The following is a 70,154-nucleotide window of genomic DNA, read 5'->3' on the forward strand; positions in this document are numbered from 1 at the left end:
CCTCCCTTCCCCCTGCTGCCCTCCAGGCATTTGACTCCAGTAATAACAGGGGCTTCCTTTATGCCAAGCACTGTGCTAAGCATTAGGGCAGATACCAGACAATCAGATCGGACACAGTTCCTGCCCCACACGGGGCCCCCGGTCTAAAGGGGAGGGACGACTTGTCCCCATTTTGCAGATGAGGAAGCCGAGGCTCGGTGAGTCAAGTGACTTGCCCAAGGTCACTCAACGGGCAAGTGGGGGAGCCCAGACCAACGAGCTCTTTCCCCTGGGCCCCGTGGCTTTTCCCGCTGCTTCGGGGTCCCGGCCTCCACGGTGCCTCGCTCATCCCGGGTGTTGAGGAGGGTCCTTGCCCCCCACATTGAGGCTGGGGGGGGTACACATTTCCCCACATCAGCTTGGAATAAGGGCCCCCCCCACTTCCTCTAATAATGGCAGGTACCGAGCACCCCTGGGGTGCAGGGCACTATAATGCACACGTGAGAAGGGCAAAATAAACCCACAGGGAGCTTCCACTCTAATGGGGAAAGACTTCCAGAGAAATATGGAGCATCCATTTCTCAGGTTGGCGAGGTTGGCACCAGCTGGGCAGATGTGGACAGTGAGCGATCGGAGACCTCATTTCTGGGCCAGACCCTCCCTCGGCGGATTGAGTGGGGAGGATGGAGAGATTCCTAAGCCATGTGGGCTCTTGCCACTGGGAACTGGAGTCTGGATAGGCAGGGTACCCCGATATCTCCCCCCCCTTCAGGGCCAAGGATTAGAACAGGGATTTTCTGACACTGGCCAGGCCTCTCTTCTTTTGGAAAAAAGAGGTCAGACCCAACCCTCCCCTGGTCTTGGCTCCCTCCCTGGTTCTCCTGGGCCAGGAGTCCCTCCTCCATGCTCCTCCCCGAGCCAATCGGAGAGGACTGAGGAGGAAGTAAAGCGGCAGGATGGGAAAAAGGGGGAGGAGGAAAAAGGGGGAAAAGGGAACTTGGCCATCTTGAGCCAAGGGGGTGTGAGCTGCTCCTGGGGGAGCGGGACCCGGGGAGGGCTCGGGCCGTGGACCTCCTGGGGGGCCACAGGGCAAGGGATCCCTGGAGGTTTGGACTCTAGCGACCAGGATTCTGGAGGAGAGAGGATCCCACCCCTGACTGGGAAGAAAAATGTCATCCCAGGGGTGCCAAAGGGAAAGACAGAGGTGGGAACAGTCTCCAACCCAGGGAAGGGCAGTTGAACCTGCATCTGCTTAGGCTGTTAGCTCAGCAAGAATACATCGAATACTGTGAAGACCCCAGATCATAATAATAATACTGTTGGTATCTGTTAAGCGCTTACTATGCGCAGAGCACTGTTCAGAGCGGCGGGGGAGATACGGGGTCATCAGGTGGTCCCACGTGAGGCTCACAGTCTTCACCCCCATTTTACAGATGAGGTCACTGAGGCCCAGGGAAGTCAAGTGACTTGCCCACAGTCAGCTGCCAAGTGGCAGAGGCGGGATTCGAACCCATGACCTCTGACTCGTGCTCTTTCCACTGCGCTACGTTGCTTCTCTTCTTGGCGTCTGCTTATGAAAGGGGCTGGGGGAGACCGGGGGAGGCCCCAGGTTTTGCCCCTGGGCTTTTTGCAGACAGTCCCGGGGAGGGGTGGGGGGCTAGTTCCCCAGGAGGGGCAGAGGGACAGTAATAATAACGTTGGCATTTGTTAAGCGCTTACTATGTGCCGAGCACTGTTCTAAGCGCTGGGGTGGATACAGGGTCATCAGGTCGTCCCACGTGAGGCTCACAGTTAATCCCCATTTTCCAGATGAGGTAACTGAGGCACAGAGAAGTGAAGTGACTTGCCCAAAGTCACACAGCTGACAAGTGGCAGAGCTGGGATTCGAACCCATGACCTCTGACTCCCAAGCCCGGGCTCTTTCCACTGAGCCACGCAGTGAGCAGGATGGCCCACAGCTGCGTTAGGACGAGAAGCACCAAGGACTTTTGGACCCAGCTGGGCGCTCCTACGATGATTTCCTGCCAGGATTTAAGCCTGAAAATGCCAGGTATGTGACTGAATCGTAATCATGTCTGTCATTGTGATTATAATTATTATTGTGGTAGCTGTCAAGCGCTTGCTCTCCGCCGTGCTCTGGACTGGATCCGCTATCATCAGCTCAAACGTGGTCCCTGGCTTCCAAGCCTAAGGGGGAGGGAGAACAGGTGTTTCACCCCCATTTTAGAGAGGAGGAAACCGAGGTGGCCCAGAGAAGCCATCTGTCACACGGCGGGCGAGGGGCAGAGCCAGCATGAGAACGGGGGCTTCTGTGCTGGAGCCTCTTAGGCCGCGCTGTCTTTTAGGGTGTCCTTCTCTTCATCCTCCTCCCTCTCCCCAGGCCTTGCTCAGCTGAGAGCGGGGGGTCCCCCGGCAAGCGAAGGGGGGCTCCCTTCGTGACCCCACTGGGGTGTGGGGGGCCGGGGCTGGGTCGGAGAAGAGCGCCTTGGCCGGGGAAGCCGAGGCCGGGACCCATCTCGGGGTCACGCTGCAGGCCGCGGTCACCTGGAGGACCGCGGCCGTGGCTAGCCGTCCTGAGGAGAGACCTCTTCCTTCGCCTCTCCTCCTCCGCCCCGTCTTTTCCCCCTCCTCCTCTTCCACACGGAAGAGCGCCGGGAATTCCTCACATCCGTCGGGACGGCTGCTCCCGGTTCGACGGTCCCCGTCTGAACCAGCAGCCGTCCTCGTGGGCCGGGATTCGGAGGTGCTTCCGCTGGCGTGTGCTCCAACACGTGCCCTCACCGAACGTGTTCCCGCGTCCGCTGCGCGCGCTCCCGACCGAGCGCCCTCGCCGCGCGTGTTCCCCCCCGGCCAGACGACGGTGTCTCCCGCCCTCCCTCTGTCCCCGCCGCACGGCTAAGGGGTTCCCAGCCTCGGCGGCAGCTGTCCGGGCCCGCCAGCACCTTCTAAATCTTTCCCGTTTTCTCCCTCTCCCCCGCTCCCTCAGGAAGCGAGGCCGAGACAGCTGTAGCCGGTCACGTGAGGGAGTCCCGGCTGGGGCATGGGAGAGGTCAAAGCCACGTGGACGAGGGAGCCCGGGAGGGAGGGGGCTCGTCCCCGCCTGCGGGTCAGCCTTCGGGTCCCTCCGTTCCCGAACGGGCCCCCGCAGCGCCCGTGTTCCCCCGAGGGCCGCGGGTCCAGGGCAGAAGGCGTCTCGTCGAAGCCCGCGGCCGGGGGAAGGCTTCCCGGCGGAGGGGCTGGAGGCGACGTGGCTTTAGTCCAAGCACATCGGAGCCCCCCCCAGGTCCCTTCACAGGCAGCGTGGGCTCCCCCAGCTCCTTCGGCACCTCTGAGCTCCCCCACGCCCCTCCGCGTTCATCTGGGCTTCCCCGAGGAGGGCCGGGTCGGTGCCAAGTTCCCAATCCGTCCGGGTCCGCCTCCGCGGGGGCCCGGCCGGTCTCCCGGGGCCGGGGGCGCTCGGAGAGGTGGGGGACCGGGCGGACCACCGAAGCCCGGCCCTGGGGGTCTCCCCTCAGTCCGTCCCGGGGGCCGAGAGCCCGCCGGTCCTCACAGAAACCACGTCACCCTTCTGCAGGCTCGCGGGACGGCTGCTGGGGCCGGGGGAAGGAGGGAGGGAGGGAGGACTGGGAGGTCTTGGGGGGGGGGTCCCGGGCCCCGGCCGTCGCCGCCACATCCCACAGTCGGCAGGGGTCCCGGGGAGCGGGTGGGCCGGGAGGCCCTTCGGGAAGCAGGAAGGAAGCTCCTGGGCCAGCCAGGATCCGGGGGTCACGCCTGCAGGGGGAGAACAGCCCACCGTCATATTTAAATAAATAGATGTTGGTATTTGTTAAGCGCTTACTATGTGCCGAGCATCATCACCAAGGGTATTTATTGGGCGCTTACTTGGTGCAGAGCCACTGTACTAAGTCAGGAGGACCTGGATTCTAATCCCAGCTCTACCATTTGACTGCTGGGTGACCTTGGGCAAGTCACTTCTCTGGGTCACAGTTCCCTCACCTGTAAAATGGGGATGGAGACTGGGACCCCTGTGTGGGACAGAGACTAGCACTTAGTACAGTGTCCAGCACAGAGTAAGCACTTAACAAATACCACCATTATTATTATTAGTATTAACATTTCCTCCAAGAGGCCTTCCCCAGCTAAGCCCTCATTTCCTCTTCTCCCTCTCCCTTCTGCGTCGTCCTTGCCCTTAGATTTTCGCCCTTTATTCACCCCACGCTCAGCCCCACGGCACCTTTGCAAGTAGCCATAATTCATATATTCCTATGCACGTCTGTCTTCCCCTCTAGACTGGAAGCTCATAATGGGCTGGGAAAATGTCTACCAATTTTATTGCTCTCCCAAGCGCTTAATACAGTACCCTGCACACTTCAAGTGCTCAGTAAATACCACTGATTGATTAATCCTTCGTGTGGAATTGGGGGGGGGGGTGTCTCACAGCCTGGACCCTCGGGCCGGAGGAGGGCAGCTCTCTGGCTCAGGGGGAGGAACGCATACCTCTCGTCTCAACTCTCGTCTCCGGGAAGTCTGCCTAGGGCGGACGAGGGGCTGCCGGGGGAGAGAAAAACCCATGAGGGGTCCGGGGGTCTCAAAGCGGGAGGAGGGGGTACCGGAAAGCCCCCCCACCCAACGGGAACAGGCCCAGAAAAGCAGGGCGCCCCGGCCACAGACGCCTCTTACCTCCCGGGCTTCCGTGACGCTGTCTCGAAGAACTTGGTCCTGGAGGCCACGCTGAAATAATAATAATAATAATATGGTATTTGTAAAGCTCTTACTATGTGCCAGGCACTGTACTAAGCGCTGGGTTGGATTTAAGCAAATAGAGTTGGACACAGTCTCTGTCCCACATAGGGCTCAGTCTTACTCCCCATTTTCCAGGTGAGGGAACTGAGGCACATAGAAGTAAAGTGACTTGCCCAAGGACGCAGAGCAGACAAGTGGCGGAGCCGGGATTAGAACCCACGACCTTTTGACTCCCAAGCCCGTACGCTATCCACTAGGCCGTGCTGCTTCTCTGGAAGAGGTGCAAGCCAGACGGTGACGAGCCGAGGGGCTGTGGCACGGGGCCGTTGGGAGAGCCAGGGGGATTCATTCATTCAGTCATTTATTGAGCGCCTACTGCGCGCAGAGCACTGTAGTAAGCGCTTGGGAGAGGACGACACGACAAGAAACAGACACCCCAGACCGTTAAGATGGCCCGGGATTTCAGGGTCCGTTGAGCACAGGAGCGGCAGCTGAGAATCTGTGGGCCCCGGGGTGCACCGGCGAGGACCGTGGCCCGCCGTGACCGGTGCCCGAGTCCCCGTCCACCCACAGCCCGTGAGAGCCGGGGCAGAGGCTGGCTGTGACCAGCGTCCACGTACAGCTTCCGCCTGCAGCCCCCGCCGCCCCCGTGGGACCCAGGAGGACGGCCGACGGCCGGCCGGGGCCGGTACCCGCGTCCGGCCCTCTGTCCGGCCCACAGCGGCCGGCTGGAAACGCGCGGGGCGGGGACCCGGGGAAGATCCCCCTACTCACACGGACGGCGGGATGCCCTCGGCGGCCGGCGGCTCCGGCCTCGGCTCCGGCCTCTGGGGGACGAGGGTCCGGGCAGGAGGGTCAGGGGGCCTCATGGGTGGGCGGGTGAGGGCCGGTCTGTCCCCCGGGGAGCGCAGTCGACCGGCAGCGTCAGCGTCGCCTGCAAGCGGGAGACCCCAGGGCCCTGGCGGTGACCGGGTGGACACGACGGTGGCCACCCGCCCCGATCCAGCAGAAGGCCGGGGTGGGGACGGGGGGGAAGGCGATCACACCGAGGGCTTTATGGATTTATTGCTAACCATCCTCGCTGCTTGTGCAAGCACGTCCTCGTCCCCTTCTCCGTTTCTGCCTGCCCCCGTCATCTGGGGGTCCGCCTCCTCCGCTGGACGGCTAGACAGCGCGCCTCACGCGGGACCCTTTCAGCTCCTTGAGGGACGTGGATCCCGTCTAACTCTACTGTCTCCCAAATTCTCAGTCCAGCGCTCCGCTTACAGTAGCGTACGCTCCCTGAGGACAAGGATCATCTCCGTTAACTCCATCGTCCTCTCCCAGGCGGTCGGTACAGTTCCCTGCCCACGGTAGACTGTAGGCTTCTGGAGGATCGTGTCTGCTAACTCTGTTGTCCCATCCCACGTGCTCAGCACAGTGCTCTGCACACAGTAGACTGTCAGGGTCTCGAGGCCAGCGATCGCATTTTCCAATTTTGTCCTCTCCCAAGCGTTCGGTCCAGTGCTCTGCACACGGGAGACTGTTAGCTCCTTGAGGGCGGGGCCGTGTCTACTGACTCAGTTGTGCTCGGTCCAGTGCTCTGCCAGGAGACAATAAATACTATCGATAGATCGTCTGTTCCCTCCATTGAGAGTGGGGACCGTGTTAGAGAAGCAACGTGGACCTGATCTCGGACCCGGGTTCTAATCCCAGCTCTGCCATTTCCCCGCTGTGTGACCTGGGACCGGTCACTTCACTTCTCTGTGCCTCGGTGACCCCTTCCGTAAAATAGGGATGAAGACTGTGAGCCCCACGTGGGACAGGAACTGTGTCCAACCTGATTACTTTGTATCTACTCCAGCGCTTAGAACAGTGCTTGGCACATAGTAAGCGCTTAACAAATACCACACTTATCATTTTTTTATATATAATGTGATTCCCACTGGCTCCCGACAGCACTGGTTGTGTCTACCGCAATTCTGCCCCACTGCCGACCTGAGGGTGGGGGTCGATCTCGGACACAAGACGGTTGAGTCCCGTCTTACGGGGGCGTCTCCTGCCCTGGTCTACTTCTCAGTCATTCAATCGTATTTATTAAGCGCTTACAGTGTGCAGAGCCCCGTACTAAGCGCTCCTCCCCAGCGTGGGACGGCCCCGGGCGGGAGTGACCGGCGAGGCCGGGTCGGGGGGCCGTACTCACCCTCTTTGCCGTGGGCCAGGGGCCTGGGGGCGGGCCTCTTTACGTGGAGGGAGGGGACCCTGGGGGGCTCCGTCCCCAGGCCGTTTGGCGCTCTGGTGGGGGGCGGCCTGGTCGCTCCTTCGGGCAACCTCGACCCCGGGCTCTGCTCCGGGTGGGCTTCGTAGGCGGGTCGGCTCGGGGAGCGTCCCCTCGGGTCACCCTCCCGGGGCCTCGGGCCGGGGGGCCGCTGCAGGGGCCTGGGGGGCTCCAGGCTGCCGGAGAGGCTGCCGTTGACCGTCCGATGATGGTGGTCTCCTGGGGGAGAGGCGGGGGGGAGGGTCACCCACCGGATGGCCAGCTCCTCCAGGGCAGGGATCGTGGCTGACGCCACTGACCTCTCTCCAGGGCTCACTCCAGTGCTCTGAACATAGTAGACCGTCAGCTCTCTGAGGGCAGGGATCCTGTCTACTAACCCTCCCCCCACATGGCCCCGATTCGCTCCCTTTGCTCTACCCCCCTCCCCGCCCCACAGCACTTGTGTACCTATAATTCTATTTATTTATATTCTATTTATTTATAGTAATGCCTGCTTGTTTTGATGTGCATACACATCTATAAATCTTTTTTATTTATAGTGATGCCGTTGATGCCCGTTAACTCGTCTCCCCCCGTCTAGACTGTGAGCCCGCTGTGGGCGAGGATTGTCCCTCTCTGTTGCCGAACTGTACTTTCCGAGTGCTTAGTACAGTGCTCTGCACATAGTAAGCGCTCGATAAATACAACTGAATGAAGGAATGAATACTAACTCTGTCGTCCTCCCAGAAGCGTTCAGTCCAGTGCTCTGCACGCAGTAGACTGGGAGCTCCTCGAGGGCAGGGATCACGTCTACTGACTGTTGGACTCTCCCAAACGCTCAGTCCGGTGCTCTGCACACAGAAGACTATCAGCTCCTCGAGGGCAGGGGTCTCGTCCGTTAATGCTACTGTCCTCTCCCAAGTGGTCAGTACAGTCCTCGACGCACAACAGACTGTAAACTCTACTAACCCACCCCACTCTCAGCCCCTCAGCACTTGTGTCCCTATCCATAATTTATTTATGGATACTAATGTCTGTCTTCGCCTCTAGACCGTCGCCTCGAAGCTTGTGGAGAAGCAGCGTGGCTCACTGGAAAGAACCCGGGCCTGGGAGTCAGAGGTTGTTCTCATCCCGGCTCGGCCACTTGTCAGCTGGGTGACTTGGGGCGAGTCACTTCACTTCCCCGTGCCTCCCCCGGGGATCGCTGCCTGCGCCAGACGGGGACTTGGGCAGCGAGGAGGGTAGTTTTTGACCGGACGCGACTGCCCCCATCCTCCTTCGACACTGGACAAGGGGAGCAGGGCCAGAGTGGGGGCCGGAAGGAGGGCCGCTGCAGACCAGAAGCCTCATCCAGACCAGAGGAGAGGCTGGGAGCGGGAGGCCCAATCCGGCTCGGAGCAGAGGCCGGGGGCGGGAGGGAGGCCTGATCCAAACCGGATCAGAGGCGGGATCTGGCCGGGAGCGGAGGTCCTGGCACAGGGAGCATCCTTGGAGCGGGCCCTGGCAGCAGCTATCAGCCAGATGTTCCGGGGTCGGGACGGTGAGCCAGTGCTCATGAAATGCGAACTTGAACACAGCCGGCCCCCTGGGACCTCCCGCGGGCACTCCCCCTTCCTCCTCTTCACCCACTCTGCCATCCTCTTCCTCCTCTGTACTCCTCCATATTCTCCTCCTCCCCCTCCTCTTCCTTCCCCCTCTCCTCCTCTTCCTCCTCCTCCTCATTCTTCCCGGGCTCCTCCTCTCCCCTTCCTCCCCTTCATCCTCCTCCTCTCCATCGTCGTCCTCCTCTTCCTCCACCCCACTCCTCCTCTTCCTTCTCCTCTCTCTTCTTCCTTCCCTTCTTCCTCCTCCTCCACCTCCTCTCCCCATCTCTTTCTCTTCCTTCCCCCCACCCCCGCCCACTCTTCCTCCTCCTCCCGGTCCCTGTGGCCGCCTCAGTCTTGGCCAACGATCGGCTCTCGCCGCTCCTGGGGTTTTGCTCCCCTGGAGCCGGGGCCGGTCCTGAAGGAGAGCGGGGCAGGACGGGGCGGTTTCCACAGAGCCTGAGGCGACCGGTCTGGTCGCCACGCGGGTCGGGCTGTCCACGGCTGGGGAGGTCACGGTGACCCCCAGGGAGCCAGGCCCGGCCCTCCGAATCCCACTTTAATCCATCAGCGGGATTTAGTGAGCCCTTTCTGGGGCAGACCACTGTTCTGAGCGCTTGGGAGAGGACAGTATTATAGAGGTGGTAGACATGTACCCTGCCCTCGAGGAGCTGACAGTCTACTGGTATTTATTAAACGCTCACTATGTGCAGAGCGTTGGTAAGCTTGGGAGAATACAATATAACCGAACTAGCTGGTACGTTTCCTGCCCTTAATGAGCTCACAGTCTAGCCAGGGAGACAGACACTAATATAAATGAATCATGGACGCAGCGTTGTGGTGCTGAGCATGGAGGGAACCCCAAGCTTTCAAAGGGGAGAGATCCAAGTCATGCGGAAAGGAGGGAATAAAGGGAGTGGAAACGAGGGCTCAGTCAGGGGAGGCTTCCTGGAGGAGATGTGATTTTAGGATGGCTTTGAAGGTGGGGAGACGGGTGATCTGTCGGATACGAAGGGGGAGGGAGGGAGTTCCAGGTCAGAGGCAGGACGTGGGCGAGGGGTCGGCGACGAGGTAGACGAGCGGGTTGGAGTTAGAGGAGCGGAGTGTACAGGCTGAGCTGGAGTAGATCGGGGAGGTGAGGTAGGAGCGGGCAAGGTGATCGAGTGCTCTAAAGCGTTGGATAGGAGTTTCTGTTTGATAAAGAGGTGGATGGAAAACCACTGGAGAGGAGTGGGAAGAGGGGGACTGAACGGTTTTGTAGAAAAACCATCTGGGCAGCAGAGTGAAATAAGGGCTGGAGTGGGGAGAGGCTGGAGGCGAGGAGGTCAGCGAGGAGGATGTAAGAAGCGTTTGGACCAGTTTGGTATAGCAACCCCGCAAGTGGGAGGATGGGACAGACCCCTTGCCCACCCCCTCTCCCCACATCCCACCCCTCACCCATTCCCTCATCCACCCGCCCCATCCTCCCATAATTTACATTCACGCACTTCCCACCGCCCCCGTCTCCGTACCCCAACCTCTGCCTTCCTTGCCAGCACTCACCCCATCCCATCCCACCCACCTCCCGCCGACTCCCCCACTCCCATCTGCAGCCTAGCGGGGCCAGGGCGGACGGAGAGTTGGGGGTACGCGTGGGGCACCGACCGTGGTTCTGGGCAGCGGAGGCAGGGGGTGGGCAGTAGAATTCGGCCCTTTCCCGCAGGGGCCGCTTGGAGATGGTGATGGGCTTGTGCCTCCGGGCCGTGACCCGGGGGGGAGGAGCCGGCGGGGTCACGTTGTCCTCGGGGGGACCGGAGCAGATCTGAAGGGGGGGACACGGGAAACCGTTAACCCGGGAACCGTAACGGCGCTGGCTGGCAACCGCCTACTGCGTGTGGAGCGCTGCTCTAAGCGCGGCGGTAGACTCACGGCAGTCAGTCCCCGCGGGGCTCACGGTCCCTCCTGAAGGCCAACCCTCAGTTTCTTTCCCGGACTCCTCTTCTACCTCCCACCCCCTAACCGTGGGGGTCTCTCAAGGCACAGTTCTGGGACTCCTTCTCTTCTCCGTCTACACCCACTCCCTTGGATCATTCTTTCACTCCCATGGCTTCAACTCCCATCTTTAGGAGGATGATTCCCAAATCTCCATCTCCAGCTCTGATCTCTCTCCCTCTCCTCCTGCCTTCTGGACATGCCTACTTGGATGTCCCACCGACACCTCAAAATAAACATGTCCAAAACAGAACTCTTCATCTTCCCATCCAAACCCTGTTCTCACCATGTTTTCCCACCCCCAGCATCACTATCCTTCCTGTCTCCCACCCCTGTAAATCGGGCATTATCCTCAACTCACCTCTGTCTTTCAACCCGTATATTCACTCTGCCACCAAATCCTGTCAGTTCAACCTTAACGACATCCCTAAAATCCGCCTTTTCCTCTCACTCCACCTCGCCGATCCAAGCACTTATTCTATCCCACTTTGACTGCGGCATCCGCCTCCTCGCTGACCTCCCTGCCTCCTGACTATCCATACTTCACTCTGCTGCCCGGATCATTTCCCTACTCCTCAAGACCCTCCGGTGGTTGCCCATCCACCTCCACATCGGAGACTCCTCGGCTTTGTGTGGCTTTGGGCAAGTCACTTCACTTCCCTGTGCCCCAGTTTGCTCATCTGTAAAATGGGGATTCAAACTGTGAGCCCCACGTGGGACAACCTGATGACTTTACACATAGTTAAGCGCTTAACAAATGCCATCATTATTATTATTATTAAAGCCCCCCACCATCAATCCATCCCCTCCTACCTCACCTCACTGCTCTCCTACTCCAACCCAGCCCACACACTTCGCTCCTCTAATGCCAGCCTACTCATTCTGCCTCGATCTCGTCTCCCTCGCCACTCACACCTTGCCGACGACTTCCTTCTTGCCTGGAATTCCCTCTCCTTTCATATCTGACAGACCACCCCTTCCAAGACTTATTAAAAGCTCACCTCCTTCAGGAGGCCTTCCCTGACTAAGCCCTAATTTCCCATACTCCCTCTTCCCTCTGAGTTACTCTTGCACATGGATCTGTCCCCCTTAAGTACTTGATATTTAACCCCCTCTCAGCTCCCCAGCACTTCATTTTAATTTCCGTCTCCCTCGCTGTCTGTGGGTAGGGAATGTGCCTACCAACCCTGTTATAGTAATAATAATTAGCGTATTCGTTAAGCGCTTATATTTGTTAAGCGCTTACTATGTGCCAGGCGCTGTTCCGGGGTGGCTGCAAGATAATCAGGTTGTCCCACGTGGGGCTCAACAGTCTTAATCCCCATTTTACAGATGAGGCCACTGAGGCCAAGTGGCCCAGGGTCACAAAGCAGACAGGTGGCAGAACCGGGATTAGAACCCATGACCTTCTGGCTTCCAGGCCCGTGCTCTGTCCACTTGGCCATGCTGCTTCCCTGCTGTTGTACCGTACTCTCCCAAGTGCTTAGTAAAGTGCTCTGCACGCCGTAAATGCCCAATAAATACCAGCGATTGATTGATTGATTCAGTGCTCCGCACACAGTAAGTGCTCAATAAATACTAGTGATCGATTGACTGAATTCAGAGCTCCGCACAGAGTAAGGGCTCAATAAATAATCGCTGAAGCCACACCAGGGGACAGAGCTTACAATGTCAGCCCCCCTGGGGCAGGTGGGGGAATCTGGAAATGAACACGGAGTCTTTTTTGAAATCTGTAAAACGGGTCGACAGTCGTGTTCGCCCCTCCTCCTCCCGGCCGAGCGGGCCGAAGAGGGCAAGTCGGGGGGCTGAGGCTTCCGTCTACCTACCATCTTAATCATTCTCCGGTTCCCTCCTGCAGACTCATTTGAAATATTTGCTTAGCTCCCGGCTGAATACACAGGGAGCTCTGCAAAGGCTGTGCGTGCAGGCTAATAAACTGTTTCTTTTAATAACTTTGGGCTTAACCTTATCGCTGCAGAAGCGACAGCCAGGGAGGGCGAGGCCTGGCTTAATTAGAGCCCGGGCGGGCGGTCCGCTCCCCTCCCCATCCAAGAGAAACAACCCGTCCAAGGGGAAAAAGCCTGGGCCCGCCACTTGTCTGGTGTGTGACCTTGGACAAATAACTTAACCTCTCTGTTCCTCATCTGCAAAATAGCCATAAAATTCCTGTTCTCCCTCCCCAGTGGACGGTGAGTCCCGGGTGGGGCAGGGGCTGTGGCCGATCTGTCTCGTCTTATCCCAGCGCTGCACACGGGGCTTGGCACACAGTGAGCGGCACTGCACCAGAGGCAGTCCGGGGGCACAGGAGGTCTGCCCTACTGAGGGGGAGTGGGAGAAGGGCGGGATGTGGAGGGGAAAGAGGGGGCCGGGAGAGGGAAGGGGGAGGGAGGCAGCCGACCTTGCCAAAGTGCTCGATGAGGATTTCCACCACGATGTTTTGGAATTTGATGTTCATCATGGCGGCCACGGTGTCTTCCTGGGCCCGCATGAGCGTGGGCCCGAACACCACCGCCATGTTGGCCGGGGTCATGAGGTTCTCCCGGCTCAGCTCGCACACGCTGTGGAGAAGAGGGGGTCGGGGGGTGCAATAAGCCGGAATGGAGCCCTCCACCCTGAGACAAGGACGGCCGCGAGCGAGGGTGGAGAAGGCCGATGCGGGGGGGGGGGGGGGGGGACCCGGGGCAGGACGGCAAACCGGCCCCCAGGTTTTCCATCCTGCCCATTGGGGAATTAGGGTGTACGGGGTCCCGCTGACAATCGACACTCCAGGTTCTCATCCTGCTCACTGGGGGGTCCCGGGTGGACCGGGGACAGGCCGGTGATCCTCGCTTCGCGTTTTCCGTCCCACCCATAGGAGCCCCAGGGTGGACGGGGCAAATTGGTAATCGGCGCTCCACGTTTTGCAGGGCCACCAGAATGAACTGGGAATGAGCTGGAGAGTCATGCTCCCGGTTTTCTGTCCCATTAGGGCTCCGGGGTGGACCGGGGTGGACTGGTGGTAATCAGTCCAGCTTTTCTGGGCTGGGGTGGCTGCCCCAGTCGCACGGTAATTAGCAATCGAAGGCGCTGCGGCCAAGCCAGGCTCCAGTCCAGCTCCATGCTGGGACTCGAATCAGCTCCTGGGTGCTCCTTTGGTGGCCAGCTCTGGGGGCTGGAGGGTCACCCAACGGAGGGGTCTCCTGGCTGCAGTGGGCTCACTGAAGCTAAAGCTGGCTCAGTCAGGGCCAGCGGGCAGGGGCATCTCGCCCCGCTGGGGTCTACCTTCCAGCACTTAGTCCAATGCTTGGCACACAGAAGGTGCTTAGTAAGTATTACTGTTGTTCCTCCTGCCCCCCACCCCCCGCAGGGCGTGAGCTGAGCAAGGAGATGCTGGGTGCCCTGCACGGTCCCGGCAAGGTACCCTGACAGCGGACCCGGGGGCATCCAGTGCCATTCTCCCTGCGTGGCAGAGAGCGAGTCCCGATCAAGGGGGGCTGGACCGGGACCTGGGATGGGCCTCAACCCCGCTCCCCCCGCCCTGCCCGGGGACCTCTCGCCTGGGCCAAAGCGAGCCCACGGCCAGTGGACGGCTCCCGGGCCGCAGCCAGCGCTCTACCTGACCAGGTGGCGGATGAGAAGTTCCAGCATTTCACGGTTCTTGGAGGGGAGTTTGTAAACCAGGGAGTGGATGGCCCCCAGACGCTCATCCAGGTTTTCCGACTCTGGGGAGAGGAGCCCAGGCGCGTCGATCCAGCCGTTCACCCGTCAATCAGGACATCCATTCAACTTCCATCCGTCCACCTCTCCATCCATCCACCAATCCATTCACCCATCCATCCAACCACCTGGTCCATCCATCCATTCACCAGCCCATCACTCCATCCACATATCCCCCCACCCATCCATCCACCCACCCCCCACCCCATCTATCCATTCACCCACCACCCCATCTATCCATCCAGCCATCCACCCATCCATCCATCCATCCATCCATCCATCCGCCCACCATTCCACCCCCCATTGAGCCATGTGCTCTCAGACTGGCCGTGGGGAACCTGCTGAGGGATTGGGGACGTGGGGCAGTTGCCCAAGACCTAAAATGACCCTGCCCCTCCTCCTCGGGCCATAGGTAGGGTGCCGTAAGTCCCGGGCCGGGAAAGTATCTCCAAGGGGCAGATACTTACTGGCAGCAGAGACGAGTTCCTTGTGGAGCTTATAGGTCATGACGGGTTCTGAAAGGTTCCTGAAAGCCAAAGATCGAGGGAGAGCGAGGGAGAGAGACAGCCGGGGGAGGTGGAGAAAGAGAAAGAGAGAAAGGTGAGCTTCTGGGAGAGAGGAGGGTGGGGTGGGTGGGAGACCCTTGAAGAGTAGGTCTGGGCCACGTCTTGGACCGCGTCTATCCCAGACAGGCGCCATCCCCACCCCCCTGCCTCTGGGCCAAGGGTCTGCAGCGTAAAAAAACGCACGCAACAGCCCCCTCCCCAAGTCTGGGCTGTGAGAGGGGTGGGCTTACAGCATGGGTTAGGACCCCGGGGGAAAGGGTGAACCTGCCGAGGGGCGTGCTGCCCGCCTGAGCTCTGGGTGGGAGAAAATGAGGCTTGTTGGGGATTTGGGCAGCCTCCTCTGGGGATGAGGGGTCCCCAACCTCCCCCCATCCACCCGAGGCCCTCCGGCCCCCCCCCAGGGCACCTGAGGTAGAATTTCAGGGAGCTTGTGATTGTTTTGATGTCCCAGTCGCTGTCCTGGAGATCCACCTCTCCTGGGCAACGCGGGTCTGGGGGGAGAGGGCGGAGCAGGGGTCAGCCATGGACCCATGGCCAGCTTCCCTCCCCCCCCCGGAATTTGGAGGTCACCCCACGGCCTGGACCCCCCCCCCCCGATGCCCCCTCAGGGGTCTGGAGGTCACCGTGACCCCACGACCCCACCCCACCCCCCGACTTTGGGAGCAGCAGGAAGAGCCGCTGTGGGCGGGATGCCCAGTTCCACGAGACGCCAGTGGCTTTCTTAAAAAAAAAAGCTATTATTGTCGTTGTTATCGTGATTGGCATCGTTATCGTTATCGCAGTCATCATTCATTCAATCGTATTTATTGAACGCTCACTGTGCGCCGTGCACTGTATTAGGCGCTTGGAAAATACAGTTTGGCAACAGATAGCGACAATCCCTACCCAACAACGGGCTCGCTATTATTATTATTGAGCTGAAAGGATCAGAGGGAGGCAGCGTGGCCTGGGGGGCGGGCCTGGGGCCTGGGTTCCAATCCCGCTTCTGCCCGAGGTCTGCTGGGTGACCTTGGGCAAGTCACCTAAGAGCTTCGGGCCTCAGTATCCAAAAATGTAAAATGGGCATACAGCTCCTGTTGCCTCCTCGCTCACAGGGAGGTTGGGAGGCTGAGATCAGATCACTGGTTGTGGGTGTGTGTGTTTTATGATGGCCTATGTTAAGCACTTACTACGTGCAAGGCACTGTTCTAAGCGCTGGGGAGGATACTGGGTGATCAGGTTGTCCCACGTGGGGCTCGTAGTCTTCATCCCCCTTTTACAGATCGGGTAACTGAGGCCCGGAGGAGTGAAGTGACTTGCCCGAAGTCACACAGCCGACAAACGGCTGAGCCGGGATTTGAACCCACGACCCCTGACTCCCAAGCCCGGGCTCTTTCAGTTGAGCCCCGCTGTGTGTGTTGTGTGTGTGTGGGTTCATTCCAGCACTTCTATCCACACCTGTCATTTATTTCTTTATATTAATATCTGTCTCCCCCTTTAAACTATAAGCTCAGTGTGGGCAGGGAATGTGTCTCTTTTATTGTATTGTGGTATTGTCCTGTCCCAAGCGCTTAGTACAGTGCTCTGCACACAGTAAGCGCTCAATAAATGTGATTGACCGGTTGACTGACAGACTGTGTGTTCGCTCTGCGCGGGGCTGGCCCCGGGGACCCGCAGAGTTGACCTAGGTGCGGGTGAATGAACACCCCCCCCCACCCCCAGGCCTACACAAACCCAGGGCTACACACCCGCAAGGCCCACCATCCCCCTCAAGGGTTATACAATCCCAGGACCTGACCCCTCCCCACCCCCCAGGGCTACGCAACCCCGGGGACCCTCCCTAAGCCCCCGCACCGGACCCCCTCCCCATAATTATACACCCCCAGGACTACACCCGTCCTCCCGGGGCTACACACCCTCAGGACTATCCCCTCCACCCCCAGGACCACACAATCCCAGGATTACGTACCTCCAGACTACGCTGCCCTGACAACACCACCTCCCGCCGGCCCGCCCGCAACTACACAATCCTGGACTAAATCCCCACAGGATTTCCCCCCCCGACCCCCAGGACTGCACCCCTTTCTGAGGGCTACACAATCCCCGGACTACAGACCCCCAAGGGTAAACACACCCCAGGAATACCCCCCCCCCAGCTCCCCAACACCCACAGGCTACACAATCCCGAGGCTTCCCACCCCGAGAGTGTCTTAAAAAAAAAAATCCCAGGACTACACACTCCAGACCTGCACACTTTCTGGAGTTACACAATCCCAGGACTAACGCTAACCTTCTCACTTTACCTCGAGCTCGTCTATCTCGCCGCCGACCTCTCGCCCACATCCTGCCCTCTGGCCAGCAACGCCCTCCCTTCTCCTGTCAGGCAGATAACTGTTCTCCCTCGCTTCAAAACCTTTTTGAAGGCCCACCTCCTCCAAGAAGCCTTCCCTGACTAAGCCCTCCCCTCCTCTTCCCTCACTCCCTTCTGCGCCGTGCTGACTCGCTCCTTCATTCATCCTCCCTCCCGTCCCCACGGCACCTATGTGTATATCTTCAATTTATTTATTCATCTATTCATCTATTATTCGTCTATTTATCCATCGATTCATCGTCATATGAATGTCTGTCGTCTGCTCTAGACTGTGAGCTCGTTGGGGGCAGGAACGTAAGCCCATCAATGGGCAGGGACGGTCTCTATCTGTTGCCGATTTGTCCATTCCAAGCGCTTAGTGCGGTGCTCTGCACATAGTAAGCGCTCAATAAATACTATTGAATGAATGTGTTTGTTGTTCTACTGTACTCTCCCAAGCACTTAGTACAGTGCTTTGCACCCAGTACGAGTGAGGAGAAGCAGCATGGCCTAGTGACAAGAGCAAGGCTTGGGAGGCAGAGGTCGTGGGTTCTAATCCCGGCTTCGCCACTTGCCTGCTGTGTGACTTGGGGCGAGTCACTTCTCTGGGCCCCAGTGACCTCATCTGTAAAATGGGGATGAAGACTGTGAGCCCTACGTGGGACAACCCGATTACCTTGTGTCTACCCCAGCGCTGAGAACAGTGCTTGGCACCCCCTAAGCGCTTAACGAATACCATAATAATTATTATTAGTAGCGGTAGTAAGTGCTCAGTAAATTTGAATGAATGAATGACTACAGCCTCCCAGGATCGCACATCTCCCGGACCCTCGGGTCTGTGTCCGACCCCCTCACTTTCAGGTCAGTTACAGCCCATGCCCGGCTCCTGCCCCCCGACCCCTCGTCCGGCACCTGGCCACCGGTGCCCGGCTCCATGCCCGGCCCCTAACCCCGGCCCTCAGTGCCCGACCCCCTGCCCCTGGCTTCCAGCGCCAGCCCCCCGCCCCCAGAGCCCGACCCCCCCGCTCGGCCCGCACCCCGGGTGCTCACCGAAGAAAGCGTTGAGCAGCTTCTGCACCTGGAGGTTGCTTCCCACGGTCCTGTAAACGCCCTCCGTCCAGAGCCCTGCACACACACGGTGCACGCACGGTGCACACGCGACAGCAGGGTGAGGATGGTGTGGTCAGACAGCGGGGGTCAGACGGGCGACCTCACCTCGCTTCTCTCCTTCTCCAACCCGGCCCGCACACTCGGTTCTTCTAGTGTTAACCTGCTCTTTTTAATTAATCCCGGTACTTGGTAAGTGCTTGCTATGTGCCGAGCACCTTTCGAAGCGCTGGGGTAGATACGAGGTAATCGGGTTGGACCCAGTCCCCGTCCCCCATGCGACTCACACCGTTAATCCCCGTTTTATAGATGAGGTGGCTGACGCCCAGAGAAGTGACCGAGGTCACACGACGGAGGAGGAGGAGGGATTAGAACCCGGGTCCTTCAGACGCCAGGCCCGGGGTGGGACCGGGGCTGCGAGCGGGGCCGAGGTAGGGTGGCCTGGCGGGCGGGGGGGGACGGGAGGGGGCTAACCGAGTCCTACCTTTGGCTTCCACAGCGTTGATGCACTTGCGGACAAACTTGAAGCCCACGTCGTTCAGCTCCACTGTTGGCGGCAAAGGAGAGGGGGCTCAGTCCAGCCGCCTAGGGCTCACGCAAGCCCGGCCCCGACCCCGACCCCGACCCCGGCCCGGGCCCCTCCGGGGTCCACAGAGGGGCGGACGGTGGAGGCGGGGGCAGGAACGGCGGTAACTCACTCTCTTCCCTCTTCGTTATGGGGCTGTGGTAAATCTGCAACAGAAGAAGAGCAAACCATCAGTCGGGCCCGGCTCCGGCCGCGCCGGGGCGGGACTCGGGAGGAGGACGGCCGGGCGCGGCTCTCCAGACGCGGGCAGGAGTCAGGTGTCCCTGATCCCGGCCCCGGCTGGAGGAGGGGGAGCGGAGGGCTTCTCTCCTCCCTCAGGAAACCTTCCATCTGAGCCCGGAGGGGCCACTGGCCCGCTTTGGTCCTGACCAGTCCGCTTTCCCACTGCTCCTTGCCCAGGGTTTCTGCCGTTTCCGACTTCCACGGATAAAAGCACGTATTCCCGGGGAGAGAGGAGGGGACTCTGTGGCTTTGGGGTGAGGGGGTGATCGGGGCCCCTTCCCCCAACCCAGGGTGGGACGAACTTCCACGGGGGGTCCCCGCCAGCCGTGGCCCCCCAACCCCCGGAGCCGTCGGCGGTGGCTCGGTGTCTCCACCCGGAGCGCCCCGGGAGGCGGGATCGGAGCTGGCGGAAGGCTGAGGTCCAGAGAAAGTAATTATGGTATTTGCTACGCGCTTACTACGTGCCGGGCACTGTAGTGGATGGAGGAGAGGGGCTTCCGGGCCTCGGGGGTCCACGCCACGGGACCCGCGGCCCCCACATCCCAGCTGGCTGGACTCCTGGCCTCGCCCAGCCAGGCTCTGAGGCCCGAGGGTTTCCCGACAAGGCCGAAGAGACCCCAGATGGCATCCTTGGAAGCCTCTTTGTCCTCTCTCTAGCGCTCAGTACAGCGCTCTGCTCTTTCCCAGGTCTCGGGTGAGCGCTCCGTACGCAGGGAGCGCTCAACTGATACGACTGCTTGACAGTTGGCAGGTGGGGCCCGGGGCTGGGGTGTAATAATAATAATAATATTGGTATTTGTGAAGCGCTTACTGTGTGTCACTGTGCCGGAGATTAATGTTAGGAAGACTATGAGGAGGCTGGAAAAAGTCATGAAATGGGCAGGTGTCTCGAAAAAACAGATCGTCCACTCTTTGGTTATTTCCAGGACGGGGAAAAACCAGGATAGAGGGAACATCGATTCTTCGGAAATGCGGTGTCGGAGAAGGTTTTTGCAAATACGCGGACTGCCCGAAAGACAGACAGAGGGATTTTAGAGCTAAATTAAACCAGAGTGGTCTCTGGAAAGCCAAATGACTCGACTTGGATTAGAATATTTTGGACGCATAATGAGGAGGACTGATTCTCTGGAGAAGGCACTAATGCTAGGAAAAGTCCAGGGAAAAGGTGGAAGAGGCGGATAGATGGATAGAGACCGAAACGATAACGGAAGAGCCCTTAGGAAAGTTGTGGATTATGGCAGAGGACGGGACGTTCTGGAATAACTACATCCATGGAGTCGCTACAAGTCGGTAAATGGTGGTATTTGTTAGGCGCTTACTATGTGCAAAGCACTGTTCTAAGCGCTGGGGGGATACAAGGTGATCAGGTTGTCCCATGTGGGGCTCCCACTTTTAACCCCCATTTTCCGGATAAGGTCACTGAGGCCCAGAGAAGTTAAGTGACTGGCCCAAAGTCACACAGCTGGCAAGCGGCGGAGCCGGGATTCGAATCCATGACCCCTGACACCCAAGCCCGGGCTCTTTCCACCGAGCCGCGCTGCTTTATGAATCGGAGAGGACTCGACGGCACTGAATAGAGAAGCAGCGTGGCTCAGTGGAAAGAGCCCGGGCTTGGGAGTCAGAGGTCCTGGGTTCGACCTGTCAGCTGTGTGGCTGTGGGCAAGTCACTTCACTTCTCTGTGCCTCAGCTCCCTCATCTGTATAATGGGGATGAAGACTGTGAGCCTCATGTGGGACGACCTGATGGCCCCGTATCTACCCCAGTGCTTAGAAAGTGCTCTGCACGTAGTAAGCGCTTAACAAATACCAACATTATTATTACTTAATAACAATAACGTGCCAAGCACTGTTCCAAGTGCTGGGGTAGATACAAGGTGATCAGTTTGTCCCACATGGGGCTCACGGGCTTCGTCCCCATTTTACTGCCGGCCTCTGAAGCCGCGCCCGGGACAACCGGGCCGGGGGACGCGAGGGGAGGGAATTGGGGAGCAGGGAACGCGTCTACCGACTCTTTATCTGTATTTTTCCAAGCTCTCAGTACAGTGCTCTGCACCCAGTAAGCACGATTGAGTGAATAAATGAATAAAAATCCCCCCGAGCGCTCAGGACAGTGCTCCATAGGCGCTCAATAAATAGAGAAGCGGTGTGGCTCAGTGGAAAGAGCCCGGGCTCGGGAGTCGGAGATTGAGGGTTCTAATCCCGGCTCCGCCGCTTATCAGCCGGGTGACCTTGGGCAAGTCACTTCGCTTCTCTGTGCCTCGGTTCCCTCATCCGTAAAAATGGGGATTAAGTCTGCGAGCCTCACGTGGGACAACGGGATGACCCTGTATCCCCCCAGCGCTTAGAACGGTGCTTGGCACATAGAGAAGCAGCGCGGCTCAGTGGAAAGAGCCCGGGTTTGGGAACCAGAGGACGTGGGTTCTAATCCCGGCTCCGCCGCTTGCCTGCTGTGTGACTTTGGGCAAGTCATTTCACTTCTCTGTGCCTCAGTTACCTCATCTGTAAAATGGGGATTAAAAGTATGAGCCCCACGTGGGACAACCTGATGACCTCGTAATCAGCGCTCAGAACAGTGCTTGGCACATAGTAAGCGCTTAATAAATACCGTGATTATTATTATGACTATTAAAATGGGGGTTAAGTCTGCGAGCCCCACGTGGGACAACGGGATGACCCCGTGTCTCCCCCAGTGCTTAGAACAGTGCTTGGCACATAGAGAAGCAGAATGGCTTAGCGGAAAGAGCCCGGGCTTGGGAGTCCGAGGTCGTGGGTTCTAATCCCGGCCCCACCGCTTATCAGCCGTGTGACTTTGGGCCAGTCACTTCGCTTCTCTGTGCCTCGGTTCCCTCATCGGCAAAATGGGGATTAAGTCTGTGAGCCCCACGTGGGACAACGGGATGACCCTGTATCTCCCCGGCGCTTAGAACAGTGCCTGGCACATAGTGGGCACTTAACAAACACCATCATTAATGGGGAATAACCAGGACTGCCTGATTCCTTCTTTCATTCATTCATTCAATCGTATTTATTGAGCTCTGACTCTGTGCAGAGCACCGTGATAGAGAAGCAGCGTGGCTCAGTGGAAAGAGCGTGGGCTTTGGAGTCAGAGGTCATGAGTTCGAATCCCAGCTCTGCCACTTGTCAGCTGTGTGACTGTGGGCAAGTCACTTAACTTCTCGTGCCTCAGTTCCCTCATTGTAAAATGGGGATTAAGACTGTGAGCCCCACGGGGGGCAACCTGATTCCCCTGTGTCTACCCCAGCGCTTAGAACAGTGCTCGGCACATAGTAAGCGCTTAACAAATACCAACATTATTATTATTATTATTATTAAGCGCTTGGAATGGACAATTCGGCAACGGAGAGCGACGATCCCCGCCCAGTGACGGGCTCACGGTGTGGCTTAGTGGAAAGAGCCCGGGCTTGGGAGTCAGAGGTCATGGGTTCGAATTCCGACCCTGCCACTTGCCAACTGTGTGACTTTGGGTCAGTCACTTTTAACCTCTCTGGGCCTCAGTTCCCTCCTCTGTAAAACGGGGATTAAAACTGTGAGCCCCACGTGGGACAACCTGATCACCTTGTATCCCCCCCAGCGCTTAGAACAGTGCTTTGCACATAGTAAGCGCTTAACAAATACCACCGTTATTATTAAATGGGGGAGAACAGAATCAAGGGGATGTGCCCCTGTTCAGTACAGTCTCTTGCCCTGCTGTCCGCCTCCCCCCGCGAGCCCGTTGTTGGGCAGGGATTGCCTCTGTTGCCCAATTGGCCATTCCAAGTGCCCAGTGCTCAGCCCACAGGAAGCGCTCAATAAATATTACCCTATTACCCCATAATGGGGTGTACACAGGGAGGCACCGTGTCTCAGTTGAAAGAGCCCGGGCTTGGGAGTCAGAGGTCATGGGTTCGAATCCCAGCTCTGCCACTTGTCAGCTGTGCGACTGTGGGCGAATCACTTCACTTCTCTCTGCCTCAGTTACCTCATCTGTAAAATGGGGGATTAAGGCTGTGAGCCTCACGTGGGACAACCTGATTACCCTTTATCTCCCCCAGCACTTAGAACAGTGCTCTGCACATAGTAAGCGCTTAACAAACACCAACATTATTATTATTATTACATCCCCTTGATTCTATTTATGGTGATGGTGTTGTCTTGTTTTTGTCCGTCTGTCTACCCTGATTAGACTATGAGTACGTCAATGGGCAGGGATGAGCTCTGTTGCCAAACTGACTATTCCGAGCGCTGAGTCCAGTGCTCTGCACATAGTAAGCGCTCAGTAAATACTATTACATCCCCTTGATTCTATGTATGGTGATGATGATGTCTTGTTTTTGTCTGTCTCCCCCGATTAGACCGCGAGCCCATCATTGGGCAGGGATGGTCTCCATCTGTTGCCGAATTGTCCATTCCGAGCACTTAGTCCACTGTTCTGCACATAGGAAGCGCTCAATAAATATGATTGAGTGAATGAATGAGTGAATGAATGAATGAATGAGTGAGCAAATGAATGAATGAGTGAATGAATGACTGAGTGAATGAGTGAGTGAGTAGTGAATGACTGAGTGAATGACTGAGTGAATGAGTGAATGAGTGAGTGAGTAGTGAATGACTGAGTGAATGAATGAGTGAATGAATGAATGAGTGAATGAATGAATGAGTGAGTGAATGAAAGAATAAATGAGGAATGAGTGAGTGAATGAATGAATGAATGAGTGTATGAGTGAGTGAGTGAATGACTGAGGGAATGAGTGAGTGAATGAGTGAATAAATGAGTGAGGAATGAATGAGTGAATGAATGAGTGAGGAATGAATGAGTGAACTAATGACTGAGTGAATGAATGAATAAATGAGTGAATGAATGAATGAGTGAGTGAATCACTGAGTGAATAAATGAGTGAGGAATGAATGAGTGAATGAATGAATGAGTGAATGAAAGATAAATGAGTGAGGAATGAATGAGTGAATGAATGAATGAATGAGTGAGTGAGTGAGTGAATGAAGGAGCATCCGGTGGCTAGGGCCGTCAGTGGGGGCGCGGTCCGCCAGGGGGCGCGCTCGGCCAACCTACCGGCTCCTTGCCGTCCATGGCCTCCATCCACAGGCGCCGATTGGCCTCCGACAGCGCCTGCAGCGTCAGCGTGCCCGGCCTGCGCGTGCGCGGGGAGGGAGGGAAGGGCGTGATGACGTCACCGTCCCGCGCATGCGCCCCCGGGGACCAGTTGGCCAAACCCGACCTGGCCTGGGCCATGGCCCCCTCCCCCCCCCACTGGCCTCGCCCCAGTGCTTCTATCAGTGCTTCGCACCCCCCCCCCGCCTAAAATCCACCCTCTCCTCGTCAAACTGCCCCCACCTTAACAGTAATACTAGAGAAGCCGCATGGCTGGGTGGAAAGGGCATGGGCTTGGGAGTCAGAGGTCATGGGTTCGAATCCCTGCTCGGCCACCTGGCAGCTGGGGGACTGTGGGCGACTCACTTCGCTTCTCTGGGCCTCAGTGGCCTCATCTGGAAAATGGGGATTCCCTGGGAGCCTCCCGTGGGGCAACCCGATGACCCTGGATCTCCCCCAGCGCTTAGAGCGGTGCTCGGCCCATAGTGAGCGCCCCACAGATACCACCATCATTAATAATAATAATAATAATAATGTTGGTATCTGTTAAGCGCTTACTATGGGCCGAGCACCGCTCTAAGCGCTGGGGGTGGTAATAGTAATAATGGTGGTATCTGTTAAGCGCTTACTATGTGCAAAGCACTGCTCCGATCGCTGGGGGGATACAGGGTGATCAGATTGTCCCACATAATAATAATGATGGCATTTGTTAAGCGCTTACTAGGTACAAAGCACGGTTCTAAGCGCTGGGGAGGATACAGGGTGTTCAGGTTGTCCCATGTGGGGCTCACAGTCTTAATGCCCATTTTACAGATGAGGTAACTGAGGCCCAGAGAAGTGAAGCGACTTGCCCAAAGTCACACAGCTGACAAGCAGCTGAGCTGGGATTTGAACCCATGACCTCTGACTCCCCAGCCCGGGCTCTTCCCACTGAGCCACCCTGCTTCTCTATGGGGCTCGCGGTTTAAATCCCCATTTTCCAGATGAGGTAACTGAGTCCCAGTGAAGTGACTTGCCCACTGTCACCCAGCTGACAAGTGGCAGAGTGGGGATTCGAACCCCTGACCTCTGACTCCCAAGCCCGGGCTCTTTCCACTGAGCCACGCTGCTTCTCGAGATCCAAGGTCATCGGGTTGTCCCACGTGGGGCTCACAGTCTTCGGCCCCATTTTCCAGAGGCGGTCACTGGGGCCCAGAGAGGTGGAGCGACTGGCCCAAAGTCACCCAGCTGGTAAGTGGCGGAGCCGGGATTAGAACCCACGACCTTTTGACTCCCAACCCCGGGCGCTTTCCATTAAGTCACGCTGCTTCTCAATCCAATCAAATTAATCCCTCTGGACCTCAGCGGCCTCCTCTGTCACACGGGGGATAAGATTCATTCATTCAGTTGTATTTATGGAGCGCTTACTGTGTGCAGAGCACTGTACTAAGCGCTTGGAATGGACAAAAGATACCTACTCGCCCTCTTTCTTAGACCGGGAGCCCCCTGAGGGACAAGGGCTGTTTCTGATCTGATCCAACTGTAACTACCCCTTGGGAGTTACCATAGGACTTGGCTTGGGAGTCAGAGTTCATGGGTTCGAATCCCGACTCTGCCACTCGTCAGCTGTGTGACTGTGGGCAAGTCACTTCACTTCTCTGGGCCTCAGTTCCCTCATCTGTAAAATGGGGATTAACTGTGAGTCTCACGTGGGACAACCTGATTCCCCTGTGTCCACCCCGGCGCTTAGAACAGTGCTCGGCACATAGTGAGCGCTTAACAAATGCCAGCGTTATTATTACCCCAACACTGAGCGCAGTGCTCGGCACACAGTAAGGGCTTACGGCATGCCACAGGGCAGAATACCTGTGGGCACCTGTGGGCGTGCCAGGTCCTGGCGCTGGTCTCTGTGGGCACGGCGGGACCCTCCCCTTAATATTGACCAGGCCATAGTTCGAGAAGCAGCGTGGCTCAGTGGCAGGAGCCGGGCTTGGGGGTCAGAGGTCATGGGTTCGAATCCCGGCTCTGCCCCTTGGCAGCTGTGGGACTGTGGGCGAGTCACCTCACTTCTCTGGGCCTCAGTGATCTCATCTGTCAAACGGGGATGAAGACTGGGAGCCTCCCGTGGGACAACCGGATGACCCCGTATCTCCCCCAGCGCTTAGAACAGTGCTCTGCACGTAGTAAGCGCTTAGATACCAACATTAATTAATAGCTGGGAGCTGCGGGATCATGGTTGGGCCCAGGGGGCAGCTGGGGGCTGTAGCCCTGGCCCCAGGGAGCTGGGGGGGGGACCGTAGCCCAGGCCTGAAGGATTTGGGGGGCGGCTATAGGGTAGGCGATGGAGAAGGGGGAGCTTCAGGCCGGGCCCAGGGAGCCGGGGGCTGTGGGGCGAGCCTGGGGGAGCTGGGGGCCGAAGCCCAGGCCTGGGGCAGCTGGGGGGGGCTATAACCTGGGCCCGGGGCAGCGGGGGGGACGTAGCCCAGGGCCGGGGAGCCGGAGGGGGCCGTGAGCTGGGTCCAGGGGAACCGGAGGCCGGGGGCCGGGGGGCTACAGTCGGCCCCGGGGTCCTCCCGCCACCCACCTCTCGCTGGTCTCTATGTCGAAGCAGAAGCGCTTGTCGATGGACTCCGTCTTCCTCCTCACACAGTGGGTCAGCGTGAGGTCCGAGGAGCCCTGGGGGGGCGGCCGGAGGGGTGAGGGTGAAGGCGGGGCGCCCGGTCGCCCCAGCCGTGACTCCACAGGGTCCGGGGGCGGCGGGAGTGACCCCTCCTCCCCGCCACTGGGTCACCCTGTGGGATCTGGAACGCCCCGGCCGCCACCACCTCACGGGGGAGAGGGGCAGGGGAAAGTGGGGGGCGCTGGAGGGGGAAGGGTTGGGGGCGAGGGCGAGCTTGCCTGTTTCGCCCCAGGCTTCTGCTCCATGGGCGTCATGGTCAGCGTCCTGGTCTCCTTCTTGTATCGGCAGTAGTGCTTCACCCAAGAGATGCCCAGCGCCCCTGGGCAGGGGGAGAGGTGTGGGTCCGGCTGCCCGCTCCCAACACCTGGGCAGAAGCCCCCCGCCGGGGCAAGGGGAGCCTGGGGGGAGAGCCGGCAGGGCGGGGGGCGGGACCCTGGCCGGGGGGAGGGGTCCAAACCGACCCTTCCGTACCGCTCCTCTCCGACCCGCTAAGCGTTAGCCCCGAGGTTAGTTCGGGTCAGCCCCTGGGGCTGGCATCCGCCTCGGGACTAGTGTCAGCCACTGGGGCTAATGCCCCTGGGTCTGTCACCCCCCCCCCCGAGTGGCCGGGGAATTGCTCACATTTCTCCTGAGAGTACAGGTAGCCTTCGATGGTGGGCTGGCCGGGCAGCTTGCAGGTCTGAGGGGTTTCCTTCATCCTTTCCTTCAGGTCTTCCATCTCCTCGCGGGTGCTCAGGAAGTGATTTCTCGTCTGCCAACGGACCGCTGGACGTAAGGGCCCCCGGAGACCAGGTCCGCCCCCCGGGGCGGCAGAAGCGGGGACGGGATGAAGGAGGACGGAATCGGGGGCCCACGGACGCGGCCCGGGAGCTGCCGGAAGAGTGAGGAGCCGCCAACCCCCTTGTCGGCGGGCGCCGTACCTACGAACTCCACTGCCCGGTAAGTCAAGGAACGCGACCGAACGAATGAATTGGACCCTCCCGAGCGCTCAGCCCAGTGCTCTGCACGCAGTAGGAGTGTCAGCTCCTCGAGGCCGGGGGTCGGGCTCGCAGACCCCGGCGTTGTCTCGAAGCGTTCGGTCCAGTGCTCTGCACCGGGTAGACCGTCGGCTCCTCCAAGGCGGGGATCGTGTCTACTAGCTCTTGTGTCCTCTCCCAAGTGTTTAGCACGGCGCTCTGCCCTCATTACGTACTCAGTCCGTACTACGCTCAACTGCCTGGAAGGGCCGGGGAAATGCTTAGAGGCTGAAACGCTTAGGGCCTGTGCCCGGGCTATTAGTGTGTGGAGACGGGGTGACGCGGTGCCGTGGAGGGAAGCCCTGGTCCTCCCGCCCCGGCCGCTACCCCCCCGGGTCCCGGGGCGGCGGGGCCCGCTGACGCACGTTCTGCAGGCTGATCTGCAGCTGCTGCTTGTAGGGGAGGAAATCCTGAGTGAGCTCGACGGTCAGGTTGTTGGAGATGAAGAGGCTGTGCAGGAAGGCCAGGACCTGACGGCGGGCGCGGACGGACGGCGGGCACGGGGAGGGCCGAGGGCGTGGAGAGAAGGGCGGACGGAGGAGAGGCGTTTAGGCTGCGGCGGGGGGACGTTCGCCAGAGCCCCAACGGCTGCTCTGGAGCGGTCAGCAGCCGGACACCGGGTCCACAAGGCCGCCGGGGGGGGGGGGGGGGGCCCGCCGGGCGCACAGAGGGAGGGGAGGCTCGGACTCGCCCCCGTCCCCGGCTCAAGCCCCCAAGGAAAGAGGGAGTCGACTCCCTGTCATGAGGGGGTCCCGTCCTGGTTCCCCTCCTCCTCCTCCCCCCCTCGGGATTTGGGCCTCCTCCTCCGGTCGGCCGGAGACCACCCACCGGCTCCACCACGTTGAACTTCTTGGACTCCTGGACCTCCTGGATCTGGTGTACGTAGTCCAGGGAGGACTCGAAAAAGCTGCGCCTCTCCTTGTCCACTTGCAGGTCAGCCTGGGGGGCGCGGAACGGATCCCGGGGCCGCCGGCGGTCAGGGGCGGAGGATGGAGCCCGGCCTGAGGCCGGATGGACAAGATTCCCGCCCCCCGTCCCGCGGGAGAACCGTCCCGCCCCCCCCACCCAGAGGGTCCCGGGGGGCGGCCGTCAGACCTCTTGCAACTGGGATTCCTTCTTCTTGGACGAGAGGTGCAGGTGCCGGTCCAGCAGCGAGTAAAACCTCTCGCCGTCCTTCTCAAATTTCTTCTTGCGTTCCTAGCCGGCGGCGGAGAGGGGCCGGGAATCAGCCTCTGACCTCTAGGCCTCTGCTCTAACCACTGTCCATGCTGCTTCCCACCCTGTTCCTTCCAGAAGCTAAGCCGTGGGGTGACTGGCAACGCTTAAGGGGGACGGATTCAAGGACACAGGCGAAGTAGTTCGGCTTAGCGGACAGGCCGCAGGTCTGGGAGTCAGAAGGTCGCGGGTTCTAACCCCGGCTCCGCCAACCCGTCTGCTGTGCCACCTCGGGCCCGTCGCTTCTCTGTGCCTCATCTGTAACGTGGGGATAAGCGCTTACTATGTACCAGGTTTACTAAGTGCTGGGGTGGATCCAAGCAAATCAGGTTAGACCTGTCCCGCGTGGGGCTCACAGGCTCAGTCCCCATTTGACAGATGAGGGAACTGAGGCCCAAAGAATAATGATAATAATGTTGGTGTCTGTTAAGCGCTTACTACGTGCCGAGCGCCGTTCTAAGCGCCGGGGGAGATCCGGGGTCATCGGGTCGTCCCACGTGAGGCTCACGGTTCATCCCCATTTTCCAGATGAGGGAACCGAGGCCCAGAGAAGTGAAGCGACTGGCCCACGGTCACCCAGCTGACGAGTGGCAGAGCCGGGAGTCGAACCCATGACCTCTGACTCCGAAGCCCAGGCTCTTTCCACTGGGATTAAGAGCGTGAGCCCCGTGTCGGACGGCCACCGTATCTACTGACTCGTATCTACCCCGGTGCTTAGAACAGTGCTCGGCACAGAGTGAGAGCCTAAAAATACCACCGTCTTCAGCGTCATCATCAGGTCTCCCAGCGCCACTGGACTCTCCCAAGTGCTCCACACAGTGCTCTGCACACAAAAGGCCGACAGCTCCTTGAGGGCAGTATCTACGTGGCCTTGTGGAAAGTAGGTGAGTCAGGGGGCCTGGGTTCTAATCCCCCCTCCACCATGTACCTGCTGTGTGCTTTGGGCAAGGCACTTCACTCCTTTGTGCCTCAGTTTCCTCATCTGGAAAATGGGGATTCGATCCCTGTTCGCCCTCTCAGTCTGCGAGCCCCACGGGGGACCTGATTATCTCGTCTCGACCCCAGCGCTTAGTACAGTGCTTAGCATGTAATAATAATGACGGTACTTGTTAAGCCCTTATTATGTGCCAAGCCCTGTTCTAAACGTTGGGGTGGGTACAAGTGAATCAGGTTGGACTCAGTCCCTGTCCCTCATGGGGCTCACACTCTTCATCCCCATTTTACAGAGGAGGGAACTGAGGCCCTAAAATAATAATGATGATGATGATGATGGTATCTGTTAAGCTCTTACTATGTGCCAAACACTGTTCTAAGCGCTGGGAAGGATACAAGATAATCAGGTTGTCCCGCGTGGGGCTCACAGTCTTCATCCCCATTTTCCAGATGAGGGAACTGAGGCCCAGAGAGTAATAATAATGTTGGTACTTGTTAAGTGCTTACTGTGTGCCAAGTACTGTTCTAAGCGTTGGGGTGGATACAAATTAATTAGGTTGGACACAGTCCCTGTCCCACATGGGGCTCACACTCTTAATCCCCATCTTCCAGATGAGGAAACTGAGGGATAGAGAATAATAATAATAATAATGGTACTTGTTAAGCGCTTACTATGTGCCAAGCACCGTTCTAAGCGCCAGGATAGGTACAAGATAATCAGATTGTCCCACGTGGGGCTCACAGACTTCATCCCCATATGACAGAGGAGGTAACTGAGGCACCGAGAAGCGGCTCGCCCGAGGTCCCACGGCGGACAAGTGGCAGAGCCAGATTCGAACTCTGGTCCTTCTGACTCCCAGGCCCGGGCTCTACCCACTAGGCCACGCCGCTTCCCGTGATCCCTGGCTGCTGCAGCTGTTCAGGGATGGAGAAGCGGCAGCTGCTATAGCTAAAAATGAAGAGGAGGCCAAGGGGGAGCTGAGAGGGAAGGGAAGGGCTGGGGGGTCTCGGGGCGGGGGGCGTCACTCACATAGTTAGGCCATTTGTTAAGCGCTTACCAAAGGTCAAGCCCAGTACTAAGCGCCGAGGTAGATCCCAGATCATCAGGTTGGAATCGGTTGGGGCTCAGTCTAAACTGGGGGGGGGGGGGGGGAGGATGACCCCCATTTTACAGAGGAGGAAACTGAGGCGCAGAGAAGCACGGTAACTCGCCCAGGCTCACACAGCAGAGTCGTTCAATTCGGTCGTATTTCTTGAGGAGAAGTGACGGAGCCGGGATTAGAACCCAGGTCTTCTGACTCCCTGGCCCCGATTCGCTGACGACACTGAGGATTCTTTGCCCACTCTCCCCCACACCGTATCGATCTGGGAAATCTGCCATCTCCCTCACCTTGTAAGGGCCACTTGTCAGCTGTGTGACTTTGGGCAAGTCACTTAACTTCTCGGCGCCTCGGTTCCCTCATCTGTAAAATGGGGATTAAGACCGTGAGCCCCACCTGATTCCCCTGCGTCTACCCCAGCGCTTAGGACGGTGCTCGGCACATAGTAAGCGCTTAACAAATGCCAACATTATTATTATTATTTTAATGTCTCCCTACAAATCTAGACCGTGGGCTCCTTATTATTATTATTATAAGGGTGGGGTTCGTTAATCGATTATTCTGTGTCCCCCTCAGCCCTAACCTGGCCCCCAGAAGACTCTGGGAAGGTGGTTAGCGTGGCCCGGAGGTGAATTTTGCGGGGTGTCAGCTGCAGCCCACCCTCTCCCCCCCCCAAAAAGCTGCCAGTTGAGTGAGTTCTCCGTCACACAAAGGCTCGTTATGATGCAAATGGGCCTGGCACCGAGGAACAAAAGCAGAAGAAAAAGCAGCAGCTGGAAGGGAAAGCCGAATTTCCCCTGGAGAAAGCTCTCACTTGCTCCCCCCGGGCAGGCTGGAAGCCAGCCAGGCAGCGATGCCTCTTGTCAGGGAGGCGGGAGAAGAAGAATATCGGTATCTGTTAAGCGCTTACTATGTGCCGAGCACCGTCCTAAGCGCTGGGGGAGATCCAGGGTCGTCAGGTTGTCCCACGTGGGCTCCCAGTTAAGCCCCATTTGACAGATGAGGTCACTGAGGCGCGAAAAGTGAAGCGGCTGGTCCCCAGTCACCAGCTGACAGGGGGCGGAGCCGGCATTCGAACCCGTGACCTCGGAGTCCCAAGCCCGGGATCTTTCCACTGAGCCGCCTTCCCCTCTGCTTCACGCTGGGATGGTGGGCTGGGGCCTGAACCCCAGAATCAGGGCCCGGGGGCAGGACGGTGGGCTGCTGAGATCCGCTTTATTCATTCAGTAGTATTTATCGAGCGCTTACTACGTGCAGAGCACTGGACTAAGCGCTTGGACTGGACAAATCGGTAACAGATAGAGACGGTCCCTGCCCTTGGACGGGCTCACGGTCTTATCGGGGGAGACGGACAGACAGGCAGCGTGGCTTAGGGGCAAGAGCCCAGGCTGGGGAGTCAGAGGTCACGGGTTCTAATCCCGGCTCCACCGATCGTCCGCTGGGTGACTTTGGGCCTCAGTTCCCTCATCTGGAAAATGGGGATGAAGATTGGGAGCCCCACATGGGACAACCTGATTTCCTTGTATCTACCCCAGCGCTTAGAACAGGGCATGGCACATAGTACATAGTAAGTGTTTACCAAATACCATCATTATTATTATTACTGGTCATGGGCTCGAATCCCGGCTCTGCCACTCGGCAGCTGTGTGACTGTGGGCGAGTCGCTTCACTTCTCTGTGCCGCAGTTCCTTCATCTGGAAAATGGGGATGAAGACTGTGAGCCCCACGTGGGACGACCCGATGACCCTGTATCTCCCCCAGCGCTTAGAACGGCGCTCTGCACGTAGTAAGCGCTTAGCAAATACCAACGTTATTATTATTATTCTTTGGGCCTCAGTTCCCTCATCTGTCAAATGGGGACTGAGGCTGTGAGCCCACGTGGGACGGGTCTAACCCGATTTGCTTGGATCCACCCCAGCACTTAGTAAACCTGGCACATAGTAAGCGCTTAACGGATACCGTGATTATTACGATGTCCGTATTCGAATTTATTTTAATGCCTGTCTTCCCCCGTAGACGGTACGCTCTCCGCGGGCAGGGATCAGGTCTCCCAACTCTGTGGCACTGTAGATATCTGCCCACCGAAAGCGCTCAATAAATGCCACCGATTGATATAAAATAAAAATAAATGGTGGTATCTGTTAAGCGCTTACTCAGTGCAGAGCACCGTTCTAAGCTCTGGGGGAATACAAGGTGATCAGGTTGTCCCACGTGGGGCTCACAGTTTTAATCCCCATTTTCCAGATGAGGTAACTGAGGCCCACCAGAAGTGAAGTGACTTGCCCAAAGTCACCCGGCTGGCAAGCCACGGAGCCGGGATTCGAACCCATGACCTCTGACTCCCAAGCGCGGGCTCTTCCCACTGGGCCATGCTGATATCTGACAGTCCCCCACATTCTCCTCCTAAAAAGCGCACCTCCCCCAAGAGGCCTTCCCCGGTCAAACCCTGATTTTCCGAACCCCCCATCCCATCCGTGAGCCCCACGTGGGCCAACCTGATTCCCCCGTGTCTCCCCCAGCGCTTAGAACAGTGCTCGGCACATAGTAAGCGCTTAACAAATGCCAACATGATTATCTGCGTCACGTACGTATTTGGAGCTGTAATAATAATCCCCGTGGTGCGGGGGAAGGGGAGAAAGGGGGCACAGAGTGGGCTCTGTGCCAGGACTCCGCCTCCGAGAAGCCCTCGACGCCCGCCTCCTTCCACACCCCGGGGTCCGGCGGGCGGACGGGCAGACGCCCGGCCCCGGGGGTCGGCCGGGAGGGCCGCGTTGACCGTGGCCACCTGACCTTCCTCTTCTCTGCAGCACGGCTGGGGGGCGGGGGGTCTCCCTGCTCCCTTGGAGCTGAGCCCCGGGGGGAGGGTGGGCGCCGGGGTGGGGCGAGGGTACCCAGTCTTCTACCCCCACCCCGACCGCGCCCACCCGACCCTTCCAAACTGGCAGCATCCGCTCCTCCTTGCCGCGGAGACCGTCCCTCGCCCGGCCCCGCTAAACCCCGCGACTCCACCGTCCTCGCCCCGGGGCTCCGCACGCGGCAGTCCCTCGGCTCCTCGAGGGCAGGGATCACGTCCACTGAGTAGACGGCTCTCCCAAGCGCTCAGTGGAGCGTTGTGCACGCCGGGGCGACTCGGGAAATACCGTCGATGTACCGGTCGACGCCCCGGACTGGGTCTTACCCCGGCTCCGCCACCTGTCTGCCGTGCGACCCTGGCAAGTCACCTCACTTCTCTGGGCCTCCGTTCCCTCCTCTGGGAAATGGGGACGGAGACCGTCGGCCCCTCGGGGGACCACCCGATGACCTCGTATCTCCCCCAGCGCTTGGCGCGTAGTAAGCGCTTAACCAAAACCGTCGTTATCACTTGTGTTGATGTCCGTCTCCCACCTCCGACCGTCAGCTCACTGTGGGCGGGGAATGGGTCCGTTTACTGTCGTATCGTCCTCTCCCCAGCGCTTAGTCCGGGGCCCGCAGCGGGCGCTCAGTAAATCCGACCGAAGGAAAGAATGAACGAATACTACTCGGTTCTGTCACTGCTGCCGTTGATATTACGGCTTCCACCCGTTACCACCGGTCTTCCGGCTGCCACGGCTCACGGAGGTTCCGGTGGGGCGTCCCGATCCGGGCCCCGCACGGATGGGGACTTCGATCTCCCCGGGGGCTTGGTACAAGTCGGGGGGGGGGGGGGGCTGCAGGGGAGGAGACAGGTGGGTGCGGACGGAAAAGTCGGGACAGTCGGGGAGGCACGGAAGGGTCCGGTTCCAGAGGCCGCGCCTGGATCTCCCGGAATGTCGGACGGAAGAACGGGCGACCGATGCTGGGGGAGGGCAGCGGGGCTTCCCTCCGCTCTCCAAACCCCAGCTCCTAATTCGGAGGCCCTTCCAGACGCCGTCCTCCCTCCTAATGATAACAGTCGCGGTATCCGTTAAGGGCTTTCTATGCACCCAACTCTGAGAGCTGAGGGCCTTACTTTGCCCCAGACTCTGTATTAAGAGCTGAGGTAGCCACGAGTTCCCACGCGGGGCTCACGGATTTAATCCCCATTTAACTGAGGAGGAAGCCGAGGCTCGGGGAAGTGAAGTGAGTCGCCCGAGGTCACCCAGCGGGCGACGGAGCCGGGCCGGGAACTTCCTCCGGCCGGGGCCTCGCCGTGGCACGGCCTACCTTGGTGAATCCGATCTCTTCCCTGCGGAAGGTCTCCAGGGGTTTGATGAGGAGGTCGCTGGCGTTCTGCACCTGTGGCCAAGAGAGGAGATGGTGGGAGCGGCCCCCCCCGGGGACCCCCTCTCCGCCCCTCCTTCCCCCCACCCTGGCAGACTCGGTCTCGGGCCGCGGGGGACGGGACCGTGTCCTGTTCGTCCCCACGGAGACCCTCCCTCGTCCCCATTTTGAGGAGCCGAGGAGCACGTGACTCGCCCCAGGTCCCCCAGCGGACAAGCGGCAGAGCTGGGATTAGAACCCAGGTCCCCCGACTCCCAGGCCCCAGCTCTGCCCGCTAGGCCTTCCCGCCCCGTCCTCACCCCGGCCGGAGGCGGCCGAACTCCTCCCGCCCCTCTGGGCCGGGATCCGGGCGTCCTGGGAGTGGGAGACGGGCGTGCCGGGAGTCGGGGGGAAGCCCGGCCCTGAGACCAAACAGCGGTGTGACTGTGGCATTTACTACTAATAATAATAACGTCGGTATCTGTTAAGCGCTCACTATGTGCCGAGCACCGTTCTAAGCGCTGGGGGAGATACAGGGTCATCGGGTCGTCCCACGTGAGGCTCACGTTAATCCCCATTTTCCAGATGAGGTCACTGAGGCGCAGAGAAGCGAAGTGACTCGCCCACAGTCGCCCGGCTGACGAGGGGCAGAGCCGGCAGTCGAACCCGTGACCCCGGACTCCGAGGCCCAGGCTCTTTCCACTGAGCTGCTAAGCGCTCACCAGTTCGTTGTGGCGTTTAACTGTGTCATTTGTTAGGCACTTATCATGTGCCGGGCACTGTGCTAAACGCTGGGGTGGATACAAGATAATCGGGTTGGACACAGTCCTCTAGACTGTAGGCTCGTCGTGGGCAGCGGATGTGTCTGTGAACTGTTGTACTGTCCAGAGCAGCGTGGCTCAGTGGAAGGAGCCCGGGCTTGGGAGTCGGAGGTCATGGGTTCTAATCCCGGCTCCGCCCCTCGTCAGCTGGGTGACTTTGGGCAGGTCACTTCACTTCTCTGGGCCTCAGTGACCTCATCTGGAAAATGGGGAAGACTGTGAGCCCTACGTGGGACAACCAGATCACCTTGTATCCCCCCCCCCCCCAGTGCTTTGTACATACTAAGCGCTTAATGGGTTCGAATCCCGGCTCTGCTGCCTGTCCGCTGCGTGACTGTGGGCGAGTCACTTAACTTCTCTGTGCCTCAGTTACCCCGTCTGTAAAATGGGGATGAACTGTGAGCCTCACGTGGGACAACCTGATTACCCTGTATCTCCCCCAGCGCTTAGTGCATAGTGAGCGCTTAACAAATACCAACATTATTATTAACAAATGCCATCATTTATTTATTTACAGTGCTCTGCACAGAGTAAACGCTCAATAAATACGATTGAATGAAGGTCCCACGTATTCATTCATTCAATAGTATTTATCGAGCGCTTACTACGTGCGCAGCACTGTACTAAGCGCTTGGAATGGACAAATCGGCAACAGATGGAGACGGTCCCTGACCCTTTGACGGGCTCACGGTCTCATCGGGGGAGACGGACGGACGAGAACGATGGCGATAAATAGAATCGAGGGGATGAATCCCAATCTCAATCCCCCTGTTATAGGAGGGAACTGAGGCTCAGAGAAGTGAAGTGACTGGCTCAAGGTCACACAGCAGACAAGTGGCCGAGCTGGGATCGGGACCCACGTCCTCGTGACTCCCAGGCCCGGGCTGGTCTCCGCTAGGCCACGCCGCTTCAGGCGCTAAGCGCTGGGACACCTCCATCCGCTGCCCACAGGGAGCTGAGAGTCTAGAGAAGCAGCGTGGCTCAGTGGAAAGAGCCCGGGCTTGGGAGTCAGAGGTCATGGGTTCGAATCCCAGCTCTGCCCCTTGGCAGCTGTGGGACTGTGGGCGAGTCACTTCTCTGGGCCTCAGTTCCCTCACCTGGAAAAGGGGGATTCACCGTGAGCCTCCCGTGGGACAACCTGATGACCCTGGATCTCCCCCAGCGCTCAGAACAGTGCTCGGCACGTAGTCAGCGCTTAACAGATATTAACGTTATTATTATCACACGGAGCACGCTCCCCTCCCGCCTGGGACCCCCAGATGAGAAGCAGTGTGGCCCAATGGATAGAACCCAGGTCCCCGCGCCCCCAGTCCATGGGTTCGGCCGCAGCCACGGAGAGATCCAGGCCGCCCCGGGGGACTTGGAGCCAGGAGCGGCCGCCCCCGGTGACGGCTGTTTTCCGAACTAAGGGGAGTCCTCGGGAAATACCATCGCTTTATTCCCAGCCTCCGCCCCAGGGCCGGCCCGGGTGCCCTGAGCCGGTCCGAACACCTACCATCATCATCCTCTCGTTTTCCACTTCCCGGAGGAGCTCGGCAAACTCCTTAAAGGATTCGGCTGGAGGGGGAGAATGAAAGACAGAAAGCGGTTAAGGAGTCGGCGGCGGCGTTGGCGTGAGGCTGCAGGAGGGGAGGCCTCGGGAAGGGGGAGATCCGTTTCCATTTCAGCTGGCGTAACTCCATCCCACCCGGACGGCCGGCTGGATTCGAGGAGCAAGGCCTAGGGGCAGGAGCCCGGGGCCTGGGAGTCAGGGGGACCTGGGTTCTCATCCCGGCTCCGCCGCTTGCCTTCTGGGTGACCTTGGTTGGGTCACTTCACTTCTCTGAGCCTCGGTTTCCTCGTTTTTTTAAAAAAAATGCTATTTGTTTACTGTGCGCCAGGCACTGCTCTAAGCGCTGGGATGGATACGGGATGATAGGGTTGGACACAGTCCCTGCCCCACAGGAGGGCTCCCGGTCTTCACCCCCATTTTACAGGTGAGGGAACTGAGACCCGGAGGATTGGAGTAACCGGCCCCAGGTCCCGCAGCAGATAAGAGGCAGAGCCGGGATTAGAACCCGGGTCCTTCTGACACCGAGGCTCCTGCTAAACGCCAAACCAACTCTCTTCCAAGCCCTACTGAGAGCTCACCTCCTCCAAGAGGCCTTCCCAGACTGAGCTTCCCCTTTTCCCTCTGCTCCCTCTCTCCCCCCCGCCTTCACCTCCCCTCAGCTAAGCCCCCTTTCCCCCCTTTCCCTCTGCTCCTCCCCCTCTCCCCCTCCCCTCGGCACCGGGCTCATTTGACTAGATTTTTATTACCCTCTTTATTTTGTTAATGAGGTGTCCATCCCCCTGATTCTATTTACGGTGATTAAGTTGTCTTGTTTCTGTCCGTCCGTCTCCCCCGATTAGACCGTGAGCCCGTCAGCGGGCAGGGACGGTCTCTCCCTGTTGCCGAACTGTCCGTTCCAAGCGCTTAGTCCAGTGCTCTGCACATAGTAAGCGCTCAATAAATCCTATTAAATGAATGAATGAATCCACTAGGCCATGCTGCTTCGTCGCCTGGGGATGAAGACTGGGAATCCCTACTGATGGGGAAGGTCACCGAGAGGGAGAGAGTGTTTTGGTGAAGAGACCGGTGAGGAAGCCCGAATCCCAGTCACCCTGGACCCGCAAAGAGTCTGCCATTTTCGCGTTGGCTGTTCTCGGTGTTTGTAGCGCCTAATCCCGTTTGCTCTTTTTCCTCCTCGTCTCCCTCCGTTCCTCATTTTCGCTCCAAGAAAGCCGCTCCCTTCTTGCTGGCAGCGGGCCCTGCTGGCCCGAGCCGCGGACTCCCGGCGTCCAGCTGGGCCGCGGCCTGGCCTGAGGCTCCGCCCTCAGGAAAGGCTTATTGTGAATAATAATCACGATAATTCATCATTCTGGTACTTGCTAAGTGCTTACCATGTGCCAGGCACCGTTCGAAGCGCTGGGGCGGGTCCGAGTTAAGCGGGTTGGACACGGTCCCCGTCCCAGAGGGGGCTCACGGTCTCAATCCCCATTCTACAGGTGAGGGAACCGAGGGACGGAGAAGTGACTTGTCCGAGGTCACGCAGTGGACACGGTCCCCGTCCCAGAGGGGGCTCAGTCTCGATCCCCATTTTACAGGTGAGGGAACCGAGGGACGGAGAAGTGACTTGTCCGAGGTCACGCAGCGGACAGGAGGCGGAGCTGGGATTAGAACCCGTGACCTTCTGACTCCCAGGCTCTATCCCTTACTCCATGCGGCGTCTCATAATAATAATAATAATTGGGATATTTGTTAAGTGTTTACTCTGGGCCGGGCACTGTTCTAAGCGCCGGGGTGGATTCAAACAAATTGGATTGGACCCAGTCCAACACGGCCGAATGAATTCCGCCCACTGACCAGAAGAGTCTAGTCTCCGCTCCGCCACTTGCCCGCCGGGTGACCTTGGGCAAGTCTGGGCCTCGGCTTTCCCCATCTGTAAAACGGGGACCTCTTAGTGAGCTCCGTATAAGCCGGGAACTGTGTCCGAGCTGATTACTTGAATCTAGCAGAGTGTTTCAGGTGTTTGCTACAGTGCTCTGCACTCAGCAAGCGCTCAATAAATACTACTGAGAAGCAGCGTGGCTCAGTGGAAAAGAGCCTGGGCTTCGGAGTCAGAGGTCATGAGTTCGACTCCCAGCTCTGCCCCTTGTCAGCCGTGTGACTGTGGGCGAGTCACTTCACTTCTCTGTGCCTCAGTTACCTCATCTGGAAAATGGGGATTAACTGCGAGCCCCAGGTGGGACGACCTGATTCCCCTATGCCTACCCCAGCGCTTAGAACAGTGCTCTGCACATAGTAAGCGCTTAACAAAGACCAACGTTATTATTACTACTGATTGATAGATGGTAAGCTCCTCGTGGGCAGGGAATGTGTCTATTGTTATCCTGGAATAATCATAACAATAAGATGGTATTTGTTAAGCGCTTCCTATGTTCTAAGCGCCAGGGTAGATACAAGGTAATCAGGTTGTCCCTTGTGGGCCTCACAGTCTTCATCCCCATTTTCCAGATGAGGTAACTGAGGCCCAGAGAAGTGACTTGCCCAAAGTCATACAGCTGACAAGTGGCGGAACAGTGCTCGACACAGGGTAAGTGCTCAGCAAACAATAATAATCACGGTGATAACACTAATAACGACCGTTAATGATAACGATGGTATTTCTCAAGCGCTTACTCGGTGCCAAGCACTGTACTGAGCGCTGGGGTAGATGAAAGATCATCAGGTCCCACATGGGGCTCAGAGTCTAAGTGGGAGAGAGAACAGATATTGAAGCCCATTTGGCAGATGAGAGAACTGAGGCACAGAGAAATGACGGGACGTCCTAGGTCACCTAGCGAGACAAGTGAAGTTGGGTTATTAATAATAATAATAATAATTGCTTAAGGGCTAAGGGAGGGATTGGGATGAGAACAGTGGAGCAGGTCTATCTGTTGCCGAACTGTACATTCTGAGCGCTTAGTAGAGTGCTCTGCACATAGTAAGCGCTCAATAAATACTATTGAATGAATGGAAGATCAGGGAAGGCTTCCCGGAGGAGGTGGGAGAGACTCCATGGTTCAGCAGGTGTGGACGGGGAAGGAGCCCACCTATGGGGGAGGGAGCGTGGGTTGCGGGGGGGGGAGGGAAGAGGGGGTTCCCCCTCCCCCCGCCGGCCCCTCAGAGCCGGATCGGGGACCACCACCACCACTGACCGATGTTAATCTCGTCGTCCGTCAGCGTGTCCCCAATGAAGTCGAACTGGAAGGACTGCAGGGTCTGGGAGAATTTCTGCACCGCCGAGGAGTAACCTGGGGAGATGAGAAGGACGGAGACAGAGTGAGAGACGGCCAGGGTGAAAGAGAGAGGGGGAGGGAGTGTGGGAGGGAGAGACAGAGACACGGAGGCAGAGGAACGGAGAGGGACGGGTGCGTGAGGGAGAGACAGAGATAGGGAGACAGAGAGAGGGAGAGAAATGGAGATGGGTGGAGAGGGAGAGACAGAGACAGAGGAAGAGAGGGAGAGAGATGGCCCGTTAATCCTGAGTTAGGCCTCGTCCGTACAGGTGACGATGACAGTGATGAGGAGGGCGAAGGGATCTCCGACGGTGTTTGTTGGTCTACTGTCCTCCCCCAAGCGCTTAGTACAGAGCCTTGCATACAGTGAGCGCTCAATAAATCCGATTGAATTAATGAATGAATGAGGGCGGGGGGGGGTGGTCTCTGACGACGATGAGGGCTAAGACGGCGGAGAGGCCTGCGGGTTGGGGCCGGGGACCCCGTGCGTCACTGCTGCCGGCGGGGGTGGTCCGGGACCGGTGGCCCGCCCGGCCTCTGTGCTCTCGGCCCCGGGCCCGTCCCCCCGGCCGCCGGGAGGGCAGGGGCTCCACCCTCGGGCACGCGGATGGCACGCGGAGACGTTGGCCGCCGCGGGGCCCGCCGACGGGCGCGGGGAAAACCTCTCTGCCAAAATCTGCTAGGCCTCAACCCGCCCCACTTCAGGGCAGCGTGGTGGGCAGCGCCTGGGCCTGGAGAGTCAGCCGACCTGGCTTCTCATCCTTTTTCTAATCCTCTCCCCTTTCTCCCTCCTCTTTTTCCCTCCTCCCTCCTCTCTCTCCCTTCTCCCTCCTCTTCTCCTTTCTCCCCCCTCCTCTCTTATTCCCTCCTCCCTGCTCTGTCCTTTTTCCCTCTCCCGCCTCGATCACTGCCTCGGTCTCCTCGCTGACCTCCCGGCCTCCTGCCTCTCCCCACTCCGGTCCAGACCTGGCTCTGCCGCCCGGAACATTTAACGAGGAAAACATCCAGCCCATGTTTCCAGCCCAGCCCGCACACTTCATTCCTCTACCGCCAGCTCGCTACGCCCCGAGCTCGCCGCCGACCCCTTTCCACGTCCTCCCCCTAGCCTGGGACTCCCTCCCCCCTCGATATACGCCGGACCACCGCCCTCTCCACCTTCAAAGCCTTACTGAGGTCACGCCTCCTCCTGATTTAGCCCTCTTCTCCCCAGCTCGCTCTCCCTTCTGCCTACGCTCTTGGGTCTGTGACCCTTGTACATTCGATACTCTCCCCATCTCCACAGCCCATGCGTACATACCTTTAAATTATACATGACAAACTGCTCATTTATTCGTATTAACGGCCGCCTCCCCCTCTGGACCGTAAACTCATTAGAGGCAGGGAACGTGTCTGCCGATTCTGTCCAAGCGCTCCGTAAAGTGCTCTGCACCTAATAAGTGGTCGATACATACCACTGACTGATTTATTGATTGATGGTCTGATGGAAAGGGCCGGGGCCTGGCAGTCAGAGGACCTGGGTTTTAATCCCGGCTCTGGCATTTGCTCGCCGTGTGACCGTGGGCAAGTAAGTCACTTCATTACTCTCTACCTAATAATAATAATAGCTGTGGTGTTGGTTAAGCGCTTACTATGTGTCAGGCAGCCTACTAAGCGCCGGGGTGGATCCAAGCAAATCGGGCGAGCGGGCCGTTACCGAACAGCGCGGTCATCGACGCTCCTGTGACTCCCCCAGCCCGCGGTTTGGCTGGCCCGCGTCGGGCGGGAAAGAAGGCAGGAAAATTCCGGTCACTCGGTCAGCCGGCCAGCTGGCCTGCGGCCGACGGGTCCGGGGGAAAGGCCCTGGCCACGGCCGGCTGGAATTCCGTTTTCGGATTAGCGACGGGTCCCACCGATTCGTCCTCCCGGACGGCCGCCCTCCGGCTGGGAAGGCTCAGCCCGTGGGCTGGGAGGGGCTGGGGAGGGGGCCGGGTGCGTCAGACGCAGCTGCACCAGGGAAGCAGCGTAGCCTCGTGGCTACAGCCAGGGCCTGGGACTCTGAGAAACTGGGTTCTGATCCCAGCTCCGCCACTTGTCTGCTGCGTGACCTCGGGCAAGTCATTTCACTCTTCTGGGCCTCAGTTTCCTCATCTGCAAATTGGGCGTTAGATCCTGTTAGTACCGACTCAGACCGCGTGCCCCATGTGGGACAGGGACCGTGTCTGACCTGACGCATTTGGATCTCCCCCAGTGGCTAGTACGATGCCCGGCACATAGGACGTGCTAAAATACCACTGTTGATTTATTTTTTAGTTTAACAATCCTATTGATTATTACGGTATTTCTATTACTACTCACAATACTACTAATAATAATGTGAAGCACTTACTATGTGCCAGGCACTGTTCTAAGCGCTGCGGTGGATACCAGCCAGTTGGGTGGGACACAGTCCCCGTCCCCCATAGAGCTCACAGTCTCCAGCCCCATTTTGCAGATGAGATAACTGAGGCACAGAGAAGTGAAGTGGCCTGCCCAAGGTCACACGGCAGGCGTGTGGCAGAGCCGGGATTAGAACCCGGCTCCTCCTGACTGGCGGGCCACTGGGCCTCGCGGCTTCTCGTTGTGGACGGGGAATGCGTTCACCGACTCTGTTGGACTGTAATCTCCCCATAGCTTAGTCCGGGGTTCTGCCGAGAGTGAGCGATCAATAAGTACCACTGAGACAGAGAGACCGCGATGAGGAGGGATCCAGAGACAGAGAGAGAGAGAGAGAGAGACCGAGGCAGAGGGAGACCAGAAACGGAGAGAAAGGGAGAGGCAAAGAAAAATCAAAGACAAAGGAAGACAGAGACAAAGAGGGATCCAGAGACAAAGGTGGAGACAGATGGAGTCAGAGACAGACAGATGGTGTCGGAGTCAGAGAGTCCGACAGTTAGATAGGAACAGAGACTGAGAGAGAGAGAGATCGGCAGAGAGAGACTCAGAGATAAAGTCAGAGACAGCAAAAGACAGGCAGAGACAGAGCAAGTCAGAGACCGACAGAGACAGAGGAAGTCGGACCGAAAAAGAACGACTCAGAGACAAAGAAAGTCAGACAGAGACATCGAGTCAGAAAGGGGCAGAGTCTGACAGAGCAAGTCAGAGATGGAGACCGCAAGAGAGAGTCGGGCAGAGATTGAGCCAGAGAGAGACAAATCAGATAAGAGAGGCACAGAGAGACAGAACGAGTAAGAGACGCAGGAACAGTGAATCGGACAGAGCAAGTCGGACGGAAACACAGTAAGAGAGAATGAGAGACGGTCAGACAGACAGTCTGACGGAGATGAGAAAGGGATTCAGACGGAGACCATCAGAGACAGAGTAAAAGAGAGCCAGATAGTCGGCAAGAGCCAGAGTCAGAACAAGTAAGAGAGTCAGGGACGGAACGAGTCAGAGAAAGAGAGACAAAGCGAGGAAGAGAGAGACGGACAGCCGGAGAGTGGGACAGGGACAGAGCGAGGGAGAGAGCAAGTTAGAGAGACAGAGCGAGGAAGAGAGTCAGAGAAAGAGGGAGGAAGGGAGAGGCAGAGTCCGAGGAAGTCAGAGCAAATCAGGCAGGGACAGAGGCAGAGCGAGAGGGCACGGCCGAGGATCAACCGGCAGCGAAGCCGTCCGGCCCTCCGGTGAGAGGACGGCACCGGCCCCGTCCCTCGCCTGGACGTCCGCCCAACGCTGGCCCGGAAGGCCGCTCGCGAACAGTCCACCCGCCCCGGCCAAATCTGGAGGGGAGAGGGGGAGGGGTCACCCGGTGTGGGGGCCGGACAGGGGAGGGCATCCCGGGTAGGGTCGCGGGCCCCGGGCCTCCCGCCGCCCCTTCATTTCGGGATTCTGCCACTTTAGGCGGGGACGGTAGAGTCAGCAGAGACCGTTCCTGTCCGCAGAGAGCTGACAGAACGGTGGAGGAGACACTAAAGTAATCTGTCAACCACAGGAAGGAGGAAGTGAGGAACAGCCGGTGTGTTTGAACGACAGGGTGTGGGGAAGTTGGAATGTTTGAAAGTGCGGGGTAAGAGGTTGGGAGTCCGGCCCCGTGGAGCCGGGGAGAGGGATTGAGCTGACGGGGGCGGCCGATGTGGGAGAGGGGCGGGGTGAGGGTGGGAAGGAACCCGGCGTCCCCCTCTTCCCCGCGGCCAGGGAAGAAAAATCCAGGGGAGGAGCGACCCTCGGTTATTTCCTCTCTCCGACGCCGCAGCCGTGCTCGCTTCCTGGGTCATGGGTTCTAATCCCGGCTCCGCCATTTGTCTGCTTTGTGATCTTAGGCGAGTCACTTCACTTCTCCGTGCCGCAGTTACCTCATCTGGAAAACGGGGATTAAGATTGTGCACCCCGTGTGGGACGGGGACTGTGTCCCCCCCCCCAATTTGCTTGTGGCCACCCCAGTGCTTAGGACAGTGCCCGGCACACAGAAAGCCCTAACAAATGCCATAATTATTATTATTGTCGTTATTATTATTGCTAGTATTATTATTATTCCCAGGAACAGAGGAGAAGACCCTGGCCTGCAGCCTGGCCCACCCTCTTAATGAATACCACCACAATAATAATGATAATAATCATTACTGTTAACAAGCATCCAGTCTAGAGGGAACCAGGAGATGGAAAACTTCCTGGCCTGGAAAGAGAGGATGGGCGGGAAGCGTATCTGCCGAGCACCCAATTCATTCAGTAGTATTGATTGAGCACTTACTATGTGCAGAGCACTGTACTAAGCGCTTGGAACGGACAAATCGGTAACAGATGGAGACAGTCTTTGACGGGCTGGGCGATACACTGTGCTAAGCATTTGGGAAAGTCTGACATCCTCGTCCTCTTTGCTACTGCTCCTCCCCAGAGGACGGCGCGGCTGTGCCCGAGCCCAGCCTGGACACTGCTCAGGGCCTCTAGACTGGACGATCCTTGTGGGCAGGGATCGAATCTGCCGCCTAAATTGTACTGGACTCTCCCAAGGTCTGCACACGGTCAGCGTTCAACAAATATTAAGTGATCGTTGGCAGGGAATGTGTCCCCCAACTCTGTTGAATTGTGGCTCAGTGGAAAGAGCCAGGGCTTCGGAGTCAGAGGTCATGGGTTCGACTCCCGGCTCTGCCACTTGTCAACTGTGTGACTGTGGGCAAGTCGCTTCACTTCTCCGGGCCTCAGTTCCCTCATCTGTAAAATGGGGATTAACTGTGAGCCTCACGTGGCACAACCCGATGACCCTGTATCTCCCGCAGCGCTTAGAACAGTGCCCCGCACATAGTAAGCGCTTAACAAATACCAACATTATTATTGTTACTCTCCCAAGCACTCGGTACAGTGCTCTGCATAGAGTAAGTGCTCAGTAAATGCCACGGATACTGTTTTGATCATCTCTCAGGCATCCAGTCCAGCGCTCTGCATGCAGCAGGCTGTCGGCGCTTTGAGGGCAGGGATTGTGTCTCCTAATTCTATTGTGCTCTCCCAAGTGCTCGGTCGAGTGCTCTGCTCACAGGGGCTCAATCAAAACTAATGATGGATGCGTTGATTTCCGTCGGGGCCGAGAGAGGAAGCTACCTGACCGGGAGGGAAACCGAGGCCTCTTCCTCTGCCCTCTTACTACCGGGGAAGAGGCCTCGGTTTCCCTCCCCGCTCGGACAGCCTCCCCTGCCTCTCCCTGCAGACTCACAAGGGGAAAGAGACACACACAGAGTCAGAGACACAGAGAAGCAGCCACCCCGGGGTGGGGGCAGAAAGAGACTGAGGATAAAGTTAGACACAGGGGGAAGCAGACAGAGAGAAAGAAGGAGACGCGGAGGAAGAAAGCAAGAGGAAAGGGAGAGACAGAGAGAGGCATAGGCAGAGAGCAGGGCAGAGACAGAGAGGGAGAGACACAGACAGGGAAAGAGACAAAGAAAAAGAGAGACAGAGAGCAGGGGTAGAGATGGAGATACGGGGACAGAAAGGGGGAGGGACAGAGAGAGAGGGAAAGAGATGAAGGCAGAGAGATAGGGAGAGACAGAGGGGTAGAGATAGAGGTCAGGGACAGAGAGAGGGAAAGAGACGAAGAGACAGAGAGAGGCAGAAGGTGGGGGAGAGACAGCGAGACAGGGACAGAGATGGAGACAGAAAGGAGAACAGATGGAGAGATGAAGAGAAAAGAGAGACAGAAAGCAGGGGTAGAAACAGAGAGACAGGGATGAAGAGAGAGAGAGAGAGTCAGAAACCAGGGGTAGAGACCGAAAGGGACCGAAAGGAGCAGGAACAGAGAGAAGGAAAGATGAAGAGACAGAGAGAGACAGAAAGGAGAAGGGACAGAAAGAGAGAGCGGGAAAGAGACGAAGAGACAGAGAGATGGAGACAGAAAGCGGAGGTAGAGGCAGAGAGAGATGGAAAGGGATGAAGATATAGAGACACAGAGCAGAGGTAGAGATGGAAAGGGATGAAGAGACGGAGAGATAGAGACGGAAAGCAGCGGTAGGGACAGAGAAAAGGGGCCAGAAAGGAGCAGGGACAGAGAGCGAGGGAAAGAGACGAAGAGATGGGGGTGGGCGGCTGTCGTCTGGCCAAGAGCGAACGGAGGCCGGTGGAGGAAAGCTGTGGCTCATTAAGTCTGGCTCTGAACCCAGGCAGGACACACGTGAATGGGGCGGGGGGCGGGAGGCTTGGCCCTCCACCAGCCCCACCCCTGCCCCGCGGAGAGGAGCCTGACGGCACCGGACAGAGGCCCAGGGCCCCGGATGTCTGCGGGCCCGAAGCCCCTTGGCGGTGGGGGCCGAGCGGAGGGGCTCTGTGCGCGTTCCCGGGGGCGTCACCCCACCCAGAGCGTCGGGGTAACCACCCCCTTCCCTCCCGCCACCGAGGGGCCGCACCCCCGGCAGGCTCGGCGTCCGCTCGCCCGCTCGCGGACCGTCGCCGACGAGGAAAACGCCGCGGTGACCACGGCCGGCGTGCTCGGTGTCCACCGGGCCGGGGATAAAGGCCCGCTGGCTCCGGGCCTTTACCGTCACCGCCGAGATAAGCACTGTGGCAACCACCCCCTTCCCTTCCCTCCGGCCACCGGATCCCCATTTAGCAGGTGAGGGGACTGAGGCCCAGAGAAGTGAAGTGACCTGCCTAAGGTCACGCAGCGGACCAGTGGAGAAGCCGGGGTTAAAACCGAGGGGCCTCTGACTCCCGGGCCCTGACTCGCTCCCCTCCACTGCTCGGTACAGTGCTCTGCACAAAGTAGAGAAGCAGCGTGGCTTAGTGGAAAGAGCCCGGGCTTAGGAGTCAGAGGTCGTGAGTTCTAGTCCCGGCTCCGCCGCTTAGCAGCTGTGTGACTTTGGGCAAGTCACTTAACTTCTCTGTGCCTCAGTGACCTCACCTGGAAAATGGGGATGAAGACTGTGAGCCCCACGGGGGACAACGTGATCACCTTGTATCAACCCCAGCGCTTAGAACAGTGCTCTGCACATAGTAAGCGCTTAACCAATACCATAATTATTATTATAGTAAGCGCTTCATCAATACCATGGTTAATACCGATTCCTGGAGGACGCTAGAGGTCCGGCTGCCAAAAGGGTTTCTACCAAACCCAGGGCCCACGGCTACCCTGCCCTTGGGAGCTGAGCGCCCCTAGTACTGTCCTCTCCCAAGCGCTTAGTGCAGTGCTCTTCACCCAGGAAGCGCTCAGTAAATACGACGGACTGACCGACGGCCAGTCTCCTCCTCGCCCGCGGCCGAGCAGCGTGGCTCAGTGGAAAAAGCCCGGGCTTGGGAGTCAGAGGTCACGGGTTCGAATCCCGGCTCTGCCTCTTGTCAGCTGGGTGACCGGGGGCGAGTCACTTCACTTCTCTGGGCCTCAGTGACCTCATCTGTCAAATGGGGATTAACCGTGAGCCTCACGTGGGACGACCTGATTCCCCTGTATCTCCGCCAGCGCTTAGAACAGTGCTCGGCACATAGGAAGCACTTAAATGCCACCATGATTATTAGAAGCCCCTGGATGCCTCCTCACTGACCTCCCTGCCTCCCCTGCCTCTCCCCACTCCAGACTTCAAGCGTGGCTCAGTGGAAAGAGCCCGGGCTTGGGAGTCAGAGGTCATGAGTTCGAATTCCGGCTCTGCCGCTCGTCAGCTGTGTGACTGTGGGTGAGTCACTTCTCTGTGCCTCAGTTATCTCATCTGTAAAATGGAGATGAAGACTGTGAGCCTCACGTGGGACAACCTGATTACCCCGTATCTCCCCCAGGGCTTACAACAGTGCTCGGCACATAGTAAGCGCTTAACAAATACCAACATTATTATTATTACTTCACTCTGCTGCCCGGATCATTTTTCGACAGAAACGTTCCGGACCCGTTTCCCGGCTCCTGAAGAATCACCCGGGGTTGCCCGTCCACCTCCGCATCAAACAAAAACTCCTCCCCAGTGGCTTTAAAGCCTCATCCTTGGCCCCCTCCTACCTCACCTCATTTCCCTCCTTCTACGACCCAGCCCACCCGCTTGACATCTCTAATAACCACCTTCTCGCTGTACCCCGATCTTGTCTGTCTCGCCTCCGACCTCTCGCCCACGTCCCGCCTCTGGCCCGGAACACCCTCCCTCCTCATATCTGACAGACGCTGACTTTCCCCCTCTTCAAAGCCTCACCGGAGGCCTATCTCCTCCAAGAAGCTTTTCCTGGCTAAGCACCCCCCTTTCCTCTTCTCCCTCTCCCTTCCGCGTCACCCTGACTTGCTCTCTTTATTCATCCCCTTCCCTCATGTCCATATCTGTCCTGTATTTATTTATTTTAATCTCTGTCTCCCCCTCTAGACTTTCAGCTCATTGTGGGCCGGGAAATGCGTCTGTTTATTATTATGCTGTCCTCTCCCAAGCACATAAAATAGTGCCTTACGCACAGTGAGCGCTCGCTAAATACCGCTGAGTTGAAGTGCCCAGCAATAACAGTGACTCTGCCATCTGTTAAGCTTTTACTCTGTGCTAAGCACTGGGGCAGATACAGGAGAATAAGGTCAGGCACAGGGGGCTCGCCGTCGGTGGAGGAAGGAAAATGGCGATTGCCACGAAGCTTCTCTAATGAGCACTCTGATAATGATCATAATGACCATTATTATCATTATTATTATTCATTTGTGATGATGATGATGATGAGTCATGATGGTGGTGGAGCCCGCCCAGGCTGGGTCGCCTTCCTGAGGCCCTCGTTCATTCATTCAGTCGTATTTAGTGCTTAAAAAAATACCATTATTATTATGGATTGAGCGCTTACTGTGTGCAAAGCACTGTACTAAATGCTTGGGAGAAGGCAATACAACCATAAATAGACACAGTCCCTGCCCACAAGGAGCTCCCTGCCCAGAAGGGAGGACAGTCATTACATCAATCGATCCATCAATCGATGACAGATATGTACTTATGTGCTGTGGGGCTGGGAGGGAGGACAATAATAATAATGATGGTATTTAAGCGCTATGTGCCAAGCACTATCCTAAGCGCTGAGCACTGTTCTAAGGATGAATAATAATAATAATGTATCTGTTAAGCGCTTACGATGTGCCGAGCACTGTTCTAAGCGCTGGGGTAGACACCGGGGAATCGGGTTGTCCCACGTGGGGCTCACAGTCTTAATCCCCATTTTACAGATGAGGTCACCGAGGCACCGAGAAGTGAAGTGACTTGCCCAAAGTCACCCAGCTGACGAGTGGCAGAGCGGGGATTCGAACCCGTGACCCCCGACTCCGAAGCCCGGGCTCTTTCCACTGAGCCACGCTGCTTCTCGAAGGAATGAATGAAGGGAGCAAGTCAGGGGGACGCAGAAGGGAGGGAGGGGGCTTAGTCAAGGAAGGCTTCTTGGAGGAGGTGAGGCTTTGAAGCAGAGCAATTAACTGTCTGATACGGACTGTGGAATGGTCCTCTCGCAACCGCTCAGTACAGTGCTCTGCAAACGGTAAGCGCTCGATAAATGCGACTGGATGGCTGAATGAATGTGAGGGGGGAGGGCGTTCCAGGCCAGAGGGTAGGACGGCGGCGAGATAGACGAGATCGAGGTACAGCGAGAAGGTTGGCATGAGAGGAGCCAAGTGTGCGGGCTGGGCTGTAGTAAGCGACGTGACGGTGGTGAGGAGGTTTTGTTCGATGCGGGGGTGGATGGGCAGTCACTGGAGTTTCTTGAGGAGTGGGGAAAGTCATTTAATAATAATGTTGGTATTCGTTAAGCGCTTCCTCTGTGCCGAGCACGGTTCTAAGCGCTGGGGTAGACACAGGGGGATCAGGTTGTCCCACGTGGGGCTCACAGTCTTAATCCCCATTTTACAGATGAGGGCACTGAGGCACAGAGAAGCTAAGTGACTTGCCCACAGTCACACAGCTGACAAGGGGCAGAGCTGGGATTCGAACTCATGACCTCTGACTCCAAAGCCCACGCTCTTTCCACTGAGCCATGCTGCTTCCCTGGGTCTCAGTTTCCTCATGGGTAAAATGGAGATGATAATAATAAGAATGATCACGGTATTTCTTAAGCGCTTACTGTGTGCCAAACTCCGTACTAAGCACCGGGATAGAAACTAGTCAGTGTGGGATGTGCTGAACATCAGCACTGTGCAGAGCACTGTCCTGAGAGGATAACAGAGTTAGGAGACGTGTTCCCTGCCCTCGAGGAGCTGACAGTCTACTGGGTGCAAAGCACTGTACTGAGCGCTGAGGAGAGGGTAACAGTAGACAGGATGCCCGCCCTCAATAATAATAATAATGATCGTATTTGTTAAGCGCTTATTATGTGCCAGGCACCGTTCTAGGCGCTGGGGGGGATGCAAGGTGATCAGGTCGTCCCCCGTGGGGCTCACGGTCTTCATCCCCATTTTCCAGATGAGGTCACCGAGGCCCAGAGAAGTGAAGTGACTGGCCCGAAGTCACACAGCCGATAAGCGGCCGAGCCGGGATTAGAACCCAGGTCCTCCGACGCCCATGCCCGGGCTTTGAGAAGTCCAACAGAGTTAGAAGAGGCGACTCTCCCCTCGAGGAGCCGACAGTTACCGGGTGCAAAGCACTGCCCTGAGCGCTTGGGAGAGACACCGGAACGGGTAGCCACGATCCCTGCCCCGAAGGAGCGTCCAGTCTCGCAGGGGAAGCCGGCCGGAAAAGTGAATTCACCCCGTGGGTCCGGCCCAAGACCCCACCTGCACTTGGAGGACTAGACCTTGGCTTCGTTTCAGACAAACAAGGAGGGAACGGAAACGACGGGAAATTCTCCATTTTCCCTCTTCCCCCCACCACCGAAGCCCAGCCGGCAGCTCTCCGCCCTCCGGGCCTCGGTTGGGAGCCCGGGGACCCGGGTTCTAATGCCGACTCTGCCGCCGGCCCGCCCTGTGGGACCCGGGGAAAGTCCCTTCAACTCTCTAGGCCTCAGTTTCCTCCTCCGAGCTCAGTTGATCTCCGGTCGACCCCAGCGCTCGGCACGTGGTCAACGCTAGAGACAGCCTCGTTACCGTGCCCGCCTTGTGACCGTGGGCGAGTCACCTCACTGCGCGGGGCCTCAGTTTCCCCCTCTGCGAATCGGGGACGAAACCCCGGTTCTCCCCGTGAGCCGGGGTGGGAGAGGGGCCGCTTCCGACCCGGTGATCCTGCCGTTCCCCCCACCGCCGCCTCTCCTCTGCTGCTTCCCGACGGCAATTTGTGTCTTACATTATTCACAAACACACCCATCCCCCACACACCCACATTACACCCACACATACCACAACACCCATACATCCCACGCTACCCACAAAAACACCGCCACCCCTACACATCCTACAAAAACACCCACTCAGACGCCCACACATCCCACAGAAACACCCACACGAACACCCACACGTCCCACAAAAACACCCAAACACATCCCACCTCCACGTACCCCCACACATCCCACATCTAAACCTCCCTCCAAAACACCCACAGACACTCCCAAACATCCCACAAGAACACCCCCACGTATCCCACAGAACACCCCCACCCCCCACCCATGTCCCACAAAAACACCCTCATGCCCCCACATGTCCCTCAAAAACACCCTCGCACACCCCACAGAAACACCCTCATGCCCCCACATGTCCCTCAAAAACACCCTCGCACGCCCCACGGAAACACCCTCATGCCCCCACATGTCCCTCAAAAACACCCTCACACGCCCCACGGAAACACCCTCATGCCCCCACATGTCCCTCAAAAACACCCTCACACGCCCCACGGAAACACCCTCATGCCCCCACATGTCCCTCAAAAACACCCTCACACGCCCCACGGAAACACCCTCATGCCCCCACATGTCCCTCAAAAACACCCTCACACCTCACAAAAACACCCTCACCCCCCCACACATCCCACAGAAACAACTTCACACCCTCACACATCCCACAGAAACTCCCCCACCCTCCCCACAACCCACAAAAAATCCCCTCCCACCCCCACACGTACCACAAAGGCATCCTCACACCCCGCAAAGACATCCACCCCCCACCTCCCAGGGGTGTCCCTGTGGGGTCTACAGGCCTGAGGAGCAGATGGGCCGGTGGGCGAGGGTTTGTAGAGAGAGCGCAGAGCCGCATCTGCTCCTCCTCTTATCCGGGGACCCCAAGGGGCAGGGCCCCATCAGATGACCCCCTCAGACAGCCCCCCTCGGCGTGGCCTAGCGGGTGGGTAGAACCCGGGCCTGGGAGTCAGAGGTCGTGGGTCCCCATCCCGCCTCCGCCACTTGTCTGCTGCGTGACCTTGGGCGAGCCGCTTCACTTCTCTGGGCCTCGGTGACCTCATGTGGAAAATGGGGATGAAGACAGAGCCCCACGTGGGGCGACCTGGTTACCCCAGCGTTTAGACCAGCGCTTGGCACATAGTAAGCGCTTAAGGAAAAGCATCATTACCGACGGTTTAGTACAGTGCCTGGCACATAGTAAGCGCTTAAGAGATAGCTTTATTATTATCACCTCCCCTCGGACAACCCCCCCCCCCCGCGATGAGCCTTCCTTGGACGGCCCTCTCCGGACAGCCCCCCTCGGACGACCCCTCCTCGGCCCCCTTCGGACGACCCTCCCCCTCGGGGAACCGAGAGAAGCAGCGTGGCTCAGCGGTAAGAGCCCGGGCCTGGGACTCGGAGGTCCTGAGTTCTAATGCCGCCCCGCCTCTTGTCGGCGGTGTGACCTTGGGCGAGTCACTTCACTTCTCTGGGCCTCCGCCCCCTCATCCGTCAAACGGGGATGAAGACTGGGAGCCCCACGTGGGGCAACCTGACGACCTTGGATCTCCCCCAGCGCTTAGGACAACGTTTGGCACATAGTAAGCTCTTAGGACAACGCTTGGCACATACTAAGCTCTTAACAAATACTCTTATTATCATCCCCCCTCCGGACCTCCCCCTTTGGACCCCTCTGCTCGATCAGCCCCCATCGGACACTTCTGCTCGGACACCTGTGCTCAGACAGCCCCCCGGGACGACCCCCTTCGGACCCCTCCCCTCAGACCACCCCTCCTCGGACAGCTCCCCTCGGGCGACACCACCTCGGACAGCCCCTTTCGGACCATCATTATCATTATTATCGGGACGACGCCCCTAGGCCCCCTCCGCTCGGACGGCCCCCTTCGGACGACCCCCTTCGGCCCCCTCCCCTGGGACGGCTCCCTTCGGACGACCCCTCCTCGGCCAGACCCTTGGGACAGTCCCCTTCGTACCCCCTCCCCTCGGACCACCCCTCCTCGGACATCTCTGCTCAGACAGCCCCCCTCGGACGACTCCTTAAGGACCCCTCCCCTGGGCCAGCCCCCCTGGGCCCCCTCCCCTCGAACGACCCCTCCCGGGACAGGCCCCTGGGCCCCCTCCCCCGGTCCTCGTCCCCTGGGCCGTCCCCCTCAGGCCCGGGCCGGTCCTTGGCGCGGGGGGTCGTGGGGGGTCGTGGGGGTCGTGGGGGGGGGCCGGAGGACCGACCTCTCATGGCGGCGATGAGGCAGGCCCCGTCTTTGATGACGTCCTTGATGAAGCGGTTGGTGCGCTCCAGCTCCTGCTCGTAGCACTTGAGCCGCTCGCGGAAGTCCGGGCTGTCCAGGTAGCAGTCGCTGAACTCCAGCGGGGGGTGACCCATCCCCGCCCAGCCCGGAGGACCCCCGCGCCACCCGCCCACCGATCAGACACCCGCCCTGCTCCTGGACGACCGCTCGGCCCAGTGCTCCGCACACCGTAAGCGCTCAGTCGGTACCATCGGGTGCGTGGATGGATGGATGGGCGGGCGGGCGGGCGGACGGACGGACGGATGAATGAATGGACGGATCCCCCTTTCCCTGCTCCTCCTCCTCCTCTTGCTTCCCCTTTTCCTGCTCCTCCTCTCCTCTTTCCCCCTTTTCCTGCTCCTCCTCCTTCTGCTCCTCCTCCGCTGGCTCTCCCTTTTTTTCTGCCCCTCCCCTTGCTCCCCCTTTTCCTGCTCCTCCCCTCGCTCCCCTTTTCCCGCTCCTCCTCCCCTCGTTCCCCCTTTTCCTGCTCCTGCTCCTGTCCTGGCTCCCCGTTTCCCCGCGGCCGCTCCCGCTGCGGGAGTGTGGAGGCGACGCCGACCCCGCCGCCCGCTGGCTCCGAGAGGGTGGGGACGGGACCGGGGCCCAGAGCCCGCCCCCTGCTCCCTGCTCCTTCTCCCGCTTCCCCTTCTTTTCCGCTCCCCGTCACTCCTTCCCAGGGACCGCCTCCTGCCCTCCTCCCCTCTCCCTCACCCTTTTCCTCCGGATCCCTCCTCTTCTCTCCTCCCCTTTTTCCCTCCTCTCCTTTTTCCCTCCTCCCCTTTCCCTTCCCCTCCTCCCCTTTTTCCCTCTTCCCCTTCCCCCCCTTTTCCCCCTCCCCTTTTTCCCTCCCCTTCCCTCTTTTCTCCCCCTCCTCTTCTTTTCCTTCCTTCTTTTCTCCCCCTCTTCTTTTCCTTCTTTTCTCTCCCTCCTCTTTTGTCCTTCCTTCTTTTCTCTCCCTCCTCCTTTTTCCTTCCTTCTTTTCTCTCCCTCCTCCTTTTCTTTTCCTTCCCTCTTCTCTCCCTCTCCTGCTTTACTTTTCCTTCCCTCTTTCTCCCCTCCTTTTCTTTTCCTTCCCTCTTTTCTTCCCCTCCTTTTCTTTTCCTTCCCTCTTTTCTCCCCCTCCTCCTTTTCTTTTCCTTCCTTCTTTTCTCTCCCTCCTCCTCTTCTTTTCCTTCCTTCTTTTCTCTCCCTCCTCCTTTTCTTTTCCTTCCCTCTTCTCTCCCCCTCCTCCTTTTCTTTTCCTTCCTTCCTTCCTTTTCTCCCCCTCCTTTTCTTTTCCTTCCCTCTTTCTCCCCCTCCTCTTCTTTTCCTTCCCTCTTTTCTCCCCTTCCTCCTTTTCTTTTCCTTCTTTCTCTCCCTCCTCCTTTTTTTTCCTTCCTTCTTTTCTCTCCCTCCTCCTTTTCTTTTCCTTCCCTCTTCTCTCCCCCTCCTCCTTGTCTTTTCCTTCCCTCGTTCCCGTCCCCTAGATGTTGCCCGGATTTATCCCCGCCGCCCCAGCAGCGCCGGCCGCTCCTTAAAGCCCCAACCCGCCCCCTCCTCCGAGCAGCGGCCGGGCGGGGAGGGGTGGGACCAACGACCAATGGCAGCAGGAGCCTGGTGGGAGGGGTGGGACCGACGACCAATAGCAGCTGGAGCCTGGAGGGAGGGGGGGCGGCACCGGTATCCAATGGCAACGGGAAGGGGGTCTTCCCCTAGAAAACGGGCGGAGGCCGGTAGCCACGTGGGGCATCTTGGGAGATGTAGTCTCCCAATGCCAGGCACCTCCCCAGAGGTCAAAGGTCGAGCTCACCAACCCCCCCCCCCCATCCACCAGCCTGAAGAAAACCTCCCCTGTGGAAGGGGAATTCATTCATTCATTCGTTCGGTCGTATTTATTGAGCGCTTACCGGGTGCAGAGCACCGTACTAAGCGCTTGGAATGGACAACGCGGCGACAGAGACCATCCCTGCCCAACGGCGGACTCACGATCTAAAAGGGAAAATGATCTCGAAACCTGGGCGTGTGATTTCCCCCAAGCGCGGCCACACCACCCATCTTCCCCTCGCCGGCCCAGCCGCCCCGGGAGTTGTTGGGAAACTCACCCGGCGTTATCCCCATCGTGCGGATGAGGAAACTGAGGATCGGAGAGGCGAAGCGACTTGTCCACGGTCACGCCGCGAGCGGAGCGGATTGACTTGCCAAATGGAGATTGGCCCGCCTGCTCCATGCAGAGGGATGGCCTTGATTCGATCAGGATGATTTTAATTCAAGTAGGGGAGCACCCCTCCCGCCCACCCCCGAGCCCCTGCCGACGCTACGGGGGCCTGAGATGTGAATATCCAACAACAGGATTTACTGAGCCGCAGAGCTCTGTGGGTGAGCGGTCCCGGGACCCTCGGAAAATGGGGAGGCAAAGGATGGTTTTGATGCAGAAACTATCTCCCTACTACCCTTCCTTTCCAAAATCCTAGAACGAGTCGTCTACACTCGCTGCTTAGAATTCCTTAACTCCCATTCTCTCCCGGACCCTCTCCGATCTGGCTTCCGTCCCCTCCGCTCTACCCAGACCGCTCTCTCTGAGGTCGCCCGTGACCTCCTTCTTGCCAGATCCGATGGCTCCTACTCCATTCTGATCCTCCTTGACCTCTCAGCCGCCTTTGACACCGTCGACCGTCCCCTCCTCCTCCACACCTTATCTCACCTCGGCTTCACGGACTCCGTCCTCTCCCGGTTCTCCTCTCGCCTCTCCGGCCGGTCATTCTCGGTCTCCTTCGCCGGCGCCTCCTCCCCCTCCCATCCTTTAACTGTTGGAGTTCCTCAGGGGTCGGTCCTTGGCCCTCTTCCGTTCTCCATTTACACTCCATCCCTCGGTGAACTCATCCGCTCTCACGGCTTCGACTACCATCTCTACGCAGATGACACGCGGATCTACATCTCCGCCCCGTCCTCTCCCCCTCCCTTCGGGCTCGCGTCTCCTCCCGCCTCCGGGACGTCTCCGCCTGGATGTCGGCCCGCCACCTAAAACTCAACGTGAGCGAGACTGAGCTCCTCATCTTCCCTCCCGAACCCGGTCCTCTCCCGGACTTCCCTATCGCCGTGGATGGCACGACCGTCCTTCCCGTCTCTCGGGCCCGCGACCTCGGTGTCATCTTTGACTCGTCTCTCTCGTTCACCCCACGCATCCGATCCGTTACCGAGACCTGCCGGTCTCACCTCTACGATATCGCCAAGATCCGCCCTTTCCTCTCCACCCAGACGGCTACCTTACCGCTACGGGCTCTCGTTATATCCCGGCTAGACTACCGTGTCGGCCTTCTCTCCGATCTCCCTTCCTCCTCTCTCGCCCCGCTCCGGTCTATTCGACACTCCGCTGCCCGGCTCATCTTCCCACAGAGACGTTCTGGGCACGTCACTCCCCTTCTTAAACACCTCCAGTGGTCGCCTATCGACCTCCGCTCTAAACAAAAACTCCTCACTCTAGGCTTCGAGGCTCTCCGTCACCTCGCCCCTTCCTACCTCTCCTCCCTTCTCTCTTGCCACCGCCCACCCAGCCCGCTCCGCTCCTCCGCCGCCCGCCTCCTCGCCGTCCCTCGGTCTCGCCCGTCCCGCCGTCGACCCCCGGGCCGCGTCCTCCCGCGGTCCCGGAACGCCCTCCCTCCTCACCTCCGTCAATCTGATTCTCTTCCCCTCTTCAAATCCCTAATTAAAGCTCACCTCCTCCGAGAGGCCTTCCCAGACTGAGCTCCCCCCTTTTTCCCTCTGCTCCCTCTACCCCCCCTTCACCTCTCCGCAGCCAAACCCTCTTCTCCCCCCTTTCCCTCCACTCCTCCCCCCTCCCGTCCCACCCCCTCAGCACTGTACTTGTCCGCTCAACTGCATATATCTTCATCATCCTATTTATTTTGTTTATTTTGTTTAATGAGATGTACATCACCCTGATTCTCTTTATTTGCCATTGTTTTTATGAGATGTTCTTCCCCTTGACTCTATCTACTGCCATCGTTCTCGTCTGCCCGTCTCCCCCGATTAGACCGTAAGCCCGTCGAAGGGCAGGGACTGTATCTGTTGCCGACTTGTCCATTCCAAACGCTTAGTACAGTGCTCTGCACATAGTAGGCGCTCAATAAATGCTGTTGAATGAATGAATGAATGAATGATTTAGGGGTGAGGGCAGCTATTAGCGGTCACTGCTTTAGACCGCCTAACCTTCACGTCTCCAGAACCCACCCTCTCCTCTCCGTCCAAATTACAACCAAGCGCTTCTCCCCTCCCGCCTTGACTACTGCATCAGCCTCTTCGCTGACCTCCTGTCTCTCCCCGCTCCGGTCCACACTTCACTCTGCCGCCCCGATCATTCTTCTAAAAACCCATTCGGTCCACGTCTCCCCACTCCTCAAGAACCTCCCGTGGTTCCCCACCCGCCTCCGCATCAGAGACTCCTGGCGTGTCTGTAATTTATTTATTTGTATTAACGTCTCTCTCCCCCTCTATAGGGTAAACTCACGGTGGGCAGGGAACGTGTCCACCAACTCCCGAGTGCTTAGAACAGTGCCCTGCGCACGGTAAGCATTCGATCAATACTACTGATGATGATCGATGAGTCTAATCAGATCAGCCACAGTCTCCATCTGCCATGGGTCTCACAGTGGAGGGAGAAGATAATAATGTTGGTATTTGTTCAGCGCTTACTCTGTGCAGAGCACCGTTCTAAGCGCCGGGGGAGATACAGGGTCATCAGGTCGTCCCACGGGAGGCTCACAGTCTTAATCCCCATTTTCCAGATGAGGGAACTGAGGCACAGAGAAGTGAAGTGACTCGCCCACAGTCACACAGCTGCCAAGTGGCAGAGCCGGCATTCGAACCCATGACCTCTGACTCCCAAGCCCGCGCTCTTTTCACTGAGCCACGCTGCTTCTCCAGCGTGGGTAAACGAGATATAATTGAGATATTAAATGAGATAATATGAGATATTAAATGAGATATTCTCCAGCGTAGATATAAGGTAAGAAGATCTTATCTTATATCTACCCCAGCACTAACTCTACTGCTTGCCTGCTCTGTGATCTTGGGCAAGTCGCTTCACATTTCTGTGCCTCAGTTACCTCATCTGCAGAATGGGGATTAAGTCCTCTTCCCTCTGATTTATCCTGTGAGCCCCAGCTAGGAGAGAGACAGTGTCCAACCTGCTGATCCTGAATTTACCCCAGTGCTTAGTACAGTGCCGGGTACCTACTAAGTGCTTAACAAGTTCCTTTAAAAAAAGTCAGTGCATAAAAATAAAAATAATAATAATTGTGGAATTTATTAAGCGCTCACTATGTCCCCGGAGCTGCACTAAGCGCTAGGGTAGATCCAAGCACATCAGGTTGGACAGTGTCCTTGTCCCACACGAGGCTCTGGATTAGAAACCAGAGCTGGGATTAGAAGCGAACTGGCTATTTGGAAAAAGCTCGAATTTGGGAGTCAGAGGTCCTGGGTTCGAATCCCGGCTCCGCCGCTTGTCAGCTGTGGGACTCTGGGCAAGTCACTTCACTTCCCTGGGCCTCAGTTACCTCATCTGTAAAACGGGGATGAAGATTGTGAGCCCCCCGTGGGACAACCTGATGACCTTGTATCTCCCCCAGCGCTTAGAACAGTGCTCGGCACATAGTAAGCGCTTAACAAATGCCATCATTATTGTTATTAAACCAGGTCCTCTGACTCCCAGGCCTGTGTTTTTTCCACTAGGCCACACCGCCCCTCGATTGAGTGAGTTAATCAATTAGAACCATAATTCAGTGAGTTAGAGGAGGCATCGAACGCTCATTTCTCACTCATTTCTCAATTTCTCACTTCTCACTCTAGGCTTCAAGGCTGTCCATCACCTCGCCCCCTCCTACCTCTCATCCCTTCTCTCTTTCCACCGCCCACCCCGCACGCTCCGCTCTTCCGCCCCCCGGGCCGCGTCCTCCCGCCGTCCCGGAAAGCCCTCCCTCTTCACCTCCGCCAAACTCATTCTCTTCCCCTCTTCAAAACCCTACTTAAAACTCACCTCCTCCGAGAGGCCTTCCCTGACCGAGCTCCCCCCTTTTTCCCTCCGCTCCCTCTACCCGCCCCCCTTCACCTCTCCGCAGCTAAACCCTCTTCTCCCCGCTTTCCCGCTCCTCCTCCCCCTCTCCCGTCCCCTCCCCTCGGCACCGTACTCGTCCGCTCGACCGTATGTATCTTCGTCACCCTATTTATTTTGTGAATGAGCTGTACATCCCCTTGATTCTATTTATCTGCTATCGTTTTAATGAGATGTTCATCCCCTCGATTCTATCTATCGCCATCGTTCTCGTCCGTCCGTCTCCCCCGATGAGACCGTGAGCCCGTCGAAGGGCAGGGACCGTCTCTATCTGTTACCTATTTGTCCATTCCAAGCGCTTAGTACAGTGCTCTGCACAAAGTAAGCGCTCAGTAAATACTATTGAATGAATATTGAATGAATTAGGTATGGAGGAGACGGGGAGGGCGGAGGTTGGGTAAACTGAGGCCGGAAGCCGGGACGGCCTAGGGACACAGGTGGAGTCAGAGGTCCCGGGTTCTAATCCCAGCTCCGCCGCTAGTCAGTTGTGTGACCTTGGGCGGGTCACTTAACTTCCCTGTACCTCAGTTACCTAATTTGTCAAATGGGGATTAGAAAAACTTTGAGCCCCACGTGGGACAACCTCATCACCTTGTATACCTCAGCACATAGTAAGCGCTTAACAAATACCACGATTTATAAATACCTGCGGCCTCTGACCTTTGCGGCCGCCGACTGCGTGTCGCCTCTGCCCCGAGCGTGGGATGCCCGATCTTGTCTGCCGTCTCCCCCTATTAGACCGTGCGCCCGTCAAAGGGCAGGGACTGTCTTTATCTGTTACCGATTTGTCCATTCCAAGCACTTAGTCCAGTGCTCTGCACGTAGTAAGCGCTCAATAAATACTATTGACTGAATGAATTTCACAGCTGAGGAGACCAGGCCCCAGACGAGTCCACGCGGCAGACAGCCGAGCGGCAGAGCCCGACTTGGAACCCAGGGCTCCAGACTCCCGGGCCCGGGCCTCTTCCCGGAAGTCCTCCCTGGTTCCCATCTCGACGTCGGGTTGACATCTTTGCCCACGGAGTGAGTCCGGCCGGTTATCCCGGGACGGACAGGACCGGATGTGGGGTGCGGGATAACCGCTGTGGTCTCCCCGCAGAGGCGGGGCTCGGAACACAGACGCTCTATCAGCAGGAACAAAGCCCCTCTCAAACCTCAGGCGGCCGCAGCTTGGGGAGAGAGACTCCCCCTCTGGGGGTCTAGCGGAGGGCTACACTCATTCATTCATTCGCTCGTATTTATCGAGCGCTTTAAATTGGTATTTGTTGAGCGCTTACTATGTGCAGAGGAGGGTTCTAAGCGCTGGGGTAGATACAGGATGATCAGGTTGGCCCACGTGTGGCTCACAGTCTTCATCCCCATTTTACAGATGAGGGACCAGAGGCACAGAGAAGGGGGCTTTACCGCGTGTAAAGCGCTCTACTAAGCCCTTGGGAGAGTTCAGTATAACGACAGACACGTTCCCTGCCCGCAGCGAGCACAAGGTCTAGAGGGGAAGACAGACATTAATAGAAATAAATAGATAAATGACAGATATATACAAATATATGTATATACATATATACTGAGCCACGGAGAAGCAGCATGGCTCAGTGGAAAGAGCCCGGGCTTGGGAGTCAGAGGTCACGGGTTCGAATCCCGGCTCGGCCACTTGTCAGCTGGGTGACTGTGGGCGAGTCACTTCACTTCTCTGGGCCTCAGTTCCCTCATCTGGAAAATGAGGATTAACTGTGAGCCTCACGTGGGACAACCTTTCATTCATTCATTCAAAAGTATTTATTGAGCGCTTACTATGTGCAGAGCACTGTACTAAGCGCTTGGGATGAACAAGTCGGCAACAGATAGAGACGGTCCCTGCCATCTGACGGGCTCACGGTCTGATCGGGGGAGACGGACAGACGAGAACGATGGCGATAAATAGAGTCGAGGGGAAGAACGTCTCGTAAAAACCGATGGCGACTAAATAGAATCGAGGCGATGTACAATTCATTAACAAAATAAATAGGGTAACGGAAATATATACAGTCGAGCGGACGAGTACGGTGCCGTGGGGATGGGAAGGGAGAGGTGGAGGAGCAGAGGGAAAGGGGGAAAAGAGGATTTAGCTGCGGAGAGGTGAAGCGGGGGTGGTCGAGGGAGTAGAGGGAGAAGAGGAGCTCAGTCTGGGAAGGCCTCTCGGAGGAGGTGAGTTTTAAGTAGGGTTTTGAAGAGGGGAAGAGAATCAGTTTGGCGGAGGTGAGGAGGGAGGGCGTTCCGGGACCGCGGGAGGACGCGGCCCGGGGGTCGACGGCGGGACGGGCGAGACCGAGGGACGGTGAGGAGGTGGGCGGCAGAGGAGCAGAGTGTGCGGGATGGGCGGTAGAAAGAGAGAAGGGAGGAGAGGTAGGAAGGGGCGAGGTGATGGAGAGCCTCGAAGCCTAGAGTGAGGAGTTTTTGTTTGGAGCGGAGGTCGATAGGCGACCACTGGAGTTGTTTAAGAAGGGGAGTGACATGCCCAGATCGTCTCTGCGGGAAGACGAGCTGGGCGGCGGAGTGAAGGATAGACCGGAGCGGGGCGAGAGAGGAGGAAGGGAGGTCGGAGAGAAGGCCGACACGGTAGTCTAGCCGGGATATGACGAGAGCCCGTAGCGGTAAGGTAGCCGTCTGGGTGGAGAGGAGAGGGCGGATCTTGGCGATATCGTAAAGGTGAGACCGGCAGGTCTCGGTAACGGATAGGATGCGTGGGGTGAACGAGAGGGACGAGTCGAGGATGACACCGAGATCGCGGGCCCGAGAGACGGGAAGGACGGTCGTGCCATCCACGGCGATAGGGAAGTCCGGGAGAGGACCGGGTTCGGGAGGGAAGATGAGAAGCTCAGTCTCGCTCACGTTGAGTTTTAGGTGGCGGGCCGACATCCAGGCGGAGACGTCCCGGAGGCGGGAGGAGATGCCAGCCTGAAGGGAGGGGGAGAGGACGGGGCGGAGATGTAGATCTGCATGTCATCTGCGTAACCTGATGACCCTGTATCTCCCCCAGCATGTAGAACAGTGCTCTCCACATAGTAAGCGCTTAACAAATACCAACATTATTAATCCAGGCGGGATAGGATGAGTAATTGTAGTAACGTGGGAGCAATTCGGATGAAAGAGGAAAGGGCGGATTTTAGTGCCGTTATGAAGGTGAGACCGACAGGATTTGGTAACAGATTGAATATGTGGATTGAATGAGAGAGAGGAGTCAAGGATAACGCCCAGGTTTCATTCATTTCATTCATTCATGGGACAACCTGATTCCCCTGTGCCGACCCCAGCGCTTAGAACAGTGCTCTGCACATAGTAGGCGCTTAACAAATACCAACATTATTATTATTATTATTATTCATTCAATCATATTTATTGAGCACTGTACTAACCGCCTGGAAAGTACAATTGGGCAACAGATAGAGACAATAGTAATAATAATAGTGGTATTTGTTAAGCGCTTACTATGTGCAAAGCACTGTTCTAAGCGCTGGGGTAGATACAGGGTAATCAGGTCGTCCCACGTGAGGCTCACAGTCAATCCCCATTTTACAGATGAGGTCACTGAGGCCCAGAGAAGTGAAGTGACTTGCCCACAGTCACACAGCTGACAAGTGGCAGAGCTGGGATACGATCCCTACCCAACGACGGGCTCGCAGTCTAGAAGCGGGGAGACAGCCGTCAAAATGAATAAATGAAATTATAGATGCGTACACATCATTAATAAAATAGGGTAATGAATATGTACAAATATACACAAGTGCTGCGGGGCGGGGGTAGAGCAGAGGGAGGGAGTCGGGGTGATGGGGAGGAGGAGCAGCGGCAAAGGGGGGCTCAGTCAGGGAAGACCTCCTGGAGGAGGGCAGCTCTCAGTAGGGCTTTGAAGGGGGGAAGAGAGTTAGTTTGGCGGAGATGAGGAGGGAGGGGGTTACAGGACGGGGGAGGACGGGGGCCGGGGGTCGACGGCGGGAGGGGCGAGAAGGAGGCCCAGTGAGGAGGTGAGCGGCAGAGGAGCGGAGCGTGCGGGCTGGGCTGGAGGAGGAGAGAAGGGAGGTGAGGTAGGAGGGGGCGAGGGGATGGAGAGCCAAGGTTAAGGGGCCTGTGAGGCGGGAAGGATGGAGGTGCCGTCTACAGTGACGGGAAAGACCGGGAGAGGACGGGGTTTCGGGGGAAAGATAAGGAACTCGGTTTGGGGCATGTTAGGTTTGAGGTGACGGGAGGACACCCAAGTAGAGATGTCTTAAAGGCAGGAGGAGATGCGAGCCTGCAGAGAGGGAGAGAGATCGGGAGAGGAGCTGTAGGAAGTAAGTGCTCAAGAAATACAGTGGATTCATCGATGGATTATGGCACTTCTTAAGTGAAGCGACTTGCCCACGGTCACACAGCTGACAAGTGGCAGAGCCGGGAGTCGAACCCATGACCCCTGGCTCCTATGTGCCAAGCGCTGGAGTGGACACGAAGTAATCAGATCAGAGACAGTCCGCATCCCCCGCCATGGGACTCCCCGACAAAGAGGGAGAGTGGCGATCACTTCCCGGTTTTACCGAAAAGGAAACTGAGGCACAGAGCGGTTCACTGTGGGCGGGGAATGTGTCTGTCGTCGTCTGGCACTCCCCCAAGCGCTCAGTACCACGCTTTGCACACGGTAAGCGCTCAAGAAATACGATTGAATGAATATTCCCTCGTGTACCGTGGGGCCAAAACTTGAAAACTGCCCATCTTATTTTCCAGCAGGTTTTTGTGCTGGTCTCAGCAAAACATTTTTAGGTTCCCGTTAAAGGAAACAGCAGGAGGTAAAAAATAGGAAATAACACTTCTCCTTCCCCTTTAGACTTGGGAGCCCCATGTGGGACAGGGACCGGGTCCGCCCTGGTTAGCTTGGAGTTAGCCCAGGGCTTACCACAATGCTCGGCACATAGTAAGCACTCCACAGACACCGCCATTCCGATGTTACAAACAACTCCCGCAGGGTTCTTCTCACACATTTGTCATTTTATGCCTTGGAAGAGCTTAGGAGCGCGTTGGTCCCGAGCAGCGTGAAGTAAATCATAATCACTGGGGTATTTAAGGACTTACTGTGCGCTGGGGTAGATAATAATAATAACGTTGGTATTTGTTAAGCGCTTACTCTGTGCCGAGCACTGTTCTAAGCGCTGGGGGAGATCCAGGGTCATCAGGTTGTCCCACGTGAGGCTCACGGTTAATCCCCATTTTACAGATGAGGGAACTGAGGCACCGAGAATAATAATAATAATGTTGGTATTTGTTAAGCGCTTACTAAGTGCCGAGCACTGTTCTAAGCGCTGGGGTAGACACAGGGGAATCAGGTTGTCCCACGTGGGGTCACAGTCTTCATCCCCATTTTACAGATGAGGTAACTGAGGCACAGAGAAGTGAAGCGACTTGCCCACAGTCACACAGCTGACGAGTGGCAGAGCCGGGAGTCGAACCCATGACCCCTGACTCCCAAGCCCAGGCTCTTTCCACTGAGCCACGCTGCTTCACCTAAGATGTAGAGGCAATGGGCAATATAATATCATAAATTATCTCTATCATAATATGATAGAATACGATCAGACCGCACGCGGCCCCTCTCCCATAGTTCGTCCCCATTTTACGGAGGAAGAAACTGAGGCCCAGAGACATGAAGTGACTGGCGCTAGGTCACACAGCAAACGGGTGGCGGGGCCGGATTTAGAACCCAGGTGCCCGGGCTCTTTCCACTAGGCCATGCTTCTTGTACCGCATGGGCTCTGAATAAATGCTGACTGCCACTAAATGCTAACAAATACCATCACGTAAAAATAAATGAAATCAAAACAAACGACCCACATTTTGAGGGGTCAAAAGTAGAGATTCGATCGTCCCCGGCAGAAGCCGCCAAGGTCTGAGAGCCAGGAAGCCTGTGTTGTTTGGTTTGGGGTTTTTTGAATGGTATTTGTTAAGCACTTACTAAGTGCTCCGTACTGTACGAAGCGCTGGGGTAGATACAACTCGATACTATGCTTATCGAGCTGCTTCTGCATAATGGCCCTGATCTACCGATTACATTTCCACTTTCTTCTGCTCTGTTGCCTTCACCTGACCCCCGACCCTTGCGGGTGTGTCGACATTTAGGTTTTCCTTTGGATCCCCTCCATCTGGCTCAGCTGGGATCACGGGAAGAGATAAACCGATGGGCGTTAAATTTACCACTGTGTTTACATCGCACAGTCTAAGAAAGAGGGAGAAGGTGAATCCCCATTTCATAGACGAGGGAACTGAGGCACGGAGAAACGAAGGGCCTTATTTGTTTTGTTTGTTTTATGGCACTTGTTAAACGTTTACTCTGCGTCAAACACTGCTCTAAGCACCGGGGCAGGTACAAGTCAGTTCGGTTAGACGCAGTGCCCGTCCCTCATGAGGCTCGCAGTCTTAAGTAGGAGGGAGAACGGGGATTGAAGCCCCGTTTTACAGTTGAGGAAATAATAATGTTGGTATTTGTTAAGCGCTTACTATGTGCAGAGCACTGTTCTAAGCGCTGGGGGAGATACAGGGTACAAGTGTTGCCGATCTGTACGTTCCAAGCGCTTAGTCCAGTGCTCTGCACATAGTAAGCGCTCGATAAATACTACTGAATGAATGAATGAATATAGGGGAATCGGGTTGTCCCACGTGAGGCTCACAGTCTTCATCCCCATTTGACAGAGGAGGTCACTGAGGCCCAGAGAAGTGAAGCGACTCGCCCGCAGTCGCCCAGCTGACGGGTGGCAGAGCCGGGATTCGAACCCATGACCTCTGACTCCCAAGCCCGGGCTCTTTCCACTCAGCCACGCTGCTCCTCTGAGGAAGCAGGAAACTGAGGCACAGAGACGTGAAGTGACTCGCCCAAGGTCACAGAGCTAGCAGTTGGCAGAATGGGGATTAGAACCCAGCCCCATGCGGTTTTCACTAGGCCATGCTGCTTTCTCATTATTATTATTATTATTATTGTCATCATAACGGTATTTTTAAACGCTTATTATATGTCAAGCACTGTTCTACGTGCTGGGGTAGTGTCCCAAGGTGAACTGGGGTCCCCGCCATCTCAAGATCAAATACTACCTCGTGACTGCAAGACGGAAGTCGCAAGTTCATTCGTTCAGTCGTATTTATCGAGCGCTTACTATGTGCAGAGCGCTGTCCTAAGCGCTTGGGATGGACAGTTCGGCAACAGATAGAGACGATCCCTGCCCAACGACGGGCTCACGGTCTACCGCCCCCGGCGACCTCAACCTCTAGATTCGTAGCCCAAGCTGGGAATGCGGATGTCCCGCATTCCCATGCCAATCCAATTAGATTTGATTTGATACCGCCCAGCCCGCACGCTCCGCTCCTCCGCCGCCCACCTCCTCGCCGTCCCCCGGTCTCTCCCGTCCCGCCGTCGACCCCCGGGCCCGCGTCCTCCCGCGGTCCCGGAACGCCCTCCCTCCTCACCTCCGCCAAACTGACTCTCTTCCCCTCTTCAGAACCCTACTTACAGCTCACCTCCTCCGAGAGGCCTTCCCACACTGAGCTTCCCCTTCTCCCTCTGCTCCCTCTACCCCCCCTTCACCTCTCCGCAGCTAAACCCTCTTCTCCCCCCATTTCCCTCCGCTCCTCCCCCTCTCCCGTCCCCTCCCCTCGGCACCGTACTCGTCCGCTCGACCGTATATATCTTCGTCACCCTATTTATTTTGTGAATGAGCTGTACATCCCCTTGATTCTATTTATCTGCTATCGTTTTAATGAGATGTTCATCCCCTCGATTCTATCTATCGCCATCGTTCTCGTCCGTCCGTCTCCCCCGATGAGACCGTGAGCCCGTCGAAGGGCGGGGACCGTCTCTATCTGTTACCGATTTGTCCATTCCAAGTGCTCTGCACATAGTAAAGCGCTCAATAAATACTATTGAGTGAATATTGAATGAATTAGGTATGGAGGAGACGGGGAGGGCGGAGGTTGGGTAAACTGAGGCCGGAAGCCGGGACGGCCTGGGGACACAGGTGGAGTCAGCGGTCCCGGGTTCTAATCCCAGCTCCGCCGCTAGTCAGCTGGGTGACCTTGGGCGGGTCACTTAACTTCCCTGTGCCTCAGTTACCTCATCTGTCAAATGGGGATTAAAAAACTGTGAGCCCCACGTGGGACCACCTCATCACCTTGTATACCTCAGCGCTTAGAACAGTGCTTTGCACATAGTAAGCGCTTAACGAATACCACAATTTATAAATCCCTGCGGCCTCTGACCTTTACAGCCGCCGGCTGCGGGTCACCTCTGCCCCGAGCGTGGGATGCCCGTTCTGCCCGCCCCGAGCGAGGAGCCGTGGGATGGGCGAGTGTCCCGCCGAACGCTCGTGGGGCCACACGACGGGCGTGGAAGGCATAAATGGATTCCTCCCGGGTGGGAAGCGTTGGTGGGTGATGGCAGAGCCGCCTCACCACTTGCGCACAAGGCCCGAGTGGATTCCTCGTGGGTGGGAAGCGTTCGCCAATGGGCCCTAGGTGTTTACGCCACACGTGAGTGAATTCCTCCCGAAAGGGAAGCTCGGATATCATTAAATAATCACGGGCCTCCCGAGAGGGGGCTCCTCAAAGGGAGGTTCAATTCGCTGTGTCCAAAATAATCAATTTAATCTGCCTCGAGGAATAATGAGAAGCAGCGTGGCTCGGTGGAAAGAGCACGGGCTTCGGAGTCAGAGGTCATGGGTTCGAATCCCCGCTCTGCCACTTGTCAGCTGTGTGACTTTGGGCACGTCACTTAATTTCTCTGTGCCTCAGTTCCCTCATCTGTAAAATGGGGATTAAGACCGGGAGCCCCACGTGGGACAACCTGATTCCCCTGTGTCTACCCCAGCGCTTAGAACAGTGCTCGGCACATAGTAAGCGCTTAACAAACACCAGCATTATTATTATTATAAGTCTTGTATAAAACTCAGCTTTTCTGTCCCCGCTTTCTCTCTCCCTCTTGCCACGCCGACTCCCGAATGAACCCATCCCCGAGCGCCGACTGCCAGGTAGATACAAACTGATCAGGTTGGACCAGGTCCCTGTCCCACATGGGGCTCACAGTCTTCATCCCCATTTTACGGAGGAGGTAACTGAGGCCTGGACAATCATAATTATAACTGTGGTGTTTGTGAAGCGCTTACTGTGTGCCAGGCACTGTTCTAAGCGCTGGAGTGGATCCAGGCAAATCGGGTTGGACCCAGTTCCTGCCCCACATAAGGCTCACGGTCTTC

At 57.6% G+C, this 70,154-nt stretch overlaps 1 protein-coding gene across 1 annotated transcript; it reads right to left on the minus strand.

Moving 5' to 3' along the window:
- Positions 1-2,621: 2,621 nt before the first annotated feature.
- OPHN1 (oligophrenin 1) lies at positions 2,622-54,928 on the minus strand. The gene is made up of 24 exons (XM_029067860.2): positions 54,775-54,928; positions 40,786-40,881; positions 37,562-37,623; positions 35,210-35,281; positions 28,896-28,997; positions 28,629-28,739; positions 28,166-28,270; positions 27,406-27,535; positions 27,003-27,103; positions 26,689-26,780; positions 24,087-24,165; positions 18,909-18,942; positions 18,695-18,757; positions 18,154-18,228; positions 15,181-15,265; positions 14,676-14,734; positions 14,108-14,213; positions 12,911-13,070; positions 10,186-10,342; positions 6,905-7,198; positions 5,497-5,656; positions 4,660-4,710; positions 4,477-4,527; positions 2,622-3,750 (listed from the first exon to the last, which is right to left on the minus strand). Exons 1-23 carry the CDS (start codon positions 54,926-54,928, stop codon positions 4,485-4,487), a joined length of 2,391 nt encoding a protein of 796 aa, XP_028923693.1. The 3' UTR covers positions 2,622-3,750; positions 4,477-4,484.
- Between the last annotated feature and the right edge of the window lie 15,226 nt (positions 54,929-70,154).

The sequence above is a fragment of the Ornithorhynchus anatinus genome, chromosome 6 (genome assembly GCF_004115215.2).
Source record: "Ornithorhynchus anatinus isolate Pmale09 chromosome 6, mOrnAna1.pri.v4, whole genome shotgun sequence".
NCBI lineage: Eukaryota > Metazoa > Chordata > Mammalia > Monotremata > Ornithorhynchidae > Ornithorhynchus > Ornithorhynchus anatinus.

Coding starts and splice junctions, on each gene's coding strand:
- OPHN1 (XM_029067860.2), bottom strand. CDS start 54,928: ATGGGTCACCCCCCGCTGGAGTTCAGCGACTGCTACCTGGACAGCCCG. Junction 27,104..27,405: donor CCTGTACTCTCAGGAGAAAT/GTGAGCAATTCC, acceptor CCCCCTGCCCAG/GGGCGCTGGGCATCTCTTGG. Junction 13,071..14,107: donor CTCATCCGCCACCTGGTCAG/GTAGAGCGCTGG, acceptor TCTTCTCCACAG/CGTGTGCGAGCTGAGCCGGG.